Source organism: Sciurus vulgaris, assembly GCF_902686455.1.
Source record: "Sciurus vulgaris genome assembly, chromosome: 16".
Taxonomy (NCBI): domain Eukaryota; kingdom Metazoa; phylum Chordata; class Mammalia; order Rodentia; family Sciuridae; genus Sciurus; species Sciurus vulgaris.
Window position 1 is genome coordinate 7,552,423 of NC_136477.1, and position 72,089 is coordinate 7,624,511.

Sequence of the window (72,089 nt, forward strand, 5' to 3'; positions counted from 1 at the left end):
ATACATACCATGTTTGTGTTTCCAGATATGGTCCTCCTATCCAGCTCCAAACTTCCAGCAGCAAAAGAAACATGTCATTATAAAAGAAATAAAACAGCTCTTCAAACCCAACACCACTTATCCTTTTCTTTATATTTTTCATTTGTTATAATTGGTTGTGCATGAAAGTAGAAAGCATTCATACATTTTGACAGATCATACATAAATAGAGTGTAATCTCCCATTTTTCTGATTAAACATATTGTAGGATTACGTTGGTCATGCAGTCGTACATGTACATGAGGTAATAATTATCTTGTTCTAAAGACCAGACAGGAATTTATATCATGGGTGTGACATGTTTACAAAGAAGAGAATGTAAGGAGTCATTCAAGCTTTTTAATGATGTCCCTAACTGTAGGAACAAACGACAACTTGTAGTGCCCAATAAGCAATTCTGACTCCTAAAGCAATTCCTTCAAATCACAGATTCCAATGCAGTGCCTCTGTACAATTGTAAAATACTCTATGTCAAAAAGGTAAAGGAAAAATGAATCATGTCACCTCTCATACTAAGGCAGTAGGGGAAGTGAAAGTACAATTATCAAGAATAACTAAATTTGTGATGATGTACAGATTCAGAGAATAGTGAGAACTGTACCGTTAAGTTTCTCTGATAAAACAGTGTTGCCTAACAAGGTGTGTTAAGAAATAATTAGAAATTAAGTCTACATTCAAAAAGAGCATTCAGGATTCATAGTTACTAAAAATAAATTAGCACATACATTCATTTTGTTTTCTAGCATTAGAAAATAGCAGATGTTCTATTTTGTGTATTAAAATACATAAAATTCTACCAGAACTAGTGGGTGAGGAATGAAATGGGTAGGAGAATTTAAAGGGAATGGTTGTCTAAGCATTCCAGAATTGAAGTACTGGACCAAAGGCTTGTATCCATTGGTCCATATTCCATTTTCTCCATTTCCCTATTTTCTAGGAGATTTCTCAAAATATAAAATCTGAAAATAAAACAACACTTGTAGCAGAATTCCATCTCCTGGGACTCTCGGAAGACCCTGAGCTGCAGCCTGTCATCTTTGGCCGGTTCCTGTCCATGTACCTGGTTACAGTCCTTGGGAAACTGCTCATCATACTGGCTGTCAGCTCTGACTCCCACCTCCACATGTACTTCTTCCTCTCCAATCTGTCCTTGGCTGACATCTGTAGCACCTCCATTATTGTCCCTAAGATGCTGTTGAACATCCAGACAGAAAGCAAAGCCATCACGTATGCAGGCTGCCTTGCTTAGGTTTGTTTCTTCTGGGATTTTCTATGTATGGACAATTTACTGCAGACCATGATTGCTATGTGGCCATCTGCCACCCCCTGAATTACACGGTCATCATGAACCCCCATCTCTGTGTCCTGCTGGTTCTAATCTGTCTGCTCATCAGCACTGTGGATGCCCTGCTGCACACTCTGATGTTGCTGCATCGGTCTTTCTGCAAACACCTGTAGATCCCTCAATTCTTCTGTGACCTTGCTCAGATCCTCAAGATGGCCTGTTCTCATACCTTCATCAATAATACCAGGGTTTAGTTATCAACCATTCTGTTAGGTATTGGTCCTGTGTCCTGCATAATTTTCTCATATACTCAAATTATCTCCTCCATCCGGAGAATCCCATAAACTGGTGGAAAGTACAAAGCTTTTTCTACCTGTGGGTCTCACTTGTCAGTGGTTTCCTTGTTCTATGAGACAGCTATTGGGGTTTATTTTAGTTCTGCAGTTGCTCATTCTTCAAGGAAGGCTACAGTGGCCTCAGTGATGTATGCACTGGTCACCCCCATGCTGAACCCCTTCATCTACAGCCTGAGGAACAAGGACATGAAGGGGGTCTTGAGAAAACTTGCTTTGGGGATGTTTTTATTCCATAAATATGTCAATTGCCTTGCTGTGAGCTCCTAGACAAAATCAAATTGAGTCAATTCTCCTCAAAAGTAGTACCATTTAAGATTAGGAGAGAAAAACCTTTGATGGGAATGAGACACTCAGGCCCTCTCCACAACCACAGAGGGCAAATGCCCTCCAAGCAGCACATGTTAGCTCTGTCTGGGGAGCTGATCGGAGTTCATGGTGGGTGCCCTTCCCTGCCCTTCCCTGCCCTGTCACTCCCTCACACTCAGTCCCACTCACCTCCCATGCCAGGGCCATCACTAAGTCAGGATGCCTTCCCAGGGACTCTGCAAGGTAAAACCACATGAGCGATGGGCAGTCATGGAGTCACTGAAGCAGCAAGCTCCAGGCCCCCTAGGTGGACTGCCCTGGTAGCTGCTGTCCTTCCCTCCATGCCTGAGGGTTCTCTTACAGCTGCTGCAGCTCATCCTTACCCCAGGGCAAAGGAGTTCCTGCAGGATGTGGCAGGGGCATGGGGGAGGTGACTCAGGCACCAGGATGGCAGACTCTGCCCTCCCTTAGTGGAAGTGCTCCCTGAGGAGGACAGCCCTGCTGACAGGCAGCTGAGGCCACTGCGTTCCTAACCCCAGCCCCACTAGCTACCCCAGCTAAATGATTCTTCCTGTCAGGCCTCCTACTCTTTGTTTCCTTCACCAGCTAATTCTTGTTTTGGTAATTTTTCTTGGTGCATTATAACTATACGTAATGGTCATGTTCATTCCACACAAGCATGGAACTTTTTGGTCCTTCAGTCCCCATGGCCTCCTCGTTCCCTCCCTTCCTCTCCCCAGCCCCCTGGTTCCTTTCTTCTATTCTACTGGCTTTTCTTCTGTGTATTTATAGCTTTTTTATTCAGCACATTATTTATGTCCATCTAGGTGAAATTCACTTTGCTGTTTGCACGTGTGTTCACAGGAGAATTTCCTCAGTTCCCTGCCACTATTCCTCTGATTCCCCAGTCCTCCTCCCTCCTTCTCAAACCCTGTCTTCTTTTCTACTGATCTTTCTTCTGTTTTCCTGCCACCCACTAGTTCTTGACGGAATGTATACCTCACAATTCATGAAATAAAATGAATGTATCTTTCTAAAGCTAGAACACAAAAAATGAAATTATATGATATTGCATGTCTTAGGAGCTGTCAATAGCCTTAATGCTTTCTCTACATCTAGCATTAAATTTTATTCTATTTTTCACACAGCATCTGACCTGGTTTGATGACATCACTTCACTCTGTAATTGACAGGATATTCCCTGCAAAAGGTTATCATTGCAAGTCTCAGATTTGCCAAAAATTCCTGTCTCATCTCTTCTATGTCCTCCATTTGAGAAATGACATGTCATTTAATCCTTTAATAATATTTTACAATTCCATCAAGCCAGTACCTTGTGAACCGTTTAATTTGAAGAAATTTCTTGAACCAATAGAATTGGTCCTTTTCACACTGTCGTTTGTCATTTGTTCCTACAACAAAGGACGTTATCAAAAAAAAAAAAAAAGAAAACAACAAAACAGAATGTGTCTCTATCACGTCTATCATAGATATGTCACACCCACACCTATTTGAAAATTCCTACGTAATCTTTAAAGAACAGGTTAGACTACTGTTAATTAAAAATTTGAAATCTATACAACTGAAATTATTCATCCAGAATGGAACTTTGGAAGGACTCATGCTCTTAAGTGACGTTTAGAGAGGGGTTCTGGGGAGAGCAAAGGAGAGGAGCCAGCAGTCTCCTCTCTGCATTCACACTGGCTGGGAGGAAAGAGCATTGCTGGATTGGCCAATGCTAACTTTCAGGCCACTTTCAGGATCACAGACCACATGATGTTTTGTGAGGCAAAGGAAGCAGGATATCAAGCTACCAAAACAGAAAGTAAACCTGAGGCAAGTTCACTTTTGTGCTTCATATGAATAATGCAGTATGTGCATTAAGAAAAGATCTAAGTAATAGAGACATAGTGAATACTCTAGAGATATCAGCTAAGATTATTGTTGCTGTTGATAAAACAATAGGAAGCATTGTGCTAAAAGGGAAATTTGTCCTGTTGTCCTGGAACACACACACACACATACACACACAAATGTTACAGTAATAATCAGTGTGAGACAGTCCCAGTAGGCATGCCTATAATCCAAGCTACTTGGGAGGCTGAGGCAGGAGGATCATAAGTTAGAGGCCACACTGGGCAATTTACTGAGAACTTGTTTAAAAATAAATAGGGTTGAGAATGTACATCAGAGGTAGGTTAACCATGAGTTTAGTCCCAGCACCACACACACACAGACACACACACATACACACAAATGCGGAAGCAAGGAGGTATCCGCCATAAGTTCACTAACACAGGGCTGGAGCCCAATAATTTTTTGTGTAATTTTACCCATGCTTGACACAAACAACTTTCTGTGTTCAGGTTGTGGATTGAATTGTCCCATATATCTCAATAAGAGAAACATTCCCCAATAAATATTAAATGTGTTATATTACTCATATTATACTTGTGGAAGCTGTACTCAGAGAGTTAGGTTAATTAGGACATGACATGGAAAAAAACTTAGGAAAACTGAATTGAATGCAGGTATAATATTGTTTTTCATTTTATTTTATTTTATGTTCAGTCTGGTAATTGAATTCAAAATCATTTTATTAACAGTGAGATATATCCCAAACATTTTTTTTAAGACAGTGTCTTACTAAGTTGCCCAGGCTGACCTCAAAATTGGGATTCTCCTGACTCAGATTCCCAAATATCTGGGATTATAAGCATGTACCACTCTTCTTGGCTCCATTATTATTATTGAAATTCTGTGATTAACCACTTTTCTGGAAGAATTGAATTAAAGAAGAGTCAAGATTTCTGGAACACTCGGTATTTCATAGTCTATGACTCCTCATCCAGCATATTTGGCAAAATCATGAAAAGGACAACGTCCCCAAGGTGAGATTTCTCAAAGCCCCCTTCATGTCCTTGTTCCTCAGGCTGTAGATGAAGGGGTTCAGCATGGGGGTGACCACAGTGTACATCACTGAGGCCACTGCAATCTTCCTGGGAGAATCAGTAATTGCGGTACTAAGATAAACCCCAATGCAAGTCCCATAGAACAAGGAAACCAGAGACAGGTGAGACCCACAGGTAGAAAAAGCTTTGTACTTTCCTCCAGTTGATGGGATTCTCAAAATGGAGGAGACAATTCGCGTGTAAGAGAAAATTATTCCAGAAAATGGCCCAATGCCCACCAGGATGATTATTAAATATAACACAATGTTATTAACAAGAGTATCAGAACAAGCCAACTGGAGGATCTGAGTCAGCTCACAGAAAAAGTGGGGTATTTTAACTTGGTTGCAGAAAGACAGATGCAGCACCATCAGACTGTGCAGCAGGGCATCCACAGTGCTGATGAGCAGGCAGATCAGAACCAGCTGGACACAGAGGCGGGGGTTCACGATGACCATGTAATGCAGGGGGTGGCAGATGGCCACATAGCGATCATAGGCCATCACGGTCAGCAGTAAATTGTCCATACATATGAAAACCAAGAAAAAATATGCCTGAGCCAGGCAGCCTGCATAAGTGATGGCTTTGCTTTCTGTCTGGATGTTCAGCAGCATCTTAGGGATCACAGTGGAGGTGCAACAGATTTCGACTATGGACAGGTTGGAGAGGAAAAAGTACATGGGGGTGTGGAGGTGGGAGTCAGAGGTGACAGCCAGGACAATGAGCAGGTTCCCAAGCACTGTGACCAGGTACATGGTCAACAACAGGCCAAAGAGGACAGGCTGCAGCTCTGGATCCTCAGAGAGTCCCAGGAGGAGGAATTCTGCTACACGTGTTTGGTTTTCTGGTTCCATGTTGTTGAAGAATCTGCTGGAAGATACAGACGTGGCCATATTGGACACACACAGAGATCACTTGGAAAGACATCTTTGGTTCATGACTTACTCATTTGCCCAATTTCTCCCTCAAGTTTCTCCTATGTATTCCTTTCTTCATGCACTAATTTTTAAGTGAATCTTATGCATTTTGATACATAAATTAAAATATGTATATTTTAAATATTAAAATACAAAAATCAAAATGTTATCTTTTTAAAGATTTATGAACTCAGAAAGCTTTTTTTCTTGAATTTTTTTAGATATTGAGAAACCTTTATTTTATTCATCTATTTATATGTGGTGCTGAGAATCAAACCCACTGCCTCACACATGGTAGGCAAGTGCTCCAACACTGAGCCACAACCACAGCCCCTCTGAAAGCTTTTGAAGTCATTTTAAATTGTAGTAGCTTTTTGTGTTTTTTTTTTTTTTATTGGTTTTTCTTGGTACTAGGGATTGCATCCAGGGGCATTCTCTCTCTGAGCTACATCCCTCACACTTTCTATTTTATTTACAGACTAGGTCTCTCTAAGTTATCCAGGTTGACCTGGAATTCACTATCCTCCTTTCCCAGGTTCCCAAGTATTTGGGAGCATGAGTATCTCAGGCATGTGCCACCACTCCTGGCTAATAGTTTCTTTATACAGCAATGAAAGTCATTGTTGGACATCATCTCAAGGAATCTTTTCTCTGTAGTTAAAGTGACTCTCTCTGGACCTGCTCATCATTGCAAAACTCAGATATTGATGAAAATGATAATCTCACATCTTCTACTGCATCTTTAGGAGAAATGACCTCTTTCATCCCTTTCATTAAGTATTTTATATTTTACCATTACAACAAGTCAAACTATAGAGACCTGTTTAATTGGAAATAACATGACAACAGGAAGTTGTTCTGGTACACCATGGGAGAGAGAATGTTCAGCTAGGTCTAGGAAGATCCCTTTACCCTGGATTTCCAGAAGCACAATCTCATATCTGACTCATCATGAACTGAATACTTTGGAAGCATGAATGGAAGTCATACATTTGGAAAGATTTTAAAAGCAAGAAGAGAGACTTTACAATTTTCTGTGTTAAAATATCAAACAGAGGCTCAGAAAATTACGGAGAATTCCCATAAGATCCAGCAATTCTGCTGCCAAAGGGGGTCCAAGGAGGTCTTAAGAGGGGGGGACCTCAACTGGGAACCATTAGAGTTCTTGGCTTTCCTTTTAGAAAACTTGTGGGGTGAATTAGTAAGCAAGGTGACAGTAAAGATTTACTTAAGAATAGCGAAGGATTTGTACTTAGAGGGAGTATAGGCCACCCTTGCCTCGAAGAAAAGAGAAATGAGTGATATGCCTGGATCAAGATCTCTGATTACATATTGGGTTAGATTTTGGTAATGCAGAAAGTTACACATTTCCTAGTAGATCAAGTCTCTTGGCAACCAAGACCCTGGTTGTCATGGCAGCCACCCTATATATGAAGGTCAGAATTTTCCTCTTTGGTTGAGCAGTCTAGTCATTAATCCCTTGTGGGAACATTATGCAGGCTCCTCAATTGGCTTACATTTTAATTAAGAATAGATCTAATCTCTTATAAACATACAATGGACATTCTGTTTAATGGAAGGAGCAAGATAGACAGACATAACTTGACATATCTACAGAGTCTCTCTCCATAGTCCCATTTTAGTTTCCCCTTGTTCACTTCTGCTTCTGTGTCTGGGAATTGACTCAAAAAAATGAAAGTGGAGTGTCAAAGAGATAATCATATGCACATGTTCAAAGCAGTATTATTCACAAGAACCAGAAGATGGAAGAAAGCTCAGGGTCCAAGCACAGACGAATGGATGCACAAAAAGTGACATATGCATGGGAAGAAATAATGCTCTGCTTTAGAAGAGAATAATTGTCACACATGTTACAACATGAATGAACCTTAAGGCCATGATGCTCTGATATCAGCCAGTCACAAATAGGCGTATATGTGATTCCACTTACATGATGTACCTAGAGTGTGGAAATTCATGAAGGTGGAAGGAGAATGTTGACAGCTGCAGGCTGCGGGAGGAGAGAGGGAAGAGAGAGTGTTGAGTGGGGACAGATTTTTCATTTTGCAAGAAGAAATATGTCCTGGAGCTAGATGGTGATGGTAATGGTTATAATGTAACACGAACATACTTAATAGTATTCTCGCAAGTGGTTAAAATGCTAAACTTTGTTATGTATAGTTTATAATGCTTTTAATATTAGTTTAATTAATAAACATATCAAAGGAAGGCACTCTTCCATGGCACTTGGAGAAATCACCCACCCCTCATTTCCACACTCCCTGGATGGAAGCAGCTCACCATTACTCCTAACCATCCCTCTTCCTCAGTCATTCTGGGACTGAAACCAGGGCCTCCTGCATGCTAGGCGAGCACAGTACTACTGAACAAACCCCAACCTGGTTACAGAATACTTAATCCCATTCAGGAAGATGCAGATTCTACCTTCTCCTGTTCTTGGTAGGATTATTCCAATTCCAGCTCAGACGTGGGGACATTTTATATCCTGGAAGGAGCTAAATATGGGCAAGATTTAGACCCTCAGGAACAGTGTCTCCTCTCCACTTCTGTATCCTGGGCAACTGATATTTGGGTGCTAAACGGAAGTTAGAAGTCAGAAAGGACTGACTGGTTCTGTACGTGTTTTCCAATTGTTCTTTCAGATAAAGGGACTGTCACCCTCCATAACGAGCCCCATGGGGTCAGAGATGAAAATACAGTGAGAATCACAAAGCTCTCAACACCCAGCCTCCCAATTCTCTCACTAGGGGACAAAACAGAGAAAGAGGGTGAGGAGTTAGTTATTCTCTAGAAAGATGAAAATGACTATGTGATTGTGGCTCTCAAACTTTAGTGTGCATCAGAGTCACCCAAGGGACTCGTTAAAACACAGATCTCTAGGGACGGGGGGCAGCGGGGAAGGGAAGGGAAGGGAAAGGAAGGGAAGGGAACAGATCTTGAGCCCTACTCAGGAGTTTCCAATTCACTGGGTAGGGGTGCAGAAATCTGTATTCCCAACAAGTACCCAGGTGTTGCTGGTACTGCCAATGAGGGAAACACACTTTGAGAGGCACTGCAGCAGAGATTTCTAAAGCACAGTGTGGAATCCATCACATCTCAATTCAAATCCTGTGAGGTCAAGAAGTGAGATCCTTGGACCTGTTTCAGATTTTTGTTTCTCATCTGTGCAATGGAAATACAGTGTCCTACATTCCAGAAGAGGAAAACATAGGGTATATAGCATAGGATGTTCACTCGTTGGTCATGCTACTTATATCACTATTATTACTGGACTGACTCAGGGAAGGGGTGTCCAACAAATCAGGTCCTGGCACTCACCCGGAATGACAAATAGAAAAAGTCATGGGGAAAATGCAGGAAAATCTAACCAGGGCAGACACACAGGGAGACCTGGGGACACCTTTGCTTATCCCTGCCTTTAAGGAGCTGACAATGACGTTCAGGTTTCATTGTGTGAAAGGGAATGAGGGCAGGTGTTGGGGGTTTGCATAGTTAGAGGCTTTGCACAGCTGCCAAAGCAGACCATCTTGACGAGGTTTGGGCTTGTACATACTCATCTCAGGATTGAGCATGCAGGACCTTTGTGGTGATAACAAAGTTGCTGTTGCCCCTCAAGATGCTTATTGATCAGACCTGTTGCTCCTGGAATCTAAAGTGACTCAGTGCAAAGGGGACAGATGCAAAATGGAGGCAGAGATTCAGGTGAAAGTAAAGAGGCTACGTCCTTGTTACCCTATTACTAGGACTTGAGAAGAGATCCTCAATCCTGACATCATCCTTCCATAGAAGGGCATGAGCTTGGGGCTGGGAGTTAGGTCAGTGCGTGCCTAGCATGTGTGAGGCCCTGGGTTTCTTCCCCAGCACTTTAAAAATGTGTTTTGAAGGGGTGGGGGAGACAGGGAAGGAAAAGAGAGGTGAGAGGAGGGAGAGAGAACATTCACAGTACAACACCTGAGTGGTAAGAAAGGGGACTCATTTGAAGTCCACTGGGACACTCCATCAAACCAAGGGCCAAGCTGACTGGGAATACTGACCTTCTTTCCTTGAATCTCAGCATCTCCCCTACAGGGCCGGATCTATAACCAGCCATGTGAGTCAGTAGCCAGGCAGGTCTCCTCCTGCCCTACCTGGTATGCAAACAGTAAGCAAGATCCTGCGTAAGACCCTGCATTCCCTCCCTGGCAACACACACACACCATAATAAAAGAGAAACACTCAAGGAGACTTCCATTTTGTATTTGTGTGTGTGGGTGTGTGTGTGTGTGTGTATTTTCACATGCTGTGGATTGAACTCAGGGCATCATACAGGCTGGGAGAGCACTCTACCACTAAGCTACTCCCCATTCTGAAAAAGCTCTTTAGGCAGATCCAGGTATCCCAGTTCTGGGTATCTATCCACAGGAAATGAAGTTAGCATACCAAAGGGATACCAGCATGACATTGTTCACTGTGGTACTATTCACAATAGCCCAGGTTTGGAGTCCATAGAGGTTCCCTGTCCCTCAAAACAAAAGTGGATGAGGAAAATTTGGTATGCATACACAATGGAGTATTATTCAACCATAAAGAAGAATGAAATTTTGTTAGTAGCAGGCAAAATCAGGGAAGCTCAACTGACTGCATTTGCTAGCCCTCTCACATAAGAAATAAGCAAAAATGTAAAAATGAAAAGTGTATTTAGTAATAGTTGTGGCCAAACCTGGAGAGACAGGTAGCTCACCTCCACCAGTCCTATAGAGGTGTTACAGTTTACAGTAGTAAAGGTCACAAACACGTATACATAGATGTAGTGAGGTTCCAGTGACCAGAGAACAGGTCACATTCCTGTTTCCTTGGCACCCACCTAGGCAACGGAAGAGCTTTGCAGTTTCCACTGGCAGCATGAAGAAGTTCATCGAAAGAAACAAAAACAAACAAACAAAAAAAAACCTTTAACTAGGAAATGGAAAACCAAGAGTCAATACGGAGTCTTTAATTTTAAAGGGTCTCTGTTACAATCCTGTCATTTACAGCAAAATGGATGGAAATAAAGGACGTGGCGTTATGTGAAATAAGCCAGACACAGGAATAGGAATACCACATATTCTCTTTCCTATGTGGAAGCTGAAAAATAAAAATTGACTTTAAAGTAGAATAGTGATAACTAAAGAATAGGAAGGGATTTTGGTTGGGGGAGGGTGGAAAAGGGAGGTTGGATTTGATTGGTTCCTGCCACATGCACCTATGGAAATTTCATATATCAAGAAGTTCAAGCCAGGCGAGGTGGCTCATGCCTGTATCCCAGCTGCTCCAGAGGCCGAGGCAGGAGCATTACAAGTTGGAGGCCAGTCTGGGTGAATTAGTGAGAACCTGTCTCAAAATAAAATAATAAAAGTTCAGTGAAACAACTTGGTGGTAGAACACTTGCTTAGCATGGATAAATTGTGTGTGTGTGTGTGTGTGTGTGTGTGTGTGTGTACTCTGTGTCCAAATAAAATATAAACATAAAGAGTACTGTGGATTTGGCAGATCACCCCTGGTTCCAGTATGGCAACATTAAAAAGTTTAAAGAAGAAAAGAAAGATAATTGTGGCAGACACTACATTCTGCTATTGGAACTCTGGGGAGAATTTTACTGAGTAGATATTGCTGGCTTATTCACTAATTCTAGGACAGCTGAAAGCTACATGCTGCCATGCTCATTCCAGATGCTGCAAATGCAACAGTATGGGAACTGATGGTGGGGAGATTTTGCCCATGAGGGAAGCCATAGGCACTAGTAAGAAATGTGTGCCGCAGGCACTGTGATGTGCTAAGAGATGTGTTACCCCACCTCTGGGAGTGCTGCTGGCAGGCAGCTCTGTATTTCCAGCCCTTTTTTGGGTCTTCCCCAGGAGAAAATTATTGCTGTGCTGAATGAATTTCCTGCTCCCTTCCCGAGATTGCAACCAAAGACTGATTAATGGCCGACTGAAAACCTGGTCCATTCGCCACCATGTGGGTGAATTCTCCAGCTACATTTCATCTCCATATCTCTTTGCCAGCTCAGTGGACACCATGTTAGTCATCTCGTCATCACTGTACACAAAATCTTGACAAGAGAAACGTAGAGGAGGAAGAGTTTATTTGGACACATCATTTCAGAGGTTCAGTTCACGGTCGGTCAGCCAACTCCATTGCTCTGGGCCTGAGATGAGGAAGAACATCATGGCAGAAGGATATGTTTCATTCCCAGTGGCTAGAAAGTGTGGGGAGAGGGGCCACAGGGAAGATGAACCCTCCAAGGGCTCACCCCCCAGTGACCCACCTGCCTACAGTGGCCACACAGTCCCTCCGTTCAAAGTAGGATGAATTGATTAGGTTACGGCTCTCAAAATCCAATCATTAAACCCCTGAATATTCCTGCATTAACACAAGAGGTCTTGGGGGTTACGTCATGTTCAAACCATGGCAAACACTGACATTGGAAAGTGTCACAGTTCACCTTAGGACTTTCCTAATCTTGTTTCCATCTCATTTCTTTCATAAGCACTGATGCCATGTGCACACCCTAATAAATCCATACATGCCAATTTTTGCTTCTGAGTCTCCCCTGGTTGCCCAACCTGACACTGTAAGAGAAGTATCAACTATTAGATGCTCAGGAGAGTAAACATGGGGGAATTGTGTGAGAAAATGTTAAAAGTTTTAGAGTCGTGCAGAAAACAATGGGGCAAATCTTCACTGAAAAGTCTACATTTGAGCAGAGACCTGACATTGTTTCAGGAGTGAATAATGTAGTTCTATAGAGAATGATCAACCTTGCATTCCTGGAGTAAAACTCAATTTGGCAGAATATATTCTTTCTTTGTATTCCTTCCTAGATTTTATTTTCTGTAAAAGTTTTTTTTTTTTTTTTTTTTTTTTTTTTTTTTTTTTTCTGGTAGCATAGATTGAATCCAGGGGCATTCAATCATGGAGAACATCCCCACCCCTACTTTGTATTTTATTTAGAAACGGGATCTCAATGAGTTGTTTAGTGCCTCACTTTTCATGAGGCTGGCTTTGAACTTGTGATCCTCCTGCATCAGCCTCCCAAGATGCTGGGATTACAGGCATGTACCACTGTGCCCAGCTATTTTCTGAACTTATTTTACTAATTTTTCAGCCTTCAGAATACCTTGGGTTTTATCTTTCTTGAATACTAGAAAAATTGGATATCCTTGTGTAGACATTAGATCTCTCTCTCTCTCACCCTGCACAAAAATCAACTCAAAGTGGATGGAAGACCTAAAACTTAGACTATAAACTCTGCAACTGCTATAAGAAAACAGGATCAACAATCCAACATATTAGTGCAGACATTGACTTCCTTAATATAACTCTTAGAACTCAAGAAATAAAACCAAGAATCAATAAGTGGGATGGTTTCAAATCAAAAAGCTCTGTGCAGCAAAGAAAATAATCACAAGCTTGAAAAGAGTCTACAGAATGGGAGAAAATCTATGTTAACTACTTTTTTTGTTACACTAGGGATTGAACTCAGGGGAGCTTATCACTGAGCTATCTTCCAAATCCTTATCCAAAGTCCTATTAATTTTATTTTTGAAAATTGAGACAGGATCTTGCTAAGTTGTCAGGGGTCTAGCTAAATTGCTGAAACTCCTTGAATGTGAGATTCTCGTGTCTCAGCCTCTTGAATTACTGGGATTATAGATGTTTGACACTGTTCCCAGTTTCTGCTGGCTACATTCCTGACAGATGTGTATAAATATAAATTCAATACCAAACAACCCAATTAAAAAATGTGAAAATGAACTAAATATTTCTCAAAAAAGAAATACAAATGCCTAATAAAGTTATGAAAACATATATTTGAAAACAGATGCCTAACAAATATATGAAACATCCTCAGCAATAGGTCAATGTAAACTGAAACTACACTGAGGTTTCATGTCACCCCAGTTAGAATAAAAATTGTCAAAAATAGAAATAATAATAGATGCTAATGAGGATTCTACAGAAGTTACATTTGTAACTTGTTGGTGGAACTCCCATTTAGTACAACCACTATGGAAATCAGAATATGGATTGCTCAAAAGTTCAGGAATGGAACCACCCTATGATCCAGCTGTTCTACTCCTTATGTTTATCTAAAATCAGAATACTGTAGAACTACCTGCATGTCAATGTTCATAACAGTGCAATTGACATTAGCCAGGTTGTGCAGCCAGCTGAGGGTCTGTCAACAAGTGAGTGGATAAAGAAAATGTGGCATGTAGACATGATGGAGTTTTACTCAGCCACAGAGAAGAAAGAAATTTACTGGAAAAGGATGAGACTGAAGAACATCATGCTAAGTAAAAAAGAGTCAGGCTCAGAAAGTCAAGGGTCAAAAGTTTTCTCTCATATGTGGAAAATAGTAAGAAAAAAAGGAATGATAAAGGGGATCTCACTAACACACAAGGAAAACCCTTAAAAGATAAAATAGAGAAGATTGTTTCCAGCCAGGGAGGAGGGAAGGGAAAGGGAGATACTGGGAATGAAATCGCCCAAGTGATGCTAGGTGCATATAGGAATGTATCACAGTTGAGTCTATTTTCATGTATAATTGTAACACACCAATTAAAAACAATAGAAGGTATATGGGTAGAGTAGAGGAAGGGAATCAGGGGTAGGATGGAGGGAGGGAAAGGAAGACACTGAGAAATTAAATTGATCGAATTGTATTATATGCATGTACAAATATGTCCCAATGAAATTCCAGTATCATGTATAATTATAATGCATGAAGAAAAGCAAAGTACTGTGATAGAATTGGAAAAGGTATTTAGAAAACTCTAAGCAGGGAGTAACTGTCCCACTTATCATTTTGACCTTCAGTGGTCATCAAAGTGTAAAATACAGAGAATTAATGAAACTGTTCAGCAAATACTCCATGAATTTTAAGAAAAGGCACCTTAGTTAGTCATAGTGGCACACACCCGTAATCCCAGATACTGGGAGGATGACGTACGAGGATCACAAGTTGGAGGCCAGCCTGGGTGACTTAGTGAGACTGCCTCAAGATTGAAAGTAAGCACAGTGGTGGAGCCCTCATGCAGGAGTCTGGGTTCAAAACCTAATACCACAAAAATAAATAAAAAGAATGGAAGAAAGAAGAAGCACCTTGAATCTTTGCTAATATTTGTATTTATGTCATTTTTATATATTTTTTTGCATATCCAGGGATGGAACCCTGGGACTCTACCACTGAACTACATGCTCAGCCCTTTTTATTCTTTACTTTTTTTTTTTTTTTTTTTTTTTTTTTGGCAGGGTGTTGCTAGGTTGCCTGGACTGGTCTTGAACATGCAACCCTCCTAAATTGCTGTGATTACAATTGTGAACCATGATGCCTGGCTTCTATTTTTATTTTTATACTTAAACATAAAGGACATATTTTCACACCTAAAATAGCAATCGTCTTCCCCACATCTTTAATCAGTGAGAGATGCTGTTGTAACTGGAAATGAATGCTGGAGTTGATTACAAATGTGGCGTGTGTTCTGTGTGCAACAACCAGGAGCAGAAACAATGGGGGGAAGTGAGTGCTGAGCTCCTGGCCTCTGGGGGCAGTAAAGGAGCAGGTCCCGAACTCCTCACCTCCCATGCCTTGGTCTTTAAGGATACTCACTCCTGGGATCGGAATGATTGTGAAATAGCTGTTCTAAGGAGGATCTTTGCATACTGAGCCCCAGAGATACAGAAGCTGCAGTAGTCAGCCTGTGACCATCCTATTGAGCAGCCCAGCTCCAGCAAGGAAGTAGCAGCTGAGTCTCCTCCCAGAGATGAGCCTTCCTGCCCAGGATTTAGCCCACGTGTCCATTTATCCTGAGAACCGAGCTGCCTCGAACCTTTAGGTGAGATGCTGAGCATCAGCATTGGGGGAGTCAGTTGGGTATGTGACGGTCGCTTATTTTAGGCATTGGAGATGAGGACAGATGCTTGACAAGAATCTTGTCCTCTGGAGCAGTGAGGAGAGGACAGGCATGAGAGGATGAGAAGCAGTGCCTGCTGGCCCCTTCTGCCCCTGCCTGTCACCTCTCCACACAGTCTCATGAAGTTTTTCAGTGATACACAGATAATTCTGCTGGCCACACATCCTCCCCAAGACAGAGCCCATTGCCTCTGGCACAGAAATCGGCTCCTTCTCAAACAGGGTGACTATTCCAAAATACTCTCATGTTTACTTGAATTCTTACAGTAGTGTTAGGGAGGGCTTCTGGTTAGTGTATTGGTTTGTTAGGTTTTTCATAAGAAACTACAATAAACCCGGTGGTTTTCACATTAGAAGTTGATTCTCTCATGTGTCTGAAGTTCACTCGGCAGGAGTGGTTCCTTCCAAGGCATTTCTCCATGGCTGATAGATGGCCATCTCCACAGGGAGGTTTGACATGGTCCTTCCTCCTGGTGTATATTAATCCCCTTAGGTTATAAGGATGAGTGCTTACCCTAATGACCACATTTTCACTTAATTACGTTTTCAGTGACTCATCTTCAAATACATTCACATTCTAAAGTATTGGTGCTGAAGATTTCAAAATGTGACTTTGGGGGTGGATAGAAATCAGCCCCAGCCATTTCTGCTCAATCTTCTCCCTAGCTCTTGATACATGATTCTACAGAGGACGGTTGGACGGTCCTGGCACAGCAGCTGTGAGGACTCTGAGGAGGGAAGTGGAGAGGTAGACAGCCTCACCTGCAGCTTCCTCTGCCCTGTGCTGCCTTTTCTGAAAATATTTTAAACAGGAGCTGCAGGAACAGTGTCACTAACAGCAGCAATGGTGACATGTGACCGCACCTCGCTTCATTCCACCACTAAGTTGTGTTGACATTTTGCTTCATCCTTTTCTGGTCTATAAAGTGCAGTAATAAAATAACAAGCACACAGAGTTCACTGCTATTGGCCTCTATTTCTGTTTTGATTCTCCCCAAAGACATGCCTCCTTAAAAGTGGGAGACCCACGCATGTTTCTATATTGGATATGTAGATAAAAATCAGTAGCCATACACCAATCAGAGAAGGCAAAAATAAATTATATTGTGAAGGTACAGTGGACTACTTTCAATTAATAAGAGAAAAATTAAATTGATCGACATTACTAAAAGTATTGTCTCAGAATTTCTATGGTAAATGCATATACGGAAGACATCCAATTATCTAAAATGTTTAAAATGCAAAAGAAAATTTGTGGATTTGTCAGTTGGGAGAATATTACCAAACTATGAGAATAATGTATATCACGATAGAGTTGTAACTTCCCTAGGGAAGAGAAAACATAATGAAGTGACAGCCTCAAGTATCACCTATTATTTGTTGCAATAAAATCAACTAAAGTAAAATGGTGAAGTGTGTGAATCTTTTGCTGATGATTGTTGTGTAGTCCACATGTCCTTATCCTCTGTACTTTTACTAGCTTGTCTGCATGTCTCCTAATGAAAATAGGCATAACTGTGCAGATTCAAAAATACTTAAATTTTTCTCATGGTGTAGAATTTTTCATATACTTTTTTCTACTTTAGGTGTTCAGGTTTTGTGATTCATACATCTAATTAGTTTATTATTTAATTCACTTTCCTTGTATATATGTTTTCATATATCTAGGACAAATGATCACTGGTATCACTGATGTTGCTTACTTTTGTGCATAATGAGAATTCCCAGAAGTAGTTTTAGGACAAAAACTCTTCCCTGAAATTTGCATTCATCAAGTTAGAAATGTTTTCCTCTTGATTTGACTGTGCTGACCTATGACTTCCTTCTCAGAAATGAGGTGTCAGGCACGATTGCTCATGGAAATCTCTCTCTGTCTCTCTCTGTCTCTGTCTCTGTCTCTCTCTCTCTCTCTCTCTCTCTCTCTCTCTCTCTCATTCTTTCACCACCTAAAACCAGATGAAAGGCAGTATCAGTACAAGTATCCCACCTTTCCTACATTGGATTATTTTCCTCTATTTCTCATTATTAAACTATCCCCTTGAGTTCCCCCCCCCAAATTTACCAAGGTATTATTGCACAAATAAAAATCGTATATAATTAAGACAAGCATGTGATCTTTATAGAAGTATACATTGAGAAATCATTAACACAGCACAGTTAATTAAAACACTGTTGGCTGTTCTTGCTGGGTCCTGGACTAAATTCAAGATGTGTGAGTCAAATGTCATACCAATGGTCCTTCCTGTCATAGCTGCTTTTCCTCCCTCAGGAAAGGAAGAACATTTCTCTCAGGGACATTCCTGTTATGAACCCTGATGATTTAAGTCTGTAGCTTTGTAAATCCCTATTTTATGAACAGCAAAAATTTGTGTTTATTTCTCTCTCTTTTAGTAGCTTCTGCATTTTACTCTTTCTCTCATTTAGCTATTTCTTTTTTATTTATTCATCTCATTATTGGAAGAAGTTTCTTTAGGATAAAACAGATAATCTTTTCAGCATGGCTACCCAGTTTATCTTAGACTTAATTCCTAAAGCAGTTTGCCTGCATTTCCAAGGCAAACTGCTTTAGCAATTACATCTAAATAAGCTTCCAGTAGATAGGCAACGTTTTCTAGTACTTGAACTCATCCAGTTGGGTGGATACTCTCTACCTGCTAATGGGCAAAATTGGTTCAGAACTAAAAATCAAGAGAATTTTGGGGCTATGTTCAGGAAAAATCTATTAAGATTATAAAGAGACTATATGATGTAATATGATAAATTCATGAATATTTGGCAATGCTAGTTCTGTACTGTCCAGAGATTGATCAAGAAAGTCACCTTGGTAGTCAGATGATCTGAGCTCTGATCTGGTTTTTGCCCAACACTGATGATATGTCGCATGGGTCTTGTCCTCAGGGGTCCATGAGATGAAAGCAGGGACCAATTCATCTGTAATTTGATGAGCCCTTCAGATGATTCCAAGTCATGGCAAAGTTGAATACCATTACTCAAGAAAACAGATTCCTTAAGTTCATTCTGACCTTTCTTTTTCTTTGAAGTCTTGGGATAATTCTGAAGGAAAGCCCATGTCATATTCTTAATCTTGGTCTAACCACTTGGCACAATATTTGAAAAAATGTTCCATAAAGGCACTGGAGATTAGAGAAGATGCGAACAAGTGGAATGGTGGGAGAATGTAAGCAAAGATATGAATATTCTTGTGCTTCACAATCGACGTGAGAAAAAAATTAAGAACATGGGCTAACAAACTTTAGAGATGGTTAGATTACTGGAAGTGTTTATCCAAAGATACATGGTGCACTCTATATTCCCATAGTGTATCAAAATAATGTCCAAAGTGTAATAAAGAATTTTTGTATTACCATGATCCTGGTGGATTCTGCTCTTATTTGTACATAAAATATTAATTCTGTCTTTTCCTGTCTTTCCCATTGTATTCACCAGCAACATGGAACTCATAAATCAAACAGATGTTTCAGAATTCCTTCTCCTGGGGCTGACAGATGACCCAGCACTGCAGCCCCTCATCTTCAGCCTCTTTTGTCCATGTACCTGGTCACCATCCTGGGGAACCTGCTCATCATCCTGGCTGTCAGCTCTGATGCCCACCTCCACACCCCCATGTACTTCTTCCTCTCCAACCTGTCCTTCACTGACATCTGTATAAGCACAACAACTATCCCCAAGATGCTGGTGAACATCCAACACACTCTCAGAGCATCAGTTATACAAGCTGCATCTCCCAGGTCTGCTTCGTTTTGATTTTTGGTGGTTTAGAAAGTTGTCTGCTTGCAGTGATGGCCTATGACCGCTATGTGACCATTTGCCACCCCCTAAGATACACAACCATCATGAATTCCCGCCTCTGTGTTCTGCTGGTTCTACTCTGCCTACTGGTCACCACTGTGAATGCCCTCCTGCACAGACTGATGGTGCTGAGGCTGTCCTTCTGCACAGCCCTGGAGATCCCCCACTTCTTCTGTGAACTTGTTCAGCTCATCAAGCTGGCCTGTTCTGACACACACATCAATAACCTCTTGATTTATTCAATGACTAGTCTATTTGCTGGTATCCCTCTCTCTGGGATTATTTTCTCTTATACTCAAATTGTGTCCTCTGTTTTGAGAATGCCATCCATGGATGGAAGGTATAAAGCCTTTTCCACCTGTGGGTCTCACTTGTTAGTTGTGTCCTTATTCTATGGCACAGCTTTTGGTGTGTACATGAGTTCTGCAGTAAGTGACTCTTCCATTAAGAATATAGTGGCTTCGATGAAGTACATTGTCGTCCCTCAAATGCTGAACCCATTCATCTACAGCTTGAGGAACAAGGAAATGAAAGGAGCCCTGAGACATCTCATCACTGGGATGCCTTCACTCTGATCGTGTTATGGGTTTGGGTTTCCAGATTCATTTAAAGTAATACAAATAATTGTGACTCAGAGTATCTTACTTATTCATCATCAAGTTCTTCCAGATGTGATTAGATGGCAAGACGTCTAATTATATTTCAACTTGGGCTTCAAATCTTCCTGACTTTTTGTCCCCTGTATGATGTTTGAAAGACACTATTTCAAACTCTCAGCTCCATGTTGTTGCTCTGACTCCATCCGACAGAGTTGAGTTGGGGGTTCATTTTAGTGAGATTTTATAGATCATTCTCAGAATAAGGAGTGTTGTATGAGGTGAATAGGGCAGGCACAGTTTTAAGCAAGGCTGTGGTAATATCTAAAGATTGGATTCAGCCTAGGCCCATGGTTACAGCTACATGGGTTACAGCCACAGGTAGAATTACAATGAGGTAAAAGAACTCAACTTTCGTTCCTGAGAAGCAAAATTACTGACACATTCTCTTGAAAGCTGTATCCTTAAAAGGTCATGTTAGCTTCCACCCTCTTCAGTTTCATTATTTATAAACTTCACAGAAATAGACTATGTCAGGGGTTTGAGATGGTTTTATGATATCAGGACTCCATTAGTAAAGAAGTTCTCAAAGAAAAGAAAAAATAACTCTACATGTAATATATTGGGACAATAAATAGAATTATTTTTCGCTACAAGAACTTCAGAAGTTGGTAATATACATTTTCAGAGACTAGGGCTTCACAGTGTCCTGCATGAGGTGGCCTCTTCCACTGACCTGTGCTCCTCAGAGTCACCAGGTGGTTGCAACAGATTCAGGTGTTGTGCCTGGACCTGATGCCAGAGGCAGAAAACAGTGCCCTGCCCTGGGTCCACTTGTGAACATGACCTTTCATAGTCTTAGGGTGAGAGGTCCTTATGTCCAAAGGGGATCTTTGCAGAGAACTTTATCCCAGATCATCTTACTGGGCCCCACGTGTACTGTCTATTTTTACATAGAGAGAAATTGGATTAACAAGGCTGGTTTTTCATGGTCAGGATTGCACACATCTATCCAAAAAATGAACCTGCTGGATCTCTAATGTACTGTTCTCGCCCCTCTGCCTGTGGCTCCAGGATGAGTTAGAGCTGTGTGCTTCTGTCTGACTCAGAGATGGTTTAAAGATTGTGAGTGAGCTCTGCATCTTGGCAGTTGGGCCTTCATTGCTTTACTAGAGTGCATGATGCTTTTAAGTCTCGTCCCCGTTTGTTGATTTTCATTTCACTCTATTTTCACGTGATGAGCAGTAACCATAAAAAAAATGTGAAATTGCTATCAATGGAATTGGGGTATTTGTCTTCCTGTAATTGTGAAATATGATGACAATATTCTCTTTAGCATTTCCTAGTCAAAATCAAAGGTCATTCTATATTTGGCAGGTAATTATTGGTTAGAAGTGTGTAGCTTGTATTTTTAGTGCTGGGGATTGAACCCAGGGTTGCTCTATCATTGAGCTACATCCCCAGCCTCCCACTCTTTTCACTTTTTTTTTGAGACAGGGCCATGTTAAGATACTAAGTCTGACTTTGAAATTGTGATTTTCCTGCTTCTGTATCTAGAGTACCCAGCACCACAGATGTGCACCCCAGTGCCTGGCAAGAGTTGAATGTTCTTCAACTAATTTTCAGAAAATAATAATTTGAAAAAATCCATGCCCATTTCCTCAACCATGTATCTTGTTAACCCTACATGTCAAGCATGACCTGCCCACCTAGCCTGACTTCCCTGCTATGCTGTTTATAAGGATCACATGTTAAAATATTGCTCAATCTCACAGCTGTCAGCATGTGCATGTGTATACACACCACAGAATAACATTCAGTCATGAAAATAATGAAATCCTGTTGTTTGCAGAAATGTACATGGACCTGGAGGATACTGTGTTAAGCAAGATGGTTCAAGCATAGAATGACAAACAGCACGATCTCATTCATGTATGAATCCAACCAAATTGATAAAGAAGTGGAGAGCAGAATAGTGGTCACCAGATAGAAGGAGCACAGTACGGAGGGAGGAGCGAAGGAGGTCAATCACTAGGTATAGTGTTCAGGTGTGATAGGAGGAATAAGTTGTGCTTTATGGCACAACAGAATGAATGTAATTAACAAAATGCATCGCATATCTTCAAATAGAAGACAGAAACATGAATGTGCTAACCAAAGAAAAAAGATAGCATTTTAGGAAATGGATATGCTAATTAGCCTGAATTATGTCTAATTAAAATTATCTCTACAAAAGAATCAAAACATCGCGTACCTCAAAAATGCATGCAAATAATATGAGTAAATAAAACCAAATTATTTGAATTAAAAAGAAAACTTTCATTTGTTCTTGTAAATTAATCCCCTCCTAGGATAGTTATTCTTCATTACCTTGACATATGAACTATTTTCTTGCTTATGGAGATAAATCCAAGAGCCCTTGGGTTTCACTTCCCTCACCATATCATGTTTGCATTTTTTTTTTAAAACTGGGACAATTTTTCATTAGGTGTTACTGTCCTTTTGGTGGTTCATGGAAAACTGACCGTGTCTTATAGTCCTATTGACAATTTTAATATTTTATCTAGTATTCCTGTTTTGGGAAGAGACTAGGGTTAAGATGGTAAAAGAAAACATCACAGTGCCATCTTCCTCTAAATTCTAAATAATGCATCTTAAAAATTATCATCAATTCACATAGAACGAGTTAACATGGAGTTGGGGGTGAAGCTCAGTGGTAAAGTGCTTGACTAGCATGCACAAGGTCCTGGGTTCAGTCCCTGGCACCACACACAAAAATAGGACTGAGATAGAATGGTGTAAAATGTGTTGACAGACAAATATCCTTAAGTTCTTACATGTGCAAGGTTTAAAAGAGAATACAGACATGGAGCAGGATTGCTTTTTAAATAGAGGTCAAAATCTGACCAAATGTGCTAACTGTAAGGACACATCTGCACACTACTGCCTTTTGGTGATTGTGTGATTGAATTAACACCTCAACTAAAAATAAGAACCGTACTTTCAACTCATAGTCCCCATTTGTGAATAAAATTATTGAAACTCTTTTGACAATAATGAAACATTTTTAATAAAATTATAACCAGGGAGTTGTGGTCCTGCTGGTATAGTTGGCATTCAGCCTTAATCAAATAAGTAGATGAGTATCTTCTGTGCAAAATATAAAGAACAAAAATTAATGTTCAGTAAAAATCAGTGATACATAAGAAAAGACACCTCTGAAAGCTTATATTTTCTAAATATATTAGTTAATATTTATAATTACATAATTAATACCTACTTATATAAAATACATATTCACACCTAAAATAGGACTCATTGTCCCTGATGCAGTAATTGCATAGAGATTCCTTTATGTATCCCATAATAAAAATACTGGAATTTACTAGGCAAGTGGTGTGTGTTTTGCATGCAAGTTCCATGAAATGGAGATGAGCCATGGAGATGGAGAGAGCAGGGTGGTGTACACCCAGCCTCAGGGACTGGGAAATTTGCTGTCCTGATCTCCTCACTTCTGTAGGTTGGTCTTTAAGGACATGCAATCCTGGGATCAGAGTGAACTTGAAATACCTCTTCTAATGAGGAGCTCTGGATACTGAGCCCCAAACATAAAGACAGGTAGGAGTCAGCCTGTGAGCACCTCACTCAACAGCCTTGATGCAGTAAGCAAATCTCACCTGAACCTCTTCCCACAGGCCATCGTTCTTAAACAGGAGCCTCTGACTCATTTGTCTGTCTGCACTTCCTGAGGACAGAGGTTGCACCTTCAATTTCCAGGTGAGATGCTGGACAATATTTCTCTTGAAGTCAACCAGGTAAGACAAAGACCCTTAGCAAATGCTTTGGAAAGGGGTAAGTAGAATCAGATCCTGGGAAGTAGTGAGGGGACAAGGATCAGAAGAGAGAAGCATGATGAAAAACAGCCCCCACCACACTCCTGCCCACTGTCTGTCCCCCATGACCCATTCTCCTACACATTTCTCCCAGTACTGACCCAGCTCTTGTTGGCTGGTCTCATCCTCTACCAGAGCCTTTTACCTTCAGTGCAGGAATCTGCCACTTCTACTTTGTGATGTGTTAAATTCTTTTCTGAAATTTACTTCTTTTCTTATAGATACGCTGGTGAGGGGTTTTGTGAGTCTATTAGTTGCCAGGGCTGCCATAACCAAGAACCACAAACTGGGTGGTATAACAGCAGAAATTTATTTCCTGTAGTTCTGGAACCCAGAAGTCTAAAATCATCATGTGGCAGGTGTGGTTTTCAAACCTGAGTCTAGGTGGTGCTGCTGCTGCCCATACATTTATTACCTTTTCATCCTATCTTTTCCATCAGATTCCTCAACAACATGGATGCTAGAAATCAAACAGCTGTTTCAGAATTCCTTCTCCTGGGGCTGACAGAGGACCCAGCACTGCAGCCCCTTATCTTCAGCCTGTTCCTGTCCATGTACCTGGTCACCATCCTGGGAAATCTGCTCATCATCCTGGCCGTCAGCTCTGACCCCCACCTCCACAATCCCATGGTGCGATGTTATTGTTTGACATGATAAACCAGTTCTGATGCTTTGTAGCAAAACAGGGTCAATATAATAACAATAATACTTACCTCATAATAGTTAGAACATTTGAATAATCTCATCACAGATACATGATAAGTTTAAGATCATCACCACCCAGTGTACAAGAGAATCAAAGAATCCTATTGTACCTCATAAATATGTACAAATGTTTAGACAATAAATTAGAACAAATAAAGTGAAAACTTAAAAATAAAAAGAATCACATACAGCAATCAAAGGAAAAAAACAAATTTAAAATGAAAGAGGAAAAATAAAAACCTCTGTCTCTGTCCTTTGCAACTAATTCCCATCGAAGACATGGAATCCTTATCACCTAGAAAAAGTAAGTTTATTATTTATGGAGCTAAATCCGGAGACTCCTTTGGCTTCAGCCCACTCATCATGCCAGCTTTGATTTTTATTTTTATTTTTTGTTTGCAAAGATAATTCCATCTAATTTTTCTCTTTTATGATCTCAGTGATGACTGTCTATTGCTCTATTTTAAAAAACGGAATGGAGTTGAGATGGTGCTGAAGGACATCATGGAACCATCTGGCTCTAAATATCAGATAACCTGTTTTGGAAATTATGTATTTATATAGATTACGTGAATATGGTGTAAAATATGGCAGTGTACATGTAAAATTTAGATGTTCCCAAATCTCAGATATTACAGTGGCATTAAGACGGAACACCACACTTGTTGATTAAGTGAGAGTCTGTCCAAGTGTGCCAAGTGCATAGACATGTGTGCATACCACCATCGTCAGAAGGCTTTATAATTGAATTAACTTAATTGAAGATGAAGAACCACAGGTTTTTCTCATAATGTGCTAAAAATAAGGAACACTGCACACTGAAAGTATTCTGACAGAATTACAAAAGACTGTATGACCTATGTGATCCGACAATATGAATAATCAGAAAAATGAGAGATTACACTCCATTTATGTATGATCTATCAAAAAGTATAAATTCTTTCTACTGTCATGTAGAACTAATTAGAACAAAGTAAAATAATTTAAAAAATACTCTAAAAAGAGAGTATGAGCTATTCTCATAACTTCTACATTCAGCAGTCATCAACTGAATTAGAAACTAGCTTGTAAAAGAAAGAATGTAATTTACAAGTATTCAGTAAACATTAACTGATTTTTAAGAAGATAAATCATGAGTGTTGGCATTGTGTTTGCTGATGTATGTATTTATATTAATCATACTTATATATGTGGGCCACTTTTTCACACCTGAATTTGAATGAGATTTTCTGATATCAAGACATACACAGAGATGTCTTTATGTATAGATTGAACAGAAGGTGGGAATTTATTTAAAGAGCTCCATGTGAAATGTGTGCCAGTCTAAGTAAGAGCACTGAACAGATGCAACGGAGAGAACAGGGTGCTATGTGCGGACCTCAAGGGTCAGGAAGTCACCTTCCTCAGCTCCCATCTGCAAGGAGGTATGAGTATTTCTCTAAGGATGTTCTCCCCTGGGATCAGAATGAAAGTAAGAATGCTGGTCTAATGAGCAGCTTTGGATATTGAGCCCCAGGGACACAGAGACTGCAGGAGTCAGCCAGTGACCACCTCACTTGACAGCCCTGCCCCAGCCAGGCAGTAACAGCTGGGCTTCCTCCCAGAGATGAGCCTCCCTGACTAGGAAAGTCAATCCACCGGTCTCCCTTTTGGTGACCTGAACTTCTGTCTTCCCACTCCAGGTGAGATGCTGGACAACATTGTCAGTGAAGTCGGCCAGGTAGCTGACGGCTGCTTAGTTAGTGCTTCGGGAGGGAGGGCAGGCGTTTTATGAACTCACCTCCTGGGGAAGCAGTGAGGAGAGGACACGCTTGAAATCAGGAAAAACTGCCCCTTGACCCCCTCCCAACTGTCTGTCACCCTCTTGACAAGCGCTCAGGTGCATGCACACCAGGGCTCCCAGCTCTGATGCTGCTGGTCTCATACTTTCCTCAAGGCCAGGACCCATTTCCCTCTGAGCTGAAACCAGCCTCCTCCAACATAGAGGCTATTTATAAATGTTCTGGTATTGACTTGAAATCCTGTGGTGGTATTGAAAACGGGTAGTGAAGTGTGTTCATTTCCTCAGTTTTCTATCCAAACTAGTACAAGTGGGTAACTGGACAGCAGGAGTTTATTTCCAGGCAGCTCTGGAGGCTGGACTTCCAGCAGTCACTGTGTCAGCGGGGTGGTTTCCTCTGGCTCAGTTCTCCATGGCTTGGGAAGGACCATCTTCTCCCCACAATGCAGGTTTCACACTCACAGTCAATAAAAAGAGGCAGTCACCATAACAACTATCACTTAAGGGATGTAGAAATAAATCCCGGCAGTATAGCAGGAGAGTGTGTGTTTAAGTTGGATGAAGGAGGACTAAATATGTCATCACAAATCAAAAAACAGATGACCCGTGAATGCCGATCATAACTGACATGCACACTAGTCTTGTTTGTATACAGATTTACAATGTGGAACAAAACACAGTGATTATTTGGAAGAATACTACCATGTGCAGTAAAAATAGACAATAACATAGATCTTGAAAGAGAGCTAATGTTCCCAATGAAGTAAAAAAAATCAAATTTGTGCAAATGTATAATGTGGGGTGGGGGCTTCATTTCTGCCTCTCTTGTTTCATGTAATAAAAAATACCTAGTGCATATATAACTATGTGACATGTGAATCTACAACGTATACGATCAGAAGCATGAGAAGTTATACTCCATTTATGTATGATGTGTCAAAATGCATTCCACTGTCATGTGTAACTAATTAGAACAAATTTTAAAAAGTGAAAAAAACAAACAGGTCAAGATGGAGGTGTGTATGAACGTTTGCCTGTCGATGAATGGATATCTAACACTTCTTTATTCTCATTCTCTGTATTTTATTTTTTTACGTAAGTATCCCATAAAGAAAATATGTGTACCTGTGAAGGCTCAAATATGCTGAAAATTTTCTCAGGGTACAGACATTTTCATATAAAGTTTTTCTAGTTGAGATAGTAATCACTTTTGTGATGCAGTTAATTTATTTGCTATTTAATTCATTTTCATTGCTGTGTACAGTATCACCTTATGTTCGGTCCTAATGAATGTTGGTATAATTGATATTTCTTTCCTTATTTAATTTTCTATGTAAACAATATTCCCACTGGTAGTTCTAATATAGAAATTCTTCCCCAAAATATGGATTCATGTTGCTAAAGATATTGTCCCTGTTAGCTCTAATCACTTCCTTCCCTCTGAGAGGGTAAAATTGGTGCTATTGCTCATGGAAGACACACACATCCTCTCTCTCTCTCTCTCACACACACACACACACACACACACACACACACACACACACAGAGAGACATGATACACAATTGCAGGACCATGATTCCTCATTCCTGACACATCCTGGCTGCCTTGGCTCTTTTCATTCCTTATCATTTGAAACTTCCCCTCCAAGTGTGCTCAGGTTTAACTGTGCAAAGGAAAGTCGTACCCACTTCAGGTATGCACCAGAGCACGTGGAGCTACACTGCGTATTGATTACTCATTGCAGACACCTGACACACCCGTTATGCAATGAGGACACCAGGCTTCTCATCCAGGTGATGATGTTCCCATTCACAAACCTAATGCTCCAGCCTGGCTTAAATTCAGAATGTGGCGTCTACTATTTTAAGTGACCCTCACTGTCACCACTGCTGTTCTTTGTGCCATGAGAGGAAGAGCATTGCTGTATAGGGACACGCCTGTTGGGACATCCATTTATCTAAGACTATAATGTTTTAAGTCTGTGTCTCAATGACCAACAAGCTGTGTCTCTTTCCAGGAGACTACACCTCAGTTTTTTCTCTCATTTAGTTATGTTGTTGTTTGCTGGTTTATTGAATGTGATGACATGCTACCAACCTCACTAAGGAAATAAATTCTCTTCGGATAAGACAAAGAATGTCATTGTCATGGTTCTCAGCTTCCCTTAGAAGTAGTTATTAAAGCCTATTGCTTGAGCTTCCAGAAAAAGCCTTTTGAACTTTTGGTTCACGGGCAATCTATTCTAATTTTTGCCCATCCACTTCTGTGAATGCACTGTACTGGCCACAATAAAGTTATTGAATAGAAGTGAGGATAACTAAAATTCAAGGAGGAAATTTGGGGTTATGTTCAGAAAGAAATCAGAAAGGGAAACTCTGAGATGTTCATGGTCATTGGGTGGTGTCAATTTTGTAGTTCCAGAGATGTTAGCAGAAATTGATCAAGAGAGTCACCTCAGGAGTCAGACGACCTGAGCTCTGACCCAGTCATTGACCACACTGAGTTGGTGCTCAGTACAATGAAAGGAGGTTAGAGGATCTGAGGTGAAGAGCAGTTGAGGGAGTTTCCAAATGCTGTTAAATATTTATATTGCTCACAATATAAATGAAATTTTGTTTTTAAGCACTGGTTCTCAAAGTTCAGAGATTGAAAGTTCACCCAGAGTTTGTGTTAAACATAGAGCACTGTCAACATTCCCAGCCCTGTAGAAGGTAAGCCCAAAGTGGCACCAAGACTCTTTATGTGCACACTCAGGTGATGCAGGCTGCAACTTTTGTAGAAACCACCAAATTCATTTTGTCCACCCTATATTTTCTGTTTGATTCACCAGCAACATGGAAGGCAGAAACCAAACAGCTATTCCAAAATTCCTTCTCCTGGGGCTGACAGATGACCCAGCACTGCAGCCCCTCATCTTCAGCTTCTTTCTGTCCCTCTACCTGGTAACCATCCTGGGGAATCTGCTCATTATCCTGGCTGTCAGCTCTGACGCCCACCTCCACACCCCCATGTACTTCTTCCTCTCCAACCTGTCCTTCACTGACATCTGTATAAGCACAACCACCATCCCCAAGGTGCTGGCCAACATGCAAGCACAGGATGAGAACATCACTTACACAGGCTGCCTCTCCCAGATGTGCTTTGTTTTGATTTTTGGAGGTTTAGAAAATTGTCTGCTTGCAGTGATGGCCTATGACCGCTATGTGGCCATTTGCCACCCTCTGAGGTACACTGTCATCATGAAACCCCACCTCTGTGTCCTGCTGGTTCTACTCTGCTTGCTGGTCACCACTGTGAATGCCCTCCTGCACACTCTGATGGTGCTCAGGCTGTCCTTCTGCAAAGACCTGGAGATACCCCACTTCTTCTGTGAACTGACTCAAGTCATCACACTGGCCTGTTCTGACACTCTAATTAATAACTTGCTGGTATTTTGGGGAACAAGCCTATTTGCTGGCATCCCTCTCTCTGGGATTATTTTCTCTTATGCTCAAATTGTGTCCTCTATTTTGAGGATCCCATCAGTGTCTGGAAGGTATAAAGCTTTTTCCACCTGTGGGTCTCACCTCTCAGTTGTGTCCTTATTCTATGGGACAGGTTTTGGTGTGTACATGAGTTCTGCAGTTACTGACTCTTCCATTAAGAATGTAGTGGCTTCGATGATGTACATGGTGGTCCCTCAAATGCTGAACCCCTTCATCTACAGCTTGAGGAACAGAGAAATGAAGGGAGCCCTGGGGCACCTTTTCACTGGGAATAAGAAGGTTCACTCATCTTCTTCTCTGTGACTTTATCACCTGCTGTGTGCTTCCTTTTCTACCAGGAAATCAGAAGACAGCACCACTGGTATATATACACAACGGAATATTATTCAGCCATAAAGAATAATAATATTATGGCATTTGCAGAGAAAGGGATGGAATTGGGAATATCATGTTAAGTGAAAGAAGCCAAGCCCCAAAACCAAAGGTGGAATGTTTTCCCTAATAAATGAATGTTGATATATAACTGGGGTGGAAGGTGGGGAGTAAGAGAAGAATGGAGGAAGTTTAGAAGGAAATGAAAGGGAGGGGGTTATGAAAGATGGTGGAATGAAACAGACATCCTCACCCTATGTACATGCATGATTACATGAATGGTATGAATCTACATCGTGCACAACCACAGAAATGAAATTGTGTACCCCATTTTTGAACAATGAATCAATACACAGTCTGTAAAATGTTAAAAAAATAAAATAAAATAAACTGCTCATGATCCAGAAAGCCTGACTCTCAAACCCCACATCTTCCACAATGGCTATAATGGAAAGCTACCTATATTTCAAACTGGGCTTTGGATCTGACTTGGCATTTGGCCAGCTCTGTGACCTTGGATAGTGATTTTAATCTTTATGCTCCATTCCTTTGCTCTGCTCCTACAATTAATCTAATCAAACACTGGCTCTATGCCTAGGAGCTCTTGCTACCCTTTCACCACTCTCTGTGCCATAACACAGAACGACTTTAAATAGAATGGCTGGCTTCTCCACTTTCAGGCCCTTGGGATGAATAACAGTTGCCATAGATGTTGATCACCCTCACCTCACATTTCTGCATACCCGCACCCATGCCGTTTTTAAAGCTATACTATTCACTTGCTTTGGACAGATCATCCACAGCATGAATGGTGAAAAGGACATTTGAGAAAAAGAAGAGGCCTATTTTAAGACTTACCATTTACCCATCCTCACTCACCAGTGGAAGCCTGGCCTCTCAGGAATGCCTCTTCTAGCAGGTCTCTACTCTGAAAGCCTAATGGTGGGGTCTGTACCAATGTTTATTACCCTCTTTGCCACGTCCCTCACTGCTGTCTACAGCATGTGCCTGGATTTCCTTTGCTCTACTACGACAGCCACAATGTGCAACACTGACCTGTATTAGCAAAAATATTTATTAATTAATTCAAGTAAACACCTTACAACTGGCAGCATTTTGTAGGATTTCTCCATTCTGTCAACATCCCTCCTATAAATATCCCACTCATAACCATACCACTGCCTCTAAAGATAACAGCCCCCTTGACTGACATTGTAGACATTATCATCACAGTAGATCTTAATCTATTAACTTTAAATCACAAAACCTAATATTATTCAAATTTTGCTAAATTTGCCCATATTAGAGTATTTCCCAATTATTATGCACTCACTATTGCCCCATCTAAATTTAATTATAAACCAAAAATCAGTGTCAACTCTATTAGATCTAATCAAATTAGAAAACACCCCCTGTCTATTGCTCACAGTAAAGTTACAGTTTCAACTCTCACCTCTACATTCTTAAACTCGGTGACATCTCCCAGTTCACCATATACATCCATAAAAGATCATTAATAATTCCATTAAAAGTCCTAGCAATAAAGGACTTCAAATCATAAGCATAGACCCTGCAGTCTTAGGATATTCTGTAGCCATAGCTGTAGTACACCCAAACATTATTGAAGTCCCCCTAAATAAATTAAAAAAAAAGAATTTAACCCTAAGAAAAATCTACTAAAATATTTTAGGATGCCACATTTAATTCTCCAATAACAATTAAACCTAATCCACCATAAATGTGACACTTTTGAAGAAAATCCTACAAGCCCTAGAACAATAACTATACTTAAGGAAAAGGTAGCATTTACATTATTTGTACATGGAATTGAAGCATAACTAGTGACATGAAAATCATCTGTGTTATTCAACTACACAAACCAGAATGACCAACATCTGCAAAATCCACACTTTAATGGGAGTAATTTAGAGCTCACTCATTGACCTTCCATTCCTCTCCCATACCTCAGTATGGGGAGACTTTGGATCCCTTTTAGGAGTATCCCTAATCATCTTCTTACCAGAGCTTTCCTACCTATACACTATACATCAGACTCAATAACAGCATTTTCTTCTGTTACACCTTTGTTGAGAGGTTAACCACAGACAACTCTTGTGTTTCTTGTGTGTGAAGGGTGCTTCTGTCTTCTTTATCGGCTTATTCCTCCATGTAAGCACAGGTCTTTACTGTGGATTCTATATCTTTACTGAAACATAAAATATTATTCTACCCCTCTTTGCAGTCACAGCAGCAACATTCATAAGCTGTATCTTGGCACGAGGAAGAATATCCTTCTGATATAGGAATCACAAATCTCCTCTCAGCCATCCCCTATGTCAGCACTAATCAACTAGAATGAATTTAAGGTGGATTTTCAGTTGAAAAAATGACTCTGACATGGTTTTTTGGATTGCTGTTTAATCATTTATTTATTTATTTTACTTTTTTACAGAATGCATTTTGATTCCTTGTACACAAATGTGGTACATCATTTCATTTCTATGGTTGTGCACGATGTAGATTCATACCATTCATGTATGAATGTACATAGAGTAATGATGTCTGTCTCATTCCATGATTTTTCATACGCTCCCTCCCTCTCATTTCCTTTCACCTAATTTAAAGTCCCTCCATTCTCTTCTCACTCCACACCCCCTACCCCCATTACATATCATCATCCACTTATCAGGGAAAATATTTGGCCTTTGGTTTTTGGGGATTGGGTTATTTAGCTTAGCATGATATTCTCTAACTGCATCCATTTACCAAAATATTTTAGGATGCCACACCTAATTTCTCCAATAACAATTCAACCTAATCACCTTGCATAGTCTATCTTTTCTTTCATTCTTATGTTTTGACAGAAAATAATTACAATCCATCAGCCCATAATTTTGATTTAATCTTCAGGAAGTAATGGTATAGTATGTCTCATCAAAGTAGCAGATGTGGGACTGGGGGCAGCTCAGGGGCATGGCATGGGCAGAGATGCAGCTGCACCTCTGTAGCCTGCTGATTTTAGGTCTTTGGGACCTGTGCCATTGAGTGGGACAGCTGGGTCTTATGGTGGTTCCACTTCTCGTGTTATGAGGAACCTCCATACTGTGTTCAAGAGGGATTGCACTGATTTGCTCCCACCAACAATATGTGAGTGTATTTTTCCCTCAAGTCCTTACCCACCCTTAAGAATTATTTGTGTTCTTGTGAATTGTCCTTCTGCCTGGAATGAGATGAAATCTCTAAGTAGGTTTCATCTGCATTTCTCTAACTGCTAACACTATTGAACATTTTTTCATATACTTCTTGGTCCTGTGAATTTCTTCCTTTGTTTAGTTATTTCCCCCCCTTATTAATTGGATTCTTTGTTTTTTCCCTGTTATGTTTTGAGCTTTTTATATATTCTGGATATTAATGTCTCAGCTGAGTTGCAAAAATCTTCTGCATGCTAGACTCTCTCTTCAAGCTCTTGTTTGTTTTCTCTGTTGAGGCAAGTTCTTTCTATCACTAGTTTTTGAAACTTTTTTAACACAAATGGATGCTGTGTTTATAAACTATATTGATAAACTCAGGGAATGTTGAAGCCCTTAACTATAAGAGGTTCTAAAATGAGCACAAATGTTCAGAGTGTGTGGGACATATCTGCACTGAACTACATTTGATGACTTTATACCTAAATTAACACTCTAATTAAACATAAAGGACTATGATTCCAACTCAAAATTTCTCCAATTGTGAAGAAAATTATTGAAACTATTGCAACAATATTTTTAAAAGTACTTATATAATTATAATAAAAAATTTGTTGCCCTTCCAGTATTTTTGTCAATCAACATTGATTAGGATCAATACAATCAATAGAATCAATATGCTGGGATTCATGATGTTTTCTACAAGCATAAAAAACAAATACTAAGATTCATTAAATATCAGTGTGACGTATGTAAAAACACTCTTGAATGTTTGTATTTTCACTTTATCTTAGTGAATATAATTATATTCTTTTTGGACTGTGAAGGTACTGGGATTTTAACTCAGGAGCACTTGACCAATGAGTCACATTCCTAGTGCTATCTTACATTATTTATTTAGAGGCGGGGTCGCATTGAGTTGCTTAGTGCCTCGCCATTGCTGAGACTGGGTTCGAACTCATGATCCTTCTGACTCAGCCTCCCGGGCCACTGGGATTGCAGGCATGCACCACCTTACCCAGCTACAATTACATTATTTTTGCCCATACATCTAAAGCATATGATTACATCTACAAAAGGAATCAGTGTCCCTGATATTAGTAATTATGTGGAATTTTTGTTTGTAATTTAAAAGGAATACTGGGAATTATTGAGTGTGGACAGCCAGGTGCATAAAATGTAGATGAGCAGGGAAAAAAAAAAGTGGACAACTGAATTGGGTACATGTGTCCCTCAGGGTCAGGAAATCAGCCATTCCAAATTCCTGTTTTCTATACTCTTGGTCTTTAAAGATATGCCCTCCTGGGATCTGAATGATTCTAAAATAACTGGTCTAATGAGGAGCTTTGGATATTAAACCCCAGGGAAAGAGAGAACACAGGAGTCAGTCTGTGACCACCTCACTCAGCAGCCCTGGTACATGAAGACACAATACCTGGGCCTCTTCCCAGTGATGATTCCTCATGAACAAGAGCCTGTTGACTCATTTACTTTCTCTGTGTTTCTGAAGAAGAATCTTCTCTCTCTAGTATCTGGGTAAGATGCTGAAACCATTCCCCTTGAAGCCCTCCAGGTAACACAGAGTCTGTGAAGAAATGCTTTGGACTTGAGGGCAAGAATGTTACTAGAATTTCATCCTTGGAAGCAGTGAGGGGAATAGGAACAAGGGAGGGAGGGATGGGTTCCAGTGCCTCCCCATTAAATTGTCTGCAAGAAGTTCCCATTCTGCATGACATTCATCTTGAACTCTGGACGGTGATGGTGATGTAAGAAAATATTCTGAAATTCACTTGACTACTTGTACAGATGCTGAGGCGGTCTCCTTGTGAGTGTACTAGTTGGTAGGACTGCCATAACCAAGTATCTGAGATAGGGGGTCATAAAAACAGAACTTCATTTTCTCACAGATCTGAAGTCTAGGAATCATAAGACCACGGTGTCTGCAGGTGTGGATTTGAAGACTGCTTCTGCTTCTCTCCATACATTTTCTATTCACCCAGCACGTCCCTCAGATTCCTCAACATGGCAACTAGAAACCACACAGCTGTTTCAGAATTCCTCCTTTTGGGACTGACAGAGGACCCAGCACTGCAGCCCCTCATCTTCAGCCTGTTCCTGTCCATGTACCTGGTCACAGTGCTTGGGAACCTGCTCATCATCTTGGCCGTCAGCTCTGACCCCCACCTCCACACCCCCATGTACTTCTTCCTATCGAACCTGGATTTTACTGACATCTGCTTTAGAACAACCACCATCCCCAAGATGCTGGCCAACATCCAAGCATAGGATCAGAGCATCACCTACACAGGCTGCCTCTCCCAGGTCTGTTCTGTCTTGATTTTTGGTGGTTTAGAAAATTGTCTCCTTCAGCGATGGCCTATGACCGCTATGTGGCCATTTGTCACCCCCTGAGGTACACGGTTATCATCAACCCCATCTTCTGCATCCTCCTGGTTCTACTCACCCTGCTCATTAGTGTTGTGCACGCCCTCCTCCACACTCTGATGGTGCTGCGGCTGTTCTTCTGCACAGACCTGGAGATCCCCCAATTCTTTTGTGAACTTTCTCAGGTCTTCAAGCTGGCCTGTTCTGACACTCTTGTCAACAATATCCTGGTATATTTGGTGATTGGTCTGCTTGCTGTTGCTGCCATCTCTGGGACCATTTTCTCTTATTCTCACATAATGTCCTCTGTCTTGAGAATGCCCTCATCAGAAGGGAAGCATAAAGCCTTTTCCATCTGTGGGTCTCACCTGTCCGTTGTCTCCTTGTTCTACGGGACAGGATTTGGGGTGTACATCAGCTCTGCAGTGACTGACTCCCCCAGGAATTCTGCTGTGGCTTCAGTGATGGACACTGTGGTCCCACAAATGCTCAATCCCTTTATCTATAGCCTGAGGAACAGGGACATGAAGGAGGCCTTGAAGAAGTTCACAGGAAGGACAGCTTCTCCTCTAGCATGTATGATTTGATTTGTATTTGGGCTTCCCCATCCGGTGAGTCACAGCAACAGGACTCCTAGGTCACCAGAATAGCTTACTTTTCCATCACTACATTTTTCTTAAAGAATGAGACAAAATAATGGCCATGTGCATTTTAAATTAGCGTGAATCCTGAGTATTACTTTTATTCAACTTGAGATAGTTGACATATAATTTAAGTTCTTTAAAGTTTCCTTTGTTTGGGTTTCAGAGAAGCAGAAACTGAAGGAGCGTTCCTAGCTTCAGCAGACTGTGATGTGGTGCACTCTTAGAGAGTCAAGATCAAGACAAGGAGACTGAAGGATGTGTAAACAACAACCCCCAGGGAGAAAGGAGGACAGTGACCTCTGAACTTTCACAATTTCCTCTTGTGCAACCGTTATCCTGACTGCCCAATTGACACATTCTGGTATAATTCAGACTCTGATGATGAAGTCATACGGAATATTTTGCTTTGATGAACTCTCACTAACCCTATAAAAATCAGACCCATTTCTTGGAAACGTGCCATTCCCAGCTGAATAAAGCAAGCCTCTCTGATCTGTTGAGGTCTGTCCCTGTTTCCATAAGATTGCTCAGAGACTCTTCATCCAGATCCCACGTAAGGACACACATGCCCCTCCCACAGGATGGCTTCCTGTGAGGCACAGGGACTGAATTTCATCATCAATTAACCAGGGAAGCGAGGCTGTTCCTGGAAATCTGTGTCCTTATGCTGTCACATTACCACCCAGTCTGCCCAGTCTCGTTATTCATAAGATTTACACAATTAGATTATCTCAGAGGCTTCAGATCATTTTGAAATATTGGAATTTTATCTGTGAAGATGCCCTCAGTTCTCCATGGGAAGAAAAATTTACTTCTAGTGCATCAAGTCAATAAAGAGAATCCTTGTTCATTACAGTGACTTCACAACTAAGTGTGCAGTTTCAGGTTTTGGGGTGAGCCCTGCATGGGGTGACCTCCTCTGAAGCCAGAATTGGGGACAGGCAGTTAGTGTAGAAATAGGGGATCTGGTCAAATCGAGGAAATGGAGGTCATGAAAGCCATCTGTCTCTGGAAGTTGGAGACTGCCCCTGGAAGAATGAAATGTCAAGGACCTGCAGAGCCCATTGATTACCAAATTTGATTGTCAGGGACTAGAGGCAAGGAGATGCTAATTAGTGCCCCCTGGGCCCTTACCTGCCTGAATCACCTTGGCCCTCCCCCTGCCCCATTCCCTTCTCAATTTTGCATCTCACCTGCAAAACCAGGCCTAGGCAGGAAGGAAGGATAAGGGGAGAGAGAACTGGAGAACAAAAGAGACTAACCTATAAAAGATGTAGGGTGCACTCACTTCTGGGGACTATAGAACATCAGCCATGGCCGCCTTCTCCCTCCTGGGAGAAGTCTGTATTATTACCTTTAAATAAAACCTGCTTAATATGTTTGTCTTGGCGTGCTTCTCTAGTGTTCAATCTTCAACATTCGGGGAGAAAAACTCATCACCGTTAAATGACAGTGTCAGATTTGGAGGTCCCACTGAGATTTGTGTCTCGGGTAAGTGAGTTTCTCTCTCCACGCACCCACATCTTTTTGAGGTGCATCTTTCTGTGTCTTTATTTTTGGAGGGTAAAATGGGCACCTGTCGGCTATTTAAACGCAGCCGCCATTCTTCAAGACTCGGGTGAGAGGTTCCTGGCCCAGGCAGTTTCCAAGCACCTGCTCTGTGCAGACCAGGCATATTGGACTGTGCCAAAGCCTTTTCCTACTTTTCTATCCAGGCCCAGAGCAAAATTCCCATCAGTACACAGTGTCCCTAGTTCTGATCTACCCAGGCTGCATGGAGGCAGAGGAAGGGTTGGAACAACTGCAGGGTTCTCTGTCCTGGGCTACTCTCAGGTGAACCCAAAATGTTCCTTCTCCAGACTCCACCTCCCTACCACCCTAAGGGGTAACCAGGGTGGTTGGTAGATGAATGGCACTGAGGGAACGTGCCAATAACCTTTGCCTCTGTATGGGATGCACAACACTCCTGCACATCCACTCCCTCCTAGATGCTCTCCTTCCCTTGCTGGCCAAATACTAGGAATTCAAACTGATGGATTAAGACCTGGGATGATTAGCATGAAAATGCCCAGGTTCTCTTTGTTCGCATAGTCTATCTAGAGTCTCCCCATTACTGTTCCTGTGCTTAAATGTGCTCACTGTGTTCTCTTTAAGATGCAAGAGGGAGGCATTTAAAATCAACCTAGGCCTAAGAACCAAGAGATGTCCCCTCACCCTCCAGAGATTCCTTTAGTCTACAGGGCAAAAACATAGGCAAAAGGCACACTTTTTACTTTTGTCATCATTTTTTTTCACAGTTAGGAGTTTATAGTGGCAGGGAGGAAAGCAGTAAGGCCCTTAAGTCTGAAACCTCCCAGGGTCTGTAGGACAGTGCAAACTAGGACCCTAGCACTTTGCCTAAGAAGGCCAGAAATAACTTTGGCAATGCCAGGTAGTGAGAGACGGGTTTTTCTGGACCATAAGAAAGCTCAGTTAGGGAAATGTCCCTAATACTTCTAAATCAGAAGGGAGCTTCTCTCTCAACATTATTGCAGGTTCACCACTAGCCTGCATACTGCTAAATTACAAATGATCATAAAAAGTGACTTTCATATATTACCATGCTTTGTGGGGGCATCTGGAATTCCATCCAGTGCTTGACAAAGATCCTCTGGAGGATGTTTGCAAAGGCTCATCCTAAAGGGAATTGCCGAATGTTTTGCTCCGGAGCATGGTGTTTTTTCTGCTGTGTTTTTCTGATAATATATTACTCATTTCAGTCTGAACAGATTGCTTAAGGGGACGAGGGGAATACAACAAAAATTCCAGAAAATATTACCTACAATCTGAAAAAACAATGGGTCTTTACCACTAACAAAGTCAAAAATAATTTTGCAACCCTACAATGAGTCCCTGAAAACCTCTGGAGAAAATAGATATAGATCTGCCTTTGTCTCCATCAGGCTGGTTAAATTCTAATGATGGTTTTGTTTATGTGTGGTGGTGGGGTAAAAGAATAAGGTTTCACAACATTCTTTCCTTCCTACAAAGATTAGGTCACCCGTATAATAAATGTTGGTGCACAATGCCCTGTTTTGGAAAAAAAAGAGCTACATAAGACAATGTAATCTATTCAGTTAAAAAACTTAGCCACAAGAACCACTGTGACCGCTGCCCTCCTGTAGCCCTTAACTCAGCAATTTAGATATTAACCAGATGGACCTAGTAGAGATGGTCACATGAGATTACTTGTCTATCACTTTAACCACGAGAGTAATAAGAATAGTTTTAGGTCAAATAGAGTTTAGATATTAAGGAAATAATCATTGTATTAGCTCATTGACTTAGTTAGATATTCTTAAAACAATTGTGATTAGGTAAGGATAATCTATAAGGTTACTGTTTTCTGCCTATGCTTTGGAAACTTCTTTAACTTATTTAACCACAAGACTGCCATTATAGCCTGAAGAAAAATGTATATAAACCCAGCTTTCCCCAGGATAAAGTGGGAGTGATTGCACCAGAACTAGAGTCTGTGTCTTTCATTCTCCATCCATCGCTGATGCTGTCTCCTTGTGCCCCATTTACCTGTGTGGAACCCATGGACTCCTGCTAGGCCTGGACCCCGGCAATGCTTGCCATCAAGAATCTCTACAATGAGTGGAGAAATCCTTGAGGAATCACCTACTAAAGGAGGAAAATCAAGGGACCCTCCCAACTTAAGACAGACAAAAATAAATTTAGGGAGGTTTTTGGAGAATCCTAATGAATATTGAGATGTTTCAAAACTTACGTCACCTGGAAAATTATGCTATTAACCATCTAGAGCACCGGCAGTTCCCAGAAACCATCCTAACTGGGATTCCAATAATAAGTAGGATGCCTAAAAATCTATTATGAGGCCTTCAGGAATGCCCTGCTATTTTCATGGAGAGACATTGGAAGACAATAAAAAAAAAAAAACATACCGCCCTGAATCCTGAATCCATAGAGGGCCACCTACTTTTAAAGTATAAATTTATCATTCAGCCTGCCCCAAACATTTAGAGGAAATTGCAACAATTGGCACGAGGGCCTGATCAGATCTTCTCCAGCTTGCATCTTCCATTTTTAATAGAGATCAAAAAGAAAGAAAAGGAAGCATAAAGACAAATAAAAGGGCTTATTAAAGATCATTCAAATTGATAAAAACTTTTAATGCCTTGCAACTGCCCATGCAATTCAACCATTTTAGGAGGTAGAAAGCAAACTGCCTAGTCCAAAACCTTAAAATAATTAAACAGTAATTATCCCACCCTGTAGTTCTTACTCTGTTATCTGAAATTCCAGCTGCTGCTTGGTTTACTAAGTTAGATTTAAAAGATGGCTTTTCCTGTATACACTACACTCTGAATAGCAATTTCTGTTTGCCTTTGAGGAACCAGATAATGTATCTAAACTAACCTAGACAGTGTTGCCTCAGGATTTAGAGATGGCCCTCACCTGTTCCCCTCACCTGTTCTGGACAAACCCTAGCTAAGGACTTAACAAAATTCAGAGATGTCTGTTTCTGCTAAAACCTGTTAGCTCCTTCCAGATCTCAGTCAAGGCTTACATTGAAATGTAAATAGAGGAATCCTGAAGACTCAGGAGATCAGTCTCAAACCCAAGACAAAAAAAGTAAAAAGAGTCTTACCTAATCTCCAGCAAAAGTAAATTTTATGGTACTTTACTAATTAATGGCCTTATTAGTTTTCCAGGACTCTATTTTTTTTTTTTTTGAATTCTATATTTTTTTTGAGCTCATGACTTTTTTGATCAGTTCTATTTTTTATTCAACTGGAGTTTTTAAACAGCTTTTACATTGCAATGGAGATTCACTTGTAAAGTTACAAGGCCTTTGATTTTGTGTTATTTGTATGTCATGCTGTCTGACATCATGTTTTGTCTGTATCAAAATTGAGCACTTCTAAAATTAAAATTTAAAAAATGGATCCAGATACTTTTATTTCACGTGATTTAAAAATGTTAAATTTAAACTGGATAAATTAATAAAAGTAAAATGTCTTTAAAAATAATTCACAAGCCTCTAGGTAGTCACACTAATAAAATGTTGATGTTAATAAAAAGTCTAATATCAATTGTTTCTAGGAATTTTCTTCAACAGGAAAGAGATGGCAAATACTGTTCAGGACACTTGTCTGATATCTTGGTTTTTACAAAAATAAGTAAATTAGTGTTAACATGTATGAGATTACTCAAATGTATTTGTAGAGACATCTGATTAATTTACAAAGTAAAATGCTAATCCTTAAATAACATCGTGTACTCTTAACTCCTAAATTCCATGGGGTAAAAAACATTATTGGTGCTTTCATAGGTTGGTAAATAAAAAGGGTAATAAAAAGGGTTGCTAAATAAAAATTTCTTTGTGTCATCACTAAACTAAAAACAAGATTACTAAAAGTTATGCTCTAACAGGTACGATTCTATATACAAAGGGTTCCAAATGTTTCAACTGTGTTTCAACTAGGGTACTATAAATAACAAAATATTTAATCTCATTAAAATGGAGTAATTTATCTAAGTTCAGTAATTTCTTAAGAGTGAATGTGAACAAAGAAGGGTCAACAGATAGGAAAGAGAAAATAAAAGGTTCTAGATATGGAAATATATTTAGTGAAGAACAAAATCTTTCTGGGGAAGAAAGTGTTTATGTAACGAAACACACGAGTATCTAAGTAAGTGCTAAAAAACTCTGTAAGTAAAGTGCAAATTTCAACAAGTTTGCATGTAACTAAGTTGGTTATATGTATGTGAGACAATCAGTTAAAGCTATTTAAGGTATTTCCTAAGGTCAAATACTATTGTACTGATATAAACCAAACTTTAATCTATATGTTAAAATGATAAAGATTTCTTAGAAACACTAATTTACTCTTAACTTTGTGTCTATTAAGTTTTATTCTTTAGAACAAATAGTCTTAAAATTTGCCGTTTATACAATTATGGTTAAACAACTGTTAGAGTATTGTACTATGTTACAGAGTCCAAATTTTTCATTAAAAAAACTGAATTTGGTAATATAAAATTGTCAAGGTAATTGTAAAATGGTCACTCTTTCTATATTAAATGTGTTCATATTTTCCAGGTATACAAGTTTTTAAAGCAGGAAATTTATCAAGCTGCTATTCTCCAAACTAAACTTGTCTGTAATGGTAATTTTAAACAAATAAAGAGTAAATTTTATTGGGGATTGATTTCTGACATTTAATATTCTATTATAGGATCTGTTCTCAATAGGATATATGTAAAATTTGTTACTTTTTACACTGAGATAAAATATTTGAAATGTAAATATTTTCTAAAAGTTAATCAGAGTCTGATTTGTTTAACACAAAAAGGCTAATATAATGAAACATAAAAGCATTCTGCCACTTTGCCACACATAAGGAAAATTAAAAACTCTCTCAGTCTTTCTTTAATTTATGTTTTAGATATAATGTTAAATTATGTAAACTAATGTTCATATAGACTCAGGAATCAATATATGTAAACTTCTTAAAATGATATTTAAGAAAGAAGCAAATATCAGCATCAGAATTTGAACACTTCAGGCTGGGGAGATAGCTCGGCTGGTAGAGTGCATACCTTGCAAGCACAAGGCCTTGAGTTTGATCCCCAGGACCACAAAAAAAAAAAAAAAAAAAAAAAAAAAAAAAAAGAAAAAGAAAAAAAAAAAGAATTTGAATACTTCACTTAAGATTTGTAAAGAGCCACATCTTACCTGAGATAAGGCTTTGTCTCCCACCTTACTGCATGTTAGAGTGGCTACAAAATAAGCCAAAATCCAGCTTCTTTAAGGTTATATGCAAAAGATTGTTTTTTGTTGTAAAATTACTGTGATCTAAAACAGGGGATAAATGTATAGGTCAGCCAAAATTGAAGAGAGCTATTATACAAACTAAATATATTTTTACGCTTGCTAATTTCATTTTGTAAAACAGTTATCTGTTACTGTTTTGCAGAAGTAGCTGCTTCAAGAACACACAACCTAGGTAATTTATGACAATAAGCCAGGCCATCGCCTATAGAACAGAGAGTGGTAACTTCCAGTACTAACACAGACTCCAGTTAAAGAAAGAATAACTGTAAAGTTGTAGACATTGAAATTAAATCCCAGTACTCTTACTTTATGACTGGTGAGGCTTGCTGGATGGATAAGATCAAACTTAGAAATTGAGATTAAATACAGAGGCCAAGATAGGCTGGTATTTTGATCTTGTCCTCAGTCAGCCTGAATCCAGGGAACAAGAGGACTTCTCTAAGGAGCTTTGCAACTCTGTGTGCGTCAACCTCCTGATCAAGATTGATGAGACCACTGGAGGATGAAAAGCCAATCAGTGCACCTGATGCAGAGGAGAGTCATGGAAAAAGGGACACATCACTTGATGCTTCCAAGGGAAGCTACCTCATCGAGGAGACCCTGCCTAACAAATGACACTGGTGGAGCTAAGAAGATGCTCTTCCCAAGTTCTGTACAAGTGTCCCCCGTGGGAACTTGGTTGACTTTTTAACAGACAGGACCGGGTTAATTTGAACAGCTTGATCTTAGACACCTAGCAAAACAGTTAAAACCAAAATATAGCCATTCTTGGGCATTTAAAAGAAATAATAGTTAAATATAACTTAAGATGTACACTTGTGTTAGCCCACTAGAATAAAGACTAAAAGTAACAAAAGAGATTCTTAGGCAAATGTGCCTGATAACTATCAAGAGAAACTGCCAGAGTCAGAAGTTTTTAGTTTAAGGCCTACAGACACAGGTAGGCTTAATCTGTTTGCTAGTATGATTATCTAGCCCTAAGTAACAGAATAGAGCCCTAAGTACTAAACACAGGTTATATTAATAAAGGGATATAGTACAAAAAGCAGATGACATTAGTAGCTTAAATATATTTTCTGGGGACATCAATGATATTAAAAGCTAAATGTTGTGTTTACATTCCTGATAACCTGGACAATGTTAAAGTTCCCACATAAAGGCTTTGTCCACTCCAGCCTTTGTTAGGCCTTTTATGGGAAAAATATCTCAGTTTTTCCAACTCCTGGTGAGAGATTGACTTCTGCCATCTTCACAATATTCATTGGCATGTTCCAGATTCTGAAACATTTACCTTGTACTAATCTCATTTCAGTACTCATGTCTTTTTGTTCTTCTCTTACAGAAGCACCCACCCCCAGATGACTTTACAACCTGCTCTGCTCCAACCAGACTTCTACCTTGGACCTCTCAATTGACCCAATTTTTAAAAGGGAACTCCAAACTGCTTCCCCTCCTTGCCTCCTTCCAGCTCCACAGCAGCCAGAGTGGTCGTCACCCACTTTCCTTACAGCAGTAAGGAGTTCCTAAAGCAAAAGGGAAAATGAAGCCAGAACTGGGGAAAGGCAGTTAGTGTAGAAATAGGGGATTCAGTCAAATCCAGGAAATGGAGGTCATGAAAGCCATCTGCCTCTGGAAGTTTGAGATTGTCCCTGGAAGAATGGAATGTCAAGGAACTGCAGAGCCCATTGATTACCAAATTTACCCTCCATTGTCAGGGACTACAGGCAAGGAGATGCTAATTAATGCCCCCATGACCCATACCTGCCTGAATCACCTTGGCCCTCCCCCTGCCCCATCCCCTTCTCACTTTTTACATCTCACCTGCAAAACCCGGCCTAGTCATGTAGGCAGGAAGGAATGATAAGAGGGGAGAGAACTGGAGAACAAAAGAGACCTTAAGTAAAAAAGATGTAGGATCCACTCACTTCTTGGGAGTTTAGAACATCAGCCATGTCCCCCTTCTCCCTCCTGGGAGAAGTCTATATTATTTCCTTTAAATAAAACCTGCTTAATATGCTTGCCTTGACGTGCTTATCTTGTGTTCAATCTTCAACATTAGAGGGAGCAGAACTTGTCACCAGTGAACGGCAGTATCACTCCCAGGAAGTCAGCTCCTCAACAGTCCCAGGTGGTTACAAGAGATGCAGATGCTGTGCCTGGAAATGGCACCAGAGGCAGAAAGCTGAGTTCCTGTCCCTCTGTGCTTTGGTGACAGCCCTCTCTGTGCTCTCTTTGCAATGTTAATCTGTCAAAGTTAAACCCATAGTCTGAGTTTCCTAATATGAACAAAAATGGTTGGTGTAACATGTGGTCCACTTTATGTTCTGAACACAGCCCTTGCTGCTCTACCAATGCAAGTTAGTTTTTAAAGAAACATGTTTTTTTCTCTTCCTCTCTCCCTGCTTCTCCCTAATCTCCCCCACTCCCTAATCTCAGGGGAAACAGGGTTACCTTTCTTCCCCATCCTAGGCAGGCTGAGCATTTCCCATCAAGGGAACAAAGTAATCCAGAGTTTGGGGATGGCACCAGAAGATCTCAGAAATGTCTGCCTCCCAAATTAAGAAGTGAATCACAACTCCAGACAGGGAACACTGGAATGCAGCCTTTGAGTCACCACTAAAACAGTCCCCTGTTCCTGCTGATGGAGAGAATCACAGCCTTTGGGACAGGAGGCCCCTGGGTTTCTTCTTCATGAGCAAAGCAATAAACCTTTTTCCTTTCTCTCAAAACCATGTCCTCATTACTGGATTGGTATCAGGTACAAGGATTGAGCTTTTGGCAACAACAGCATCCCATTAAACTAAATGCATGGGGAAATTGGCAGGATAAACAGCTTTATCCTGGAAAGAAAAAAAAACAAAACAAAACAAAACAGAAATTAAAGCCAACCTGTGGTTTAGTGGCAGGCTCTGCAATGGGATCCTCCAGGGTCTCCTCCATTGAATATCAATATACCTAGTGCAAGAAGAGGCACTGTGGGTAAGGGGTAGTGGGGAAGTCATTGAAAGTTGAGGGCAAGATTACTCAGAGTTGAAATTCTAACAGGTGTAATTCTATATGCAAAGTGTGAAACAAAATGTGGCTGCATTTAAATTAAAATACCAAAAAAATCATCAAATATTTCATCTTACTCAAAAGGAATAATTTGCCTTAATTCAAAATTTTCATAAGGATCATTTCCAAATGGGAATTTAAGACAAGGACTAAAACAAGAAAAAGAGATATTAGAAAGTTACAGTATGGAAGGGTGTTCCAATAATGGCTACAACATTATTTTTGGAGAAAAGTAATAATCTTTGGTGTTCTGTAAACATAATGAGCAGAAATGAATTGCATATCATGACATAGAGAAATTTGAATGTCATCACCACAACAAAATGATAAAACTTGGAAGAGATGCATGTGCTAATGACCCTGACTTGATCTCTACCCAATGGACCCAGGAATCGGAAATAAACTGTATTCTTCCTAAATACGTACACATATAGGTCTTTCAAACACCAATAAACGAATGAACACTTGTGAAAAACAAAGCTCTACAACTTTCCTTGGCAACCAATATCCTCTAGGACTCTGGAAAGAAGAAGGAAGAACATTCTTGGTTATGGAGATAAATCCAAAGAGACCTTTGGCTTCATCCCACTCAATATATCATGTTAGCATTGTTTGGGGAAGCAGAAGCATTTTACCTTATTTTTCATGTACTGTTGTGGTTGATAGAGAAGATGATCTTATTTAATGATCCCATTGATGACTTTCTATACACCTTTTATTTCTCTTTTAAAAAGTGAATGAGTTTAGGGCCTGGGGATATAACTCAGATGGTAGAGTGCTTCCCTCACATGCACAAGGTCCTGAGTTCAATCCACAGCACTGCAAAAAAAAAAGGGGGGAAGGGTTTATAGAAGAGAGATGAGTGTAGAGAGGAAGGGGGTTGGGGGGAGGGAGGAGGAATGTTGTAAGAATGGAAATGTTGAATTAAACCTGCCAAACTCTCCTGTATACATCTACCAATTCTCCTTTATTTATGTATCTATGATGCATTAGTTAAAAATCTATAAGAACAGAAGAATAGTGAAAGGGAGGAAAGAGTACAGGAATAGGGAGGTGAAGGGGAACTTTACTTATTTTTTTTTAATTTGTTCTTTCTAGATATCCATGACAGTAGAGTATTTCTTGACATATTATATACACATAGAGTATAACTTATTCTAACTAGGATCCCATTCTTGTGGTTGTACATGATATGGAGTTTCACTGGTCATGTGTTCAAACACAAACATAGGAATGTTATGTTCAATTAATTCTACTGTCTTTACTATACCCATCCCCCTCCAGTCCCCTTTGTCTAATCCACTTATCTATTCTCATCCTACTCCTGCATTGTGTGTTAGCATCCACATGTCAGACACATTTGGCCTTTGGTTTTCTGGGATTGGCTTATTTCACTTAGTGTGACAGTCTCCAGTTCTATCCATTTACCATAAAATGCCATAAGTTCATTCTACTTTAAGGCTTAGTAATATTCTAGTGTATATATGTACCACATTTTCTTTGTGCATTCATCTCTTGAAGGACATCTAGTTGGTTATGTAGAGGGAAATGAGAAGGGAGAGGGGGCAGGGGTATGAAAGAGGGTGGAATGAGACAGACATCATTACCCTAAGTAACTGAATGATTACACAAATTGTGTGAATCTACATAGTGTACAACCATAGAAACGAAAAGTTGGACCCCATTTATGTACAAAGAATCAAAATGTAGTCTGTGAAAATAAAAAAAGGAGAAAATTTAAAAGAGCAAATTAAAAGAAAGAAAGAAAGAAAGAAAGAAAGAAAGAAAGAAAGAAAGAAAGAAAGAAAGAAAGAAAGAACACTTGGAATGGAGCCACCATTTGACCCAGTTGTCCCACTCCTTGATTTATACATAAAGGACTTAAAATCAGCATTCTACAGTGAAACAGTCACATCAACGCTGATAGCAATTCAATTCACAATAGGTAAAGGGAAATTTTAAAAAATAAATTTGTTTAAGATGGTGAGAAAGACATCACAATGTCATTTTGTCATGAACTTCAAATATTGACAATTTCAAATCCTGACAATTACTCAATCCTACAGAATGGGTTAACATGGTGTAAAATGTGTTGAAAGCACAGGAGATGCTGACATCCTTAATTACAAAGATTTAAAATGAACAATAACATTGGTTGAGGACCATGTCTACCTACTAAGTAATGGTTGAAATCTGACCAAACATGCTGAGCACATGGACGTGCCTCAATTGTACCACCTTTTGATGGCTTTGGAATTGAATTATCTCCTGGATTAAAAATGAAGAATCATGATTTCTACTCAAAATCTCCATTTCTAAAGAATATTACTGAGACTACTATAGCAATATTGAAAAAAATACTTATGAAATTCTAACCTGGGAGTGACGGTTTTGTCTATAATTTTTACAGTCAACACTGATCAAACAAACTGATTAGTCTTTTGTGCAAACAAACAAAAAATACTATTCAGTGTACAACAGTGTGATACAGTAAAAGATACTTGTGTGTATTTTAATCATATCTTAGTTGATATTAGCAATTACATCCTTTATCTCCACATATAGAAGGCATATTTTCATATCTATAGTAGGAACCAGTATTTCTGACATCAGTAATTATATAGATTCCTCTGTTTATAATTTAAAAGGAATAATGGAATTTGTTGAGATGCACTGAGCCCCATGACCATGAAATGCAGATGAACTTGAAGGATGTGGAGAACCAAATTGTGCACATGTGGTCTTGGAGACCAATACCAGGTCTTGGTCAGGTCAGGGACTGAGCCATCCTGAATTACTCTGTTCTATGCCTTTCATCTTTAAAGTTATACACTCCTGGGATCTGAATGACAGTCAAGCAACTGGTCTAATGAGGAGCCATGGAAATTGAGCCCCAGGGAAACAGACAATATAGGAATCATCCTGTGAACCACTCACACAGCAGCTCACATTAGTCAGAACACAACACTGGGGCCTCTTCTCAGAGATAATTCCTCCTGAATAGGAGCCTGCTGCCTCACTGAGCCTGTCTGCATTTCCTGAGGGCAGTCCTTCCATCTTCAATATCCAGATGAGAAGTTGAAGTCATTCCTCTTGAAGTCAACCAGGCCACAGAGTCCCTCAGCAAATGCTTCGTACTTGAGAGCAAGGACGCCACTAGAATTTCATCCTGAGAAGCAATGAAGGAAATAAATAAAAAGGGAGAGGGAAACAATTAACCCATGACTTTCCTATCAGCTGTCTGTCATCCTCTGGACACATTCCCATACATTTGTACCTACATGCATGAAGTTACCATTTTGTTGGTCTTAAACGTTTTTGTGCTATAATGATACTGGTTATAAAATGTTCTGAATTTTATTTGAGTACTTGAAGGCATGTTTCAGAGGGGAGTTTGTGAGTGTCTTTGATGGTAGGGCTGCCATAATCAAGTACCGTAAATTAGGTGGCGTCATAACAGAATCTTACTTTCTTACAGTTCTCAAGATTGGAATTTCTAAGAAGTCCTCAGGTGTGGTTATCCAACAGCTGTACTGCTATAGACTGAATATTTCCTCTTCACCCAATGTATGTGAGATTCCTTAACAACATGGAAAGAAGAAACCAAACAGCTGTTTCAGAATTCCTTCTCCTGGGACTGACAGATGACCCAGCACTGCAGCCCCTCATCTTCAGCCTGTTCCTGACCATGTACCTGGTCACCATCCTGGGAAACCTGCTCATCATCCTGGCCATCAGCTCTGACTCCCATCTCCACATGCCCATGTATTTCTTCCTCTCTAATCTGTCCTTTAATGACATCTGTTTCACTCAACTACAATTCCAAAGATGCTGGTAACATCCTAACAGAAGTTCAAAGCTCCACATACACAGCCTGCCTCTCCCAGGTCTGCTTTGTCTTCATTTCTGGTGGTTTAGAAAATTGCCTCCTTGCAGTGATGGCCTATGACTGCTATGTGGCCATTTGTTACCCCCTGAAGTACACAGTCATCATGAATCCTCAACTGTGCGTCCTGTTAGTTCTGATCTCTGTGCTCCTCAGCACAGTGGATGCCCTCCTCCACACTCTGATGGCACTGCATCTGTCCTTCTGCACAAACCCAGAGATTCCCCACTTCTTCTGTGAACTTGTTCAGATCACCAAACTGGCCTGTTCTGATATTCTCATCAATAACCTGCTGGTATATTTGGTGATGGATATATTTGCTGCTATTCCTGTCTCTGGAATCATCTTCTCTTACATTTGCATCGTCTCCTCTGTCTTGAAAATACCCTCATCAAAAGAAAAGTATAAAGCCTTTTCCACTTGTAGGTCTCACCTTTTGGTTGTTATCTTGTACTATGGGACAGGTTTTGGGGTGCACATTAGCTCTGAAGTGACTAATTCCCCCAGGAAGACGAAGGTGGCTTCAGTGATGTACTCTGTGGTCCCTCAGATGCTGAATCCCTTTATCTACAGCCTGAGGAACAGGGACATGAAGGAAGCTTTGAGGAACCTCATAGATAGAACAACTTGTCCTCTATAATGGGTGAACATTTTCTTTGGAATTGTTTCTAGTATACATAGAAGAATAGAATTACTAGTGATCCAGAATGCCTGGTGCTTCCATCACAGCTTTTTCCTAAAATGCCTAAGCAGCGTAATGAGCATACGCTTTGAACTTCGTTCAAATCTGGACATTACTTCATGAATACCTCTGTGAGGGTTTGCACATGATTTCAAAGATCTAAAAACAATGCCTTTTCTCAGGTCCAACAGGATTCATCTGAAGCAAATGTTTTGCAGTACATTCTCACAAGGAGGTAGGTTGAGAAGGCAGACAGATCACAGAAAGTATTGTAACAAAATTATGCTTGTATATGTAGAAATTTCCACCTGTTCTATGACTGGGACTTTGTTCACTTCATCTTAGAATTAATCCTACTGTGGGGTAAATTGCAAAAGCCTGAGTATCCATGCCCTGTGGAGCAATGCCTGTGATTTCATAATCGGATGATGTCAGTGGTTTCAGAAGATTCTGTGATTCTTTGAACCTGATCAGTGAAGAAACCTTCCATCCTAATCAGAAGAAGACACACCAACGTCAATACACTCAAACAATAAAGGGGGGTACATTTCATCACATGGAGGCAGGGAATATGCTCAAAGAGAGAGCAGGGCTTCCTTCAGTTTTCCATGAGTTGGATCAACCAGGACTCATTCTCCTGCAGGACACCAGGTGACTGCAGAAAATGCAGATGTCAGGTGTCACACACTGAGTCCCTTTCCTGTGCTTATGGGCATTTACCATCTCTCTGGATCACACTGGCTGTATCTCTGGAGTGGACCGAACGGTGGGCTTTCACGTGTGTCCAGTCCTGTTCCACTGACTGGTGGTTATCATATAGATCCATGGGTCATTGTTACTTGTTTGGGAAAGAGCATGTACAGAGGAGGAGATTGTCTGTGGGAGCCATAAATGTCAGCATTGTCACCATAAGGCAGACAAAAGAGTAGAGGGTATTGGGGGAGGATGAAAGGAGGCATTTTAGCCTTGGACACAGATATCAGATTGATTTTTGTGGTATTTAATGGCCAGTACTTTTATCATGTTTTTCCACATAATTGTCATTTTCATAGTACACTACTTTATTTTTGTCACCCTGGAGATATCACTGTACAATACACTACATAAATGTGCTTCTTTTTGACCTTGGGTAATTCAAGGTTAATGAGTGAATTACTCATGTCTTTGCTAATCTCATCATTGCCTCAGAGTCTTGTGCTGTGCTCAGAAGTGGTTCATTTCTTTCTTTCTCTCTCTCTCTCTCTCTCTCTCTCTTTTCTTTTCTTTTTTTTTTTTTTTTGTTTTGTTCATTTTTTGTAAATACTACATATCATTCATCCTGCCTGGGCACATTAAGAATAAGGACCATTTCTAATGTTGATGAAATTTGGTTAAACCATTTTTCTGCTACTGTGAATAAAACTGTTTGAATAATTTTTTGACCATATGAAAAAATAAATGGTATTTTTATACCATTATGGATTTCATGGGGTAGAGTATTGCATTTTGCTATTTCCAAAGAGTTTTGCTAAGAAATTTAACAACATTACCTTCCTGTTAGATATTCTTGATTCCACATGATCCTCAAAACATTTTCTTTTACACTGACAATCTAATGTGCATCAAATGTTGTTCAACTCATTCACATTGCAGTGTATCAACTCCTATGGGCATTGAGAATCATTCCTTATTTTTGTGCCATTTAATTTTCTTGTGTTATATGAATTTGTGATAGTTCCATAAAGCTGCTCACTGATTTTTTAAAAAGGTATTCATAATGTTTTTATGAATTTGCAATAGTGATCTTTGAAAGTTGCTTGTATTAGTATTCAGTTTTTAGTGCAAGACTTTGGCATGAACTTTATTTATCAATATTTATCTTTGATAATAAGGTGAGGCATTTCACCATGTTCTTCTTGAAGCTAACCTGGTAACTATAGTCCCTTAGCTAATGTTTTTGAAGTTTGAACTCAAACATCCTGAATTCAAATCTCCATGAGCTTGTCCTATATGAAGAAATCCTTTCAAGACCTCTCATCTTTCTTTGAGTTTTGTTTCATTCTCTTCTGCATTGACAGCTAATCTCCTTATGAAGTTTAATTATACTCACAGTACCTAATTCTCCTGCAGTTGTCTGAGTTCAATCCAATCCTGCTTCAGTCTGGTTACACATTCTGCAGATTCACAGTTGCTCACCCATCAATAGTAAGGTCTTGACTCCTAAATACAGATTGGTACCTTCCTGCTTGCTGATATCAAGGCCACAAATCCACCCACAAAGCCAGCAGTAATCTTAGACAAATTCTTCTTTGAAGGCTTTTATGAAACTTTCATACGTTCTAAATCCATAGCCATTAGTCTAGAAAGTTCTCAGTTCTTGAGTTCACCCACATACCTCTAATAATGAAGCTCTATGCAGTAGAAATAAAATAGATTTCTTAACATCACCAGCTACATACATCAATGCAGAATGCATTCAAGACTTAAATACAGGGTTCATTGATATAGAAGAAAACACAGGGAAATTGCTTCAGCACATTAGCCTGTGCAATGATTTTGGAATTACCCTAAGACAGAGTTTGAAAACAATAACAATGGATAAGTTGTACTACATCAAACGTAAAAGCTTTGTACACCAAAGAATGAAATAAACAGAGCCTAGAGACGAACTACAGAATTGAAGGAGATATTTACAAACTACAGACCTGAGAAAGTTAATATTCACAATAAATAAAGAACACACATAACTTAATAGCAAATTGTAAGTCACCCCAATTAAAGAGTCAGTCTAAAGATCTGAACAGATATTTCTCAAAATAAGACATACTAATATAAAACACAGAAAAAAATACTCAGTATCATGAAGCATAAGAAAACGCAAATTAAAACCACATGAGATACCCTATCACCTCAGTGAGGATAGCCATTATGAAAAAGACAAAAGATAACATGTCAAGTGTTGTAGAATGTATACAGGATGGCCGAGTGGAGCTAGGTGGCAATCCCCAGTTTCTCAATAGCATGGAAAGGAAGCATTGAAGGAGCTGCTGACCAGAGAGAACTTTATTACAAGATTGCACCTGGATTAGAAGTTCATCCATAGGACAGCTTCTCCTCCATGTTGTCATGTTCTTTGGACTTGTGTTTCTACAGTACACCAAAAGAACAGGATTGTTGGTAAGCCAGAATGCCTGTTTTGCTGTCACTATGTCTTTCTAAATTTGCTAAATGACATAATGACCAGGTGTATTGAATTTGATTTGAATCCTGATAATTTTTTTGTCTCTGTGAGTTTCATACATGAGTTTTGTTGTTGTTGCTGTTGTTGTTGTAAGGACTAAATACAGGGGCACTCATCATGGAGCAACATCTCCAGTCCTATTTATTATTTACTTATTTATTTGTTTTAAGGAAGAATCTCAATAAATGTCTTAGAACCTTTCTATGTTGTTGAGGTTGGCTTTGAACTCACAATCCTTCTGCTCCCAAGTCACTGGAATTACAAGCATGTGCCCCCATGCCCAGCTTCACCATGATTTCAATCATTTAAACACAATATTTTTCTCAGTGCCCACAGAATCAGTGTGAAACAAATGTTTTATGGTGCATTCTCAGAAGAAAGCAAGTTGAAAAGGCAGAAAGGGCAGTGATAATATTTAAACAAAACCATGGTCACATATAGAAAAGATTCCACCTGTTCCTGCAGTTGAGATCATGTGAATGACACCCTAGACTTAACCCTATTGTGAGGAAAAATATGCAAAGCCTGATTATTCATATTCTGTGTAACAATGACTGGGACCTGCTACTCTCATTCATATCCTTCAAGACAGTAGTAGCATTCTTAGTAGTAGCATACTTAGGGTCATTACTTATAAAATTTTCATAATTAGATAATGTCAATGGTTTGAGATGATTCTGTAAATGGAATGGACTCAAACTAAAAAGTTTCTTTCCAGCAAAAGAAAGAATCAATAATGTTAAGTAAGAGCCTATGGATAGGGAGAAAGTCTTTACCACATGCACCCCAGATAAAGCATTAATCTCTAGGATATATAAAGAACTCAAAAAGCTTAACATCAATAAAACAAACAACCCAAGCAATAAATGGGCTAAGGAACTGAACAGACACTTCACAGAAGATATATAATCGAACAACAAATACATGATGTTCAACATCTCTAGCAATTAGAGAAATGTAAATCAAAACCAAAATTTCATCTCACTCCTATCATAATGGCAATTATCAAGAATACAAGCAACAATAAATGTTGGCAAGGGTGTGGGGAAAGAGATACATTCATAAATTGTGGGTGGGACTGCAGATTGGTGAAACCATTATGGAACATTACAGAGATTCCTCAGAAAACTTGGAATGGAACCACCATTTAACCCAGTTATCCCACTCCTTGATTTATATTCAAAGGACTTAAAATCAACATACTACAGTGACAGTCACATCAATGCTTATAGCAGCTCATTCACTATAGCTAAACTAAGGAATCAACCTAGATGCCCTTCAACAGATGAATGGATAAAGAAAATGTGCTACATACATATGATGGAATGTTACTGTGTTTTAAAGAAGAATGAAGTTCTGTCATTTGCTGGTAGATGGGTGGAGTTAGAGATTATCATGTAAGTGAAATAAGCTAAACCCAAAAAACCAAAGATCTAATGTTTTCTCTGATATGCAGAAGTGAATTCACAATGGTGGATAGGGAAGAACAGGGTACAGTATATTAGGTAGAGGGGAGTGAAGGGAGGTGAAGAGGTATGGGGGAAGGAATCATAGCACAGTGAAATGGACATTAATACCTCATGTACATGTATGATTTCAGGACCAATGTGATCCTGCAACATGTGTAATCAGAAAAATGGGAGATTATACTCTATTTATAAATGATCTATCCAAATGTAAAAGTGCATTCTAATGTCATGTACAACTAATTAGAACAAACAGAATAAAAAATTAAAACAACTGTATATTTGTGTGTTGATATCATTCTGGACTCTTTTCTGAACAATAGGAGTGTTATATCTTCCCGTGCATTAATCGTCCAAGCCTTAATGATGGCAATAACTCAGTTGGCTAAAACTGCATTTCTTGCAATAACAAACAAGCTCTAAAACATTTCTACTTACAATCTCAAAAGTACCTTCTACTTCAGATGAGCAGCTTTCCTGATTTGCATTTTCTGCAGCAATATTTTTAAGGAAGCTCTACAGTCTTAATCCATGACCTGCAATGTGTGTGCTTGCATGTGTGTAGATATACACACACAGATACACATGGGATTTATATATATATATATATATATATATATATATATATATATATATGTTTGTGTGTTTGTGTGTGTGTATTATATATAATGCTACTTCTCTGAACACTCGGGAGTAGAATCCTATATAAATTTTTGTAACATTTAGTACATTGCAAATACAGAGAATATACTGGAAATTTCTCTTTATAACATGCAATAATAGACTCAAGTTTCATGGAACCATGCATAGAATTCATCCTAAGAGGTTACATTTTTATGGTACATTGACTGTAATTTTTGAATTTATCATATGAATACATATCCGTCTACCCTCATCCACCTGATATTTTAAGATTAAAGGTGATGATACTATCTGTAAGGATATTTGTGACTCTAAAGACACCTAGGAGAGAGGACAGAGTGCAGTAGAGCAGGAATTAGTGTCCTTACTGTGTCAAAGGCCTTGTAATGGACATGAGCAGAAGGAGGTGGAGGGAAGAGGACGATGCAGCCTGGGAGGTCAGGAGTTCCCCAGATTAGTACCTCATTTCCTCCACCAGTTAAGTCACTCACCTTACAGAACAAGGCCAGAGGCTCCCCATGTAAGTTTCCTGCTAAGCTCTTGTGTTGTTTAAATATCTAGCATTCCTCAACTACAGCAGCTATTGAACTGTCCAGATCTACTTTGCTCATTTTTTCCTCTCATTTCAATCTCCCTTCTCTTCCTCCTGTATCTGCTCTGATGGTCCAGTGACTGTTGTTGGGAGACTGAATCAATTTATTCTCAGTCTTTTTAGGACATGCCAACAAAATTTTTGTTTCACCTTCAGTTTTATGAAAATCCCATGCAATTTGCAATTCATCCTGTTCTAATTAAAACATTTTGTAGATATGTGTTGCATATCATATCAGATTAGTCATGTTTCATCTTTGAGTAATTGGATAGAAATACCATCTCGTCAAAGCAATAGCCATTGTGGCTGGAGAAGTCAATAGGCACATCTTCAGGTCCCGAGGGGAGACCCCATTTTGAATCTCACTTGCTCTGCAATGTCTGTATTTTCAAAGAAGTGTAGACCTTGAAAAAGAAGGAAATCCCTGTGACTTTAACACAATGGTACTTTTCAAATGTCACATGATAGGATCACAGTGATGCTCCAGGATGCCTAAGACTCTGAGATCACCTCATGTGCTGCTAGGTGTTCAGCTCTCCAGCCTGGTCTCCTGGCTTCCAGTCCCTTCCCTACCCGACACAAAGCAGAGTACTGTGTGTGAATGCATCCCCGTGCCCACAACTCAATCAACATATCCTTACATGAGGTCATGGGCGAAATGAGGCTCACAGACATAGCTAACTGTTCCTAAGCTGTTTGAAAGTTCATATTAGTAAAGTACTGAGAACTGTGTGTGCCTAGTCCTAGAGCCCCATGGCATGCATGCTACTGGTGACAGCATTCTATGTTCTCCTTACATTTTACATTTACATGACTTGTAGTTCCATGAACATTCGTTATCAAAATTAGGTCAAGGGATGAAGCTCTGAATCATGGAATTGTGGATCCAGACGGGCTACCTGAGGACAGCTTTGGAGGGCTGGCAGTTACTGAAGAGGTTAACCAGACTCATGGTCTTGGAAACCCTCTCAGTTGTCTCTGTAAATCACTGAAAAGCTAGGTCTCCTCTCAGAAGTTTCCCTGGTTCTGCCCCAAATTGTGGGACAATTCATTAATCATGCCACAAAATATCTGTGTTTTGAATAGTGGACCTCCAATAGTGATCCCCAGACCAGCAACATTGGGTAATTTTTCAGAAAGACACAATTTCAATTCATTTTCTGATTGTTTTATAGTTTTTTTTCCTCCTTTTCTTCCTGCCTAGCTGTCTTGCTTTATGTATTCTACGGAACTTCACTCATAAGTGATTTTCTCTGGTGATATAATTTTACTCCTTATTTTAATCATTTCTATGTGTATTATTGATTTTTTTTTTTTTTGGTGTCTGGAATGCTGAACCTAGGACTGCTTACACACTGAGCCACATCCCCAGCTCTTTAAAATTTTTACATTATTTTATTTTGAGACAGGGTCTTGCTAAGTTGCTTAGGGCATCACTTAGTTGCTATGGCATTCCTCAAACTGCAGTCCTCCTGCCTCAGCCTCCTGAGTCACTTGAATTACAAGCGTGTTCCATCATGCTTAGCACTATTGATTTTTACTTTTCAGTTTCCATAACAATACAAAGAACATATTACTTGATCAATCTACAATGGATGCACATATGTAAATACCCATTAATTTGTACAGTTGAGGGTTTAATAACAATGATGAAAATAAAATGAGCTATATAAAATGCACTAAGTGTACAAACTAAACGTAGGGATAAGTTCTTCTGAGATGGTCATTTCATTAAAAATGAGCAGAAAGCACTGTATTGCCAGACCATGTTCTAGGTGCTAAACAAAAGGATGAAAACTCTGCTTGGGACCATTGTTATGGAGTGAATGCTTCTATCTCTCCCAAATTTATAGGTTGAAACCATATTTAATGGTAGTACAAAGTGGGAATTTTGAGTTAATCAGGTTTATGAGGTTTAGGAGCCCCGTGGAATTGTTGCTTCTGTAAGGTAAGAAAGATACCCCAGAGTTTCCTATCTTTGTTTAGGGTAGATGCAGAAAACCACAAAGAGAAATATCTTTGGGGTCTCAATCCTCTGACTGTAATGAGCATCTGTTGTTCAACCTGCCAATCCACACTGATCTGTTATAGTGACCTGACTCCAAAGTACCTTTGTGCATTATCAAAGCAAGTAGCCATCAACAAGACAGACACATGTGGAAAACACTGTGTATTCTATGCAACTCTAGTCACAAGAGAAAATGATCAGCCTAGCGGCTATCTTTCCTTCTATTTACTGATACAACAGAAGCTGAGAGCACCATATGGCCATGCTCTATTCCAGATGCTGAGCATGTATCTGTACATAGACTGATGGAAGTCCTTATACAATTCTCACTAATGAGAGGAGAAGTAGGTGTCACTCAAGGAAGTTTTGTGGTGGGTACTGTGATGAGCTCCCTGGAGCTGCTGTCAGGGGGGGTGGAGCCATTTCCCTAGTTGCTTGGAGTGCTGCAGGAAGACACTCCTTCATTCTTTCCCCTTTTCTCTGATTATCTCAGGAGAATAATCACTGTACTCAGGGTCATGCTCCTTTCCCACAGTCTTAACTTATGAGTGATCAATGCAGAATTTCAATAGCTGGTCCACACTTGACACAGCTTGGGACAATTGGACAGTCAAGCTCCATAATGTCTCACCAGGTCAATGGACTCCAAAATGGGGAAAGTGTCACAAGTCAGTTTTCCCCTATTCTAAATTTGTTTCTATCCCATTTATCCACAGTGTCTGACCTCATATGACCACCCTAATAACTGTGCATACCAATGCGTCCTTGTCTTTCCAGGTAGCTCAATTGGATGCTAATAGAAAAGTACAGGATGAAAGATTCTGATAAATGTGATGGAGAATAATTAGCAATACATAGAGTGAGAAAATGTTAAAGCATACACTTGTGGTGGTAGGTTAGGACACTTCATTGACAAATCAACATTTGATCACAGATCTGAAAAGGGTTCAGTAGTGAATGAAGTGGTTCTACAGATTATGAACCAACCTTGCATTCCTGGAGCAAAACCAAATATGGTAGAGCATGACAACCATTCATATTTCTCACTGGACTTCATTTCTCTCCTTACCTCTCCCTGACCCTCCTTTTCTCCTTTTTCCTCTCTTTCTTTATCTTTGACAGGGTCTCCCTAAGTTGTCAGGTTGACCTCAAACTCATAACCCTCCTGCCTTAGTCCCTGGGGTAACTGGACTTACAGACACCTACCACTGTGACTGGATGGATTTTATTTTGCAACATTCTGAAGTGTCAGGGTAAGTTTTTTATGCCTTTATTATGTTAACCTTGTCTGACTGAGGGATCCATGCAACAAGCCAACAATGACCTCTTTTCCTTTTTTCCTTGGAGGCATTCAAATACCATGAGCAGAAGACTAGGAAGTGTGCAGCTCGTGAGTCCTCCCACATTTCTACCTCTACCATAGCAACTAATCTTCTCCCAGGACATGGAGTCCTTGTTGACTGGGAAGAAGTAATTTCTTGGTCATGGGAATAAATCCATAGGGTCCCTTGACTTCTACTCATCACCAAGCTATACTTGAGTGTTTTTTTTTTCTTCCATATTTTGGTAACTTAATTTTGCATTTTACTATTCCTTTTGTGTAGTAATTGGAAAAATTGATTTTTTAAACAATCCCATGGGTGTCTTTTTATATGCCACCTATCATTCATGGTTTTAAAAGTTAATGGGGTGAAATGGTGATAAACCCATTATGCTTCCATGATGTTATAAATGAGTTTTAAGTAATGTGTCTAGCAAAGGATAGATTAAACTACCAGCAGAGTAAGTATTTAAAGTAAGTTGACAAAAATGAAATTATTGAAATCCTTAATTATAGAAGATTTTAAAATAAATACTAACATGGATTACCATTTCTATGAAACTGGAGTTGGAATCTAACACATCTCTCCTCTCTCTCTCTCTCTCTCTCTCTCCCTCTTGTTGTGGTGCAGACAGCTTTAAGGACATGCGCTCATGGGATCAGAATGACAGTAACATTTCTGGTATAATGAGGAGCTGTGGATATTGAGCCCCAAGGGACACAGAGACTGGAGGTGTCAGCTAGTGAGAACCTCATTCAGAAGCCCAGGAAACCGGAAAGCAGCAGCTGTGCCTTCAACCAGAGATGGTCCTTCCTGAGCTGGAGTCCATAGGCTCAGAGTGTGTCTTCCATCCTGAGAACAAGTTTCTGTCTCACATCCAGGTGAGGTGCTGGGTCATACCCAGGGAAGTCAGCCAAGGAGCTCAATGTCCCTTAGTTCATGATTTTGATGTGAGAGCAGGTGTTTTGCTCCAGTTTCCTCCCAGGAAAGCAGTGAGGAAAGTGTAGGCAGAGGATGAGGCACAGTTCCCCATGACTCTACTGCCTGACTCCACATTCTTAACACATATCTTTTTACATTTTCTACAATATTTAAGCAGCTTCCATTTCTGTTGGGTACCTGCTCTCTCTGGACAGCTGCAAGGGCAATTTCCTCCTAGTGGAGGGAAATTTATACTTCATAATGGACCTTATTAAGTATTATGACAATTACTTCAATTCTGTTGTTGGTGCTGGGGAGACTTTTGATCAGTGTAAAAGTTTTCTAAGGCTGCTATAACAAAGTGCTATGGATCCAGTGGGTTAATAACAGAAGTTCATTTCCTCCCAGTCCTGACGGTTAGAGTTTGAATGATCAGGGTGTTGGCAGGAGTTGTTCCCTCTGAAACCTCTCTCTCACTTTGTAGATGGTTCTGTTCTCCCAGGACTTTTCCACGGTCTTTTCTCGGTGGATTTCTTTCCTTCCTTTTTATTCTCCAATTTCTTTCTTTCCATGTTGCCCATGCTGTTTTCAAACTTCTGGGCTCAAGTGATTATTCCACTTCAGCCTCCCAAATCTCTGGGAACACAAGTGCAAAACATTTTGTCCAGCTTTAGTTTTCTCTCCTTGTAATACAAGGATTCCCGCCATATTGGATTCTGACTCACTGTAATGACACCATTCTAGAGGAATTGCCTTTTGGAATTTTTGTTTTTATTAGCACATGATAGTTATACGTAATGCTAGGGTTCATTTCGATATAATGTGCATGTGTGGAATGTGACTTATTCCATTTTGGTGTCAGAAACTTTCTCTTCCCCTTCTTTTCCTCCCCCTGTTCACCTTCTTTACTCTATTGGACTTTATTCTATTTATTTGTTTTTAATTGTTGCTTTGTAGATATACATAAAGGTGAAATTCACTGTGGTATATTCACATATGTACATGGCGAAACTGAAGATCACCTTGTAAAGAATCACCTTCAGATTCCCTCATGGTCTTCAGTAGTGGGGATTAAGGTGAAGGTGCTAACACAAACTTTCCGAAGGTATGAAATTCAGCCCATGACCATCTGTTCCTCTTTCATCTCTTTGCTGGATCTTTACCCATTATTCTACAGCAAGTCATTGTCCTTCCCCTAGGAGGTCTGTGAGGACTCAGGGGAAGTAGGTGAACATGCAGAAAGGCTCACCTGGCAGTTTCCCATACCCCATGTTTTAATACCTAAAATTACCAGATTTCAAACAGGAGCTTCAAGGACAGTAGTTGACAACTGCAGCAACCCATGGACAGCTATCTCCTCTTCCCAAAGCTAAGAGACAGTGACATTTTGCTCTGCTTTGACTTCTAAATGAAGTAATAGAATAAGATGTATATGGAATTTGTCACTGTGGAATTACGCTCCACTCCTCTTCTTCCCTCCCCAGGCATGCCACCCACCATCAAGGTGATAGTCCTGAAGCATGGGGGCAGGTGAGCAGTGTGAACCGTAGCACGCTTGACTTTGGATTGTACATGTAGTGGTAAATAAGACGCAGTAAGGGGAATACATATCAGTTAGGGGAAGTAGAAATAAATTGCCTTCGGAAAGTATAGTGGAGTGCTCTGGTAATTGAGATTAAAACAGACCAACTGTATAAACTTCAATCAATGAAATCACAAACATAAGAAAACCTGTTATAAATGTACATACAGTAGGATTCTGTTTGTGTAAAGCTTTTAAAGTGCAACAGAATACAGAAAAAATAATACTGACCTAAGGAAAGGTGTGAAGAGTGATACCTATGAAGTTGATGTGACCAAACTGTTATTTATCCCTGCAGGTTGCCTGGCACAGTGTTTATAATTTCTTCCTGGATTAGGTATGCATAATTTTGTGAATATGTGTTTAATTTATGTATTGTTTGCTTCCTTTTTATTGCATACACTCTGTACATATATATTATGTTATATTACATTATATACACTATCATATGGCTAGGCCAAATGATTATTTTATTGTTAATGTTTCCTTCCTTCCTTCCCTCCCTACATAATCATGATTCCCAGAGGTCATTTCAAATACAGAAGTCTTCATTTCTTCATTCTTCAAGATAAAGAAGGCCTCTCTTCTTTCTTCTTCAATCAACTGTCCACACCCATCACTCTCTCGGAGGGGTGAGAAATGTCATGCATTACTGCTCATGGAAGACACATGCGCACAGTCCACCCACACACATGCAAACACAACATACCTGCACCCCAGGGCAGGAAAGGTCAACATGAGTTTCTCAAGCTCAGTACTCTCCTGGTTTTTGTCCCAATTGTTCCTCACTGAAACATTACCTCGTGACTTTCACCACTTTACTGAGATGTAATAGCACAATTAAAATCTGTCCATTTTTAAGATGTGAGCACTAGGGAAGTGTACATTGTGAAATGCTTACTACACTGCAGCTTCTGGACATGCCCACTACTCAGTTCCCATTATACAGAAGAGGATAACCAGGCTCTCTTTCAGTTGAAAACCCTTTCCATCCATAATGCTAATGCAAGAGGCTGAATTAGATTCAGATGTGCAAGTCTAACATACCAAGTTCTAATTGCTGACATCACAGGGTCTCTCCTCCCCCTGAGAGGAAGACCATTGCTGTCCAGTGACACACCTATTAAGCAGTCTCATCATCTAAGTCTGTGAATTCTTGTGTTTGTCATCTGCAATTAAAAATTTAAAAATACTTTTAATGTCCATCTATCCTCAGAAATGATCTCATTTTTTTCTCTCATTTAACTATTTTTGTTTGTTTAATTTAACAAACAGACACCTATCACATTCAGGGAAGGAGTTTCCTTATGATGAAAAAGAGAAGGTCATCAACATTGTTACCCAGTTTCTCTTAGAATTAATTGCTCAAGCAGACTGCTTCAGTTCCCAAGGAGAGTCTTAAGAACTTCAAGGTAATTTTGTTTTTGTTTTTGTTTGGGATGTGTTTTGTTTGCTTGTTTTCTTGTTTGTTTTTGTTTTGGAATTAAGATTTGAGCCTAGGACCTTGAACTGAGTTAAATCTCAGCCCATTTATATTTTATTTTGAAACTGGGTCTTGCTAAGTTGCAGAGACTGGACTCAAACTCATGATGCTCCTGCCTCAGCTTCCAGGTGTTGGGATTACAGATGTGCACACCTGCACCAGGCTTGAACTTTGAGTTTAGAGGTACCACGCTCGAATCTTTGCTCTTTTTTTTTTTTTTTTTTTTTTTTTTTTTTTTTTTTTTTTTTGATGCTGGGGATCGAACCCAGGGCTTACAAGGTCAGCACTCTACCGACTGATCTATCTCCCCAACCCTGGAATCTTTGCTCTTGACCATCTGAGTGGGCTTTCGTTGTCAGCTACAATTTAGGGTAGAGGAAGGCATAACTATAAAGCAAGGAGAAATTGGATGCTTTTTCAGGAAAATCTATTCCAATTGTAAAAGGAAATGATGAAGCATCAGGGGTCATTTAGAAATGTTAACTCTTTGCTCTCCTGAAGCATTAGCAGAGATTGACTCTAGGAGTCAGTCAGACAATGGACTGACCCAGGCTAGGCCAACCATTAACTGTGTGTTGTGTCTATGATACGTCCTTCTGATTCTGTAGGGCTGAGAGGCCACAAACTGCCTCACCTGAGTTTTGATGATCCCTTCTAATGATGACTCACACCAAAAGTGGAGACCATGGATCTAGAAGACAGATTTGATAGGTGAATTTCAGTTTACTTTCTGTTTCCTTGCATGGAAAAATTCTGAAGGAAAATCAAAGTCATGTACTTTGTTGCAAGTCTCATCACTTGGTCACGTGTGGAAAAGTGTTCATGTCCAAGAGAATGAGTAGAAGTTAGTGGAAGAGGGCTGGAGGGTGACAGTAGGCAAAGAATGGATTTTAATATTCTCTTTAGTGCATGATACATATGAAGAGAGTTTTTTTAAGAAACAAAACACCACTTCTTCCTATTTAGAAATACCAAAGTGATCTAGATTGCTCTTTAAAATATACACTGCTGGTCCTTATCCCAGAGTTTATCATCAGAGAAGTCCATAAAGGTACCAAGAATCATTCCTGCAAAGTTCCACTGTGATACTTGTGCTGTTCCAGAAACCACTCATTCTATTTTATTTCCTTACAATCTTTTCTGTAACATTTACTAGTGACATGGAACCCGAAAACCAAAGAGCCATTTCAAAATTCCTCCTTCTGGGACTGACAGATGACCCAGCACTGCAGACCCTCATCTTCAGCCTGTTCCTGTCCATGTACCTGGTCACCATCCTGGGAAACCTGCTCATCATCCTGGCTGTCAGCTCTGACTCCCACCTCCGCACCCCTATGTACTTCTTCCTGTCCAACCTGTCCTTCACTGACATCTGCCTAAGCACTTGTACAGTCCCAAAGATGTTGCTGAATATTCAAATAAAGGACCAACGCATCTCTTATACAGGCTGCCTCACCCAGGTCTGCTTTGTTATAGTTTTGGATTCTTGGAAAATTTTCTCCTGGCAGTGATGCCCTATGACCAGTATATGGCCATTTGTCACCTACTCCAGTACACAGTCATTGTGAAGTCCCGCCTCTGTGTTCTGCTGGTTCTGGTCTCTTTGCTCATTAGCCTTTGGGAAGCCCTCCTCCACACTCTGCTGTTGCTGAGGCTGTCCTTCTGCTCAGCCCTGGAGATCCCCCACTTCTGTGAACTTGCTCAGGTCCTCAAGCTGCCTGTTCTGACACCCTCACTGACAACATCCTGATATATGTTGCACCTTCTATGTTTGCTGGCCTTCCTCTCTCTGGGATCAATTTCTCTTATGTTCACATTGTGTCCTCTGTCTTGAGAATGCCCTCATTAGGAGGGAAGCATAAAGCCTTTTCCACCTGTGGGTCTCACCTCTCTGTGGTCTCCTTGTTCTATGGGACAGGATTTGGGGTGTACATTAGCTCTGCAGTAACTGACTTCCCCAGGAAGGCTGCAGTGGCATCAGGGATGTACTCTGTGGTCACTCAGATGCTGAACCCCTTTATCTACAGGGGTAGATATCTGAGGAACAGGGACATGAAGGAGACCTTGAGGAAGCTTACAGAGACAGTTTCTCTACTATAAAGTGTCATGTGTTTTGAAGCAGGTTTTATAGTGTAAGTAAAAGTGACAAGATTCCTGGTAGCCAGAATGTCTGCCTCTCTCCCTAAGTTCTTCTCACAGAATGGTAAAACTTAATGACCAAGTGCATTTTAACTTGTCTCGAAACCTCCTATTGCTTTTTGTCTGGCTCTGTGATGTTTAATGCACGATGCATATTCTCTAAATACAATTTTGTTTCCTTGATTCACAGAAGCAAAGTCTCATGGACAGGTTTTTCCTTTAGCAAATTTTCTTGTGATATCATTTTTCTTGCAAAAGGGCAAGTTGGGGTGATGAGTGGACCAGAGAAAATATTTAAGTAAATTTGTGGTGAGACATCTAGTGTAGGTTCCCCTTGGTCCTAGGGCTGTGAGAATACAGTGGCTTAGCAAATTTCTACTAGGGATTCAAACTCTTATTTGCTGTTTGTTCAGATCTGTGATATTTGGCAAATGATTTCAATCTCTAAGCTCCAAATGTTCAGGCATAGTGAGTGTGCATGTGTGTGTGTGCATGTGTGTGTGTGTGTGTGTGTGTGAGAGACAAAACGTGGTGTAGCGTCATGGCCAGCTCTTTCTCCCCCTGAACGGAAAGTGCTACCCTCCACAGGGACCCTGCTGGTGGGACCACTGTTAGCTTGTGACTTTGCATTGTCTCATGAATTTCCATTTTCCAAATATCAGGAAATTTTTGTCACCTTTCTTAAATGTCTACACACTTGATATTTTCACTCATATAGCTGATGTTTGTTTAAAAATTAATGTGCCACCTACCACCTCCATGGAAAAACTCCCTTAAGATGAGACATAGAATCTGAGTTTCCCAACTGCCCTTAGAATTAATGGCTGAAGGAGGTGGCTTATGTTTCTGTGGGGAATTCTCCTGAGCTTCAAGTACAGATGCTTCAAGCATAGAGGCAACATTTTCTGACTTTGCTCAGGCCTGGGTGGAGGGATGCCTTGGGACCACTGTAACTAATTTCATGAGTAGAGATGGACACACTTGGAAGGCATAGAAAAGTCTAGAGGCTTTGGTCAGGAAGAAAATATCTAGGTCGCACAGGAAAATCTCGAGATCTGAGTGATCACTTAGGAATACTGATTCCATGTACCCAGAGACATTAAGAGATTGTCGGTGAGTCAGCCTGGCACTCAGAACATCTGAGCCCCAAACTCAGTCTGGGCCAAGGACACACTTAGGATCTGACATGCGTGGTGATACCGCACTTTGCCTAAGTGGACTGGTAAACACATGGGCTGAAGGTAAGAATATTTGCCTTCGCCCAGATGATTGGCTGGGTTGAGACATTGTTCTGCTGATTTATAATTCTCTTTTCATGAGATGGAGTCTTTCGACATGTGACGTTAGCTCTTCCTTCTCCCCCTTTGTCAAGTGTGTTTAACCCTAACCCCTCGGCTTTATCTTTTGTTGATCTATAAATGTTCTTTTTTGAACCATAGGAAGGCTCTTCCACTGTGATGGTAGCCACAAGGTCCCCCTCTTTATAACTCCTGGAGGGTTGCTGTAATGATGAGGAATGAGCAGGTAGAAACAAGGCAGCATAGTGCCAGGCCCCTTGGCCTCACGGGGGCATTTCCCATCAGGGGCATTTCTCAAGACAAAGGCACCTGGCAGGCTTCATCCTCCCAGGGGATTGGGTAGAGGGGAAAATGAGAAAAGAAGAGAGAATGTCCCTAGCAGTGCAAGTGACAAATTTAGGCACAGTGAACTTCATATTCTCAAATTTCCCTTGGGACATGGAGGTCATTTGCAGAGGAAAGGAAGGAAGTATGGAAGACGTCAATATGCTTTTTGCATGGACACACTGCAATTAAAATGATTCAAATGACCAAATAAAGTAACATGTGAATCCGTGCAGGCATTGAAACCATGAAAGAAAACGAAACCGTTGTGTGATTGAGGGCATGTCATGAGAGATTTTTAAATATTCACCAAATGTATACAGGTGTGGTGATATTTCTTATGGATTACTCAAATATAACAAAAAGTACAGAAAGTAACAGTTAAGGTCTGGGTACTGCCTTGAGCAGTGAGTAAGAGAGGAATCAAGTTTGGTTCCAACAAGTGGATTTTATTCATGCAATGCACACTCAACTTAACATTCCTAATGTTAGCAAGTCACAAACACATTGAGGATTCACTCCCTTGTTCACCTAGAGTCCAATCTCCATGGACTTACACGATGCAACATCTCTTAGACAAGAAGTCAGTCAGCAAGACCGAGGGGAATCTTCTCAGTGTAAACTCTCTCAGCTCCTCAGATGTCTTTGGATGTCCTTGGGAGTCCGATAAGCTGGAGGCTGGATGGCAGTCATGGTCATGGAGAGGTGGTCAGTCATCTGACCTCGGTGACAATGGTCACTCAGCAATCAGCGATAGTGTGGACAGCAACCAGGGCAGTCAAGAGACAGAGCGACATGGAGTCCTCTGGTCATGGTGCTGCTGACAGTGTGCTCCAAAAGTCCAGGGGTTTAAGTAGTGATTTGCAGCCGAGTCATGCTCTGGTCTTCATTGATAAAGACCAGAATATGACTAGACTAGGAGCCACCACTCAAATCATAGATAAAGGTTCATATGAGCATTGTTCAGGAGTGTCATCCTGCCACACAGCAAGTTTGTCAGTAGGCACCTTTATGATTTTAGTTTTACAAGTCCAGGCAAATACCAAATACAGCTCATTATTACTACTTAACACACAACAATAGCAATTCCTATTATTTCCTTGTCTTATAACAGGTACCAACACTCAACATTATCAAATTCACATCTTAAATTCCCTCCTCTCTGGTACCATCATTGCAATAGAGAGCATACAATTGATGCCATGGTTTGGACCATTTTGTTTTTGCCCGTTCCCCAGAAGAGCCACAGCATTAACTTGATGTACATGAATCCTCTGTGGTTTGTGTTGTCCTTGGTATCATTCTTCTATGATGACTGCATTTTATTTAAAAATGCTGTATACAAGCAGCCTCATTTTGTGCATGTCATTTTATTACCATTTCTTCCTTGACATGTTTTAGTAATACTAATGATTTTATTTCTACTTTACTACTAGAAATTTGCATAATATTTTACATCCCCATTGGTTCCTCCATTTTCTCTCCGACTGATATCATGGTGTTTGCTTTCTATCATTAACACATGGATAAATACATGTACAATATGAAACCACAGACAGGGGAAATTATCAAAATAGTCCTGCTTCTGAGAAGGGAAAGAAAGAAATTCTGGGGAATACGTATTCAGTATATATTAATATTTAAATAGAAGATGTGAAGTTGGCAGAGTAGAACAACAACATTCAGTCATTCTGGCCAAGAGTAAATAGGGGTGTTTTATAAAGATTATCATCACAATATCTCTGATGTTGTTATAGTTTAAAATATTATTTACTTTATATAGAAGAATTGCTAGACAAGATGGCACCATGCTGGGTATGCCTGGGTCTATACTTCCTCCCCCAGAGTCCTCGTAACTAATAGAAAGAAGTGCCACCAAAGTTCTGCACTGAGACTCAAGGGGAGGCAATGGAAAGAGAAGGTGGAACTGATGAACACCTTTTCCCTGCACCCCGTGAGGATGCAAGGATAGGTCAGAATTTGACCACTGTCATCCTGTTTGAAAGGGAGATGATTTATTTGCAAGAGGAAGATGGCTTTTGCCACCCTATAGGCAGTGTAGGGTAGAAGGAGATCTCTGGGTGCTGTTGAAAACAACTAATCAAAGGGGGGGACGATATGGGGAGGAACAGGGCATAAACAGACCTCTGTCCTGAGGTAGGCAGCATGTTCTAGTCCTACTGCAGGAGGAAGTGTCCTTTTTGATTAGGGGAAGAAATGACCTATTCCTTCCTTCTCAAGGAGAAACTGGAAACAACTCTCCCAAAAACATAAGGCAAGGAATTTTTGAAAGAAATACCTTGCCAGGAAGCCCAACCTAAACTCACCGGGTTTATAAGCAGTTTCTTTTAAGCATTCAAGAAAGACTAAATTTCAATGTTAGAAGAGCAATTTTAGAATAAACAAGAGAAAGACAAATCCCCGTGTTTATCACTGATTGGGTTAATCTCAGAAAGGAGCAGGAGAAATTGGACCACAGCTAAAGCAAGACAAGAGAACCAGAGAGGGTTTTTAAAAAGAAATAGATATACACAGGATGCTGTTGTAAAGATGCTAATGAAATGAAAAATTGATCATGGAGAAAAGAGGTGAGAGACTCTCCAGAGCTACATCCTACACTTGGCAAAAATGAATAAGCTCTCTGCACAAGTGAAGATAAGTGCTTGAAGATGGTACCAATCTTCTGTCTCATTCTCAAAGAAGATAAAGACAGCAAAGTGTCTTGAATGTTCTCAAGTTATCAATAATATCACAATCTACCAGGCAGTTTTATATAGAAGTTCTACAAATAACTTTTTCAGAATGAGTGGAAAGATTAAAGAAAATTTTCAGGAAACACAGATATGGAATATCATCTAGGTCATTTTTTCATGCTACTAGTGTTTGAGTCCAGTGTCTCACACATGCTAGGCAAGTGATCTGCTTGGAACTAAGAACCAGTCCTTCTCTAACCCATTTCCAAGGCTACTAGAGCATAGATACCTAAATTACCCAAAATTAACACCATAAAGTAATAAATCAAGGTACCCACAATCTTGAAATATTGGAGAATGACTTCCAGAAAACAATATCTGATAAGAAATAAAGAGGGATAAGCTATATATCCAATTTATTTATCTTTTCTCCAGGAATTCAGGGTTGGTTGATTCTCCATAGAACCATATCTTTTACGTCTGAACTCTCATCAGGTCTGCGCTCAACTGTCAAATTCTCCTCTCATATAAAAGAGCACAGTACAGTGCTACTATGTTAGCAGATTTTCAAGGCTACAACAAAATACCTGACAAAATCAACTTAGAGGAGAAAAGACTTATTTTGACTCATAGTCTGAGATGTTTCAGTTCATGGTCAGATGGTTCCATTGTTTAAACCTGTAGCCAGAAAGAAACATCATGGTGGAAGAATGTGGCAGAAGAAACTATTCACCTCATGGTACACAGGAAGCAGAGAAAGATAAAGAGCAAGTGACTAGAGACAGAATATGGTCCCCAAAGGCATGACCACAAGTACCCACTCCCTTCAACTGGGTCCCACCTCTTATAGTTCCCAAAAGTCAATAAAAATTAAGAATTCAAATACAAAGGACAATACTGGAAGGGAATCAAGTGGGAGGGAGGCAGGAAGGTAAAGGGGAAGAACTGTGGAATAAAATTGATGAAACCATGCTAGGTGCATATTAAAATGAATTCCCTGAAAGGTGTAACTATAAATCATCAATTAAAAACAATAAGTAAACAGAAGGTAGCAGGGGAGTAGAGGAAGGGGATCAAAAAGAGGGAGAAAGAATGGGGAAAGGAAAGTACTGAGGATTGAAATGGAAAAAAAATTACATGCATTTATAAACACATCAAGATGAACTCCACTATTATCTACTATTAGGTATGGCTATAGTACAGTTATAATTATGCTTGATGTATCAAAAATGTATAAATGCATTCTACCATCATGTACAACA

At 40.0% G+C, this 72,089-nt stretch overlaps 2 protein-coding genes and 3 pseudogenes across 5 annotated transcripts; 4 read left to right on the forward strand and 1 right to left on the reverse strand.

The window, feature by feature from the left end:
- Window positions 1–4,740: 4,740 nt before the first annotated feature.
- On the reverse strand, window positions 4,741–5,856 carry LOC306646103 (olfactory receptor 7A10-like). Its single transcript, XM_079114569.1, has one exon. The coding sequence runs from the start codon at window positions 5,828–5,830 to the stop codon at window positions 4,853–4,855; it is 978 nt and encodes a 325-aa protein (XP_078970695.1). The 5' UTR covers window positions 5,831–5,856; the 3' UTR covers window positions 4,741–4,852.
- A 13,407-nt stretch (window positions 5,857–19,263) lies between these two features.
- On the forward strand, window positions 19,264–20,197 carry LOC306646141 (olfactory receptor 7G2-like; annotated as a pseudogene). The gene has a single exon. The product of its transcript is annotated as an olfactory receptor 7G2-like (transcript).
- Window positions 20,198–24,564: 4,367 nt separating this feature from the next.
- LOC306647088 (olfactory receptor 7G2-like) lies at window positions 24,565–30,385 on the forward strand (the record flags this gene model as incomplete). Its single annotated transcript, XM_079116114.1, has 2 exons — window positions 24,565–24,732; window positions 29,600–30,385. 2 exons carry the CDS (start codon window positions 24,565–24,567, stop codon window positions 30,383–30,385), a joined length of 954 nt encoding a protein of 317 aa, XP_078972240.1.
- Window positions 30,386–35,664: 5,279 nt separating this feature from the next.
- LOC306647089 (olfactory receptor 7G2-like) lies at window positions 35,665–36,614 on the forward strand (annotated as a pseudogene). Its single transcript has one exon. The product of its transcript is annotated as an olfactory receptor 7G2-like (transcript).
- Window positions 36,615–50,158: 13,544 nt separating this feature from the next.
- Window positions 50,159–51,095, forward strand: LOC306646132 (olfactory receptor 7G2-like; annotated as a pseudogene). The gene has a single exon. The product of its transcript is annotated as an olfactory receptor 7G2-like (transcript).
- Window positions 51,096–72,089: the final 20,994 nt, after the last annotated feature.

What these genes read in the sequence shown, in the direction of transcription:
- LOC306646103 (XM_079114569.1), bottom strand. Translation starts at nt 5,830, where the DNA reads ATGGCCACGTCTGTATCTTCCAGCAGATTCTTCAACAACATGGAACCA.